The 72,089-nt window shown below is 36.5% G+C and overlaps 4 protein-coding genes and 1 non-coding gene across 6 annotated transcripts; 3 read left to right on the plus strand and 2 right to left on the minus strand.

Moving 5' to 3' along the window:
- Positions 1-13,595: 13,595 nt before the first annotated feature.
- TRNAA-UGC (transfer RNA alanine (anticodon UGC)) lies at positions 13,596-13,668 on the minus strand. Its single transcript has one exon. It is a non-coding gene; the product is annotated as a tRNA-Ala (tRNA).
- Positions 13,669-13,760: 92 nt separating this feature from the next.
- On the plus strand, positions 13,761-19,011 carry LOC145116812 (golgin candidate 5-like). 2 transcript variants are annotated; one of them, XM_079053126.1, is made up of 19 exons: positions 13,761-14,028; positions 14,200-14,271; positions 14,374-14,455; positions 14,627-14,818; positions 14,900-15,633; positions 15,724-15,801; positions 16,051-16,125; positions 16,250-16,364; positions 16,454-16,515; positions 16,609-16,656; positions 16,738-17,082; positions 17,162-17,311; positions 17,402-17,719; positions 17,823-17,922; positions 18,007-18,248; positions 18,331-18,390; positions 18,481-18,594; positions 18,678-18,752; positions 18,833-19,011. In XM_079053126.1, the coding sequence occupies exons 4-19, from the start codon at positions 14,665-14,667 to the stop codon at positions 18,869-18,871; spliced, it is 2,709 nt and encodes a 902-aa protein (XP_078909252.1). In that variant the 5' UTR covers positions 13,761-14,028; positions 14,200-14,271; positions 14,374-14,455; positions 14,627-14,664; the 3' UTR covers positions 18,872-19,011. The 2 variants fall into 2 exon arrangements, with proteins under 2 accessions (XP_078909252.1, XP_078909253.1); XM_079053127.1 differs by having other exon boundaries at positions 15,724-15,795.
- A 2,236-nt stretch (positions 19,012-21,247) lies between these two features.
- On the plus strand, positions 21,248-27,510 carry LOC145113542 (uncharacterized). The gene is made up of 3 exons (XM_079049612.1): positions 21,248-21,629; positions 25,055-25,264; positions 25,376-27,510. The coding sequence occupies exons 1-3, from the start codon at positions 21,248-21,250 to the stop codon at positions 27,508-27,510; spliced, it is 2,727 nt and encodes a 908-aa protein (XP_078905738.1).
- Positions 27,511-40,209: 12,699 nt separating this feature from the next.
- LOC145112319 (uncharacterized) lies at positions 40,210-42,868 on the plus strand. The gene is made up of 4 exons (XM_079048493.1): positions 40,210-40,436; positions 41,273-41,400; positions 41,503-41,696; positions 41,777-42,868. The coding sequence occupies exons 2-4, from the start codon at positions 41,336-41,338 to the stop codon at positions 42,727-42,729; spliced, it is 1,212 nt and encodes a 403-aa protein (XP_078904619.1). The 5' UTR covers positions 40,210-40,436; positions 41,273-41,335; the 3' UTR covers positions 42,730-42,868.
- Positions 42,869-48,012: 5,144 nt separating this feature from the next.
- On the minus strand, positions 48,013-51,264 carry LOC145111960 (protein NRT1/ PTR FAMILY 1.2-like). The gene is made up of 4 exons (XM_079048192.1): positions 51,124-51,264; positions 50,770-50,987; positions 49,609-50,150; positions 48,013-48,942 (listed from the first exon to the last, which is right to left on the minus strand). The coding sequence occupies exons 1-4, from the start codon at positions 51,209-51,211 to the stop codon at positions 48,054-48,056; spliced, it is 1,737 nt and encodes a 578-aa protein (XP_078904318.1). The 5' UTR covers positions 51,212-51,264; the 3' UTR covers positions 48,013-48,053.
- Positions 51,265-72,089: the final 20,825 nt, after the last annotated feature.

Raw genomic sequence — 72,089 nt, forward strand, 5'->3', positions numbered from 1 at the left:
GTTTCTTAAGGGTCAAAGAGTCAAAACAGTTAAAATAATTGTGTTTCTGAATATTTAAATTTTCAAAGGACTTGAAATGTAAATTTTTAGCTTAATGGGCTAATTTTGGGCTTTTCGACCCAATAAGCCCAAAATTGCGAAAAATGACATTTAAAGGGGCTGAAATGATAATTTCTTCAAAACATGGGATAAAAAGTGTAACAAAACTATTTCAATGATTAAAAATGCTTTTCATTTCCAAAAAGGATCAAAAATGTAAAGTTTTTGGATTTTGGGCTAAAACTGTAAAAAATGCGAAAAGTTGGGTTCTAACCGAAAAATACTATTCTGAAAGGGCTGAAACTGTTAACAAACTAAGTCTTGAGTTAAAACTATCATTTCAATAAATCTATGATGCAAAAGTGTCAAGAAAATGTTTTAAGGGCTAAAAATGTATTTTCTTTTATATAAAGGACCAAAACTGTTATTTTTATAAAAAGAAAGGTGTTAAAAAGGTCAAACCACTATTTTAAGCAAATTATTTCATTGAGTCAAATACAAAACCACGACTTACGAAAAACTGAAAGACGAATACACGTTTAACTCCAAATATCGTTATAAACGAATCGATCGGTCTCGAATCGATAAAAAAACAACAACCGTGAAATCGAACCCTCCAATAGATATGCGATACCTAAGACGAATAGATATTCAAACTTTGGGCTTGAAAGTTTCAAATCATGCTTGTTGGACCTTGCAAGTCCATTAACATGATCTTTGGGCCCAAAGGGATAACGCTTATATGTTATTGGGCCTTCCATGACCCAATTCCATATAAAAGGACTTTCAATAGCTTTTATGTGCTATTGGGCCCTAGTGGTCCATTAGTATTGCTAGTAAGGTCAAAGTAATCAAATGCGAGTTGGGCCAACGTGTCCTTTGCATCCCCGACAGCCTAAGGTACTTACGATAGTAGCAGGACTTCGTACTCCTCTTCTCTTCGTTTGCTAAGGCTTATGAGTAATCAAAGTAGACGGACTTAGGACGTTATTCAATAGTAATCAATGTGGTTTGGATTAAGTGAGTAACAACGGACGACACCTCTATGGGTCGTTCGTAGTTGGTAGTTATAACCTGTCTTCACCGGACATCGTTACAACGACTCACTAGGTTTGATAATATCCAACCATCCGAGTAATCAAGGATGAGTAATCAAAAGCCATTCGTTGTGGCGGGATAATTATTAGTAATCACGTATATCTTTCGACATCGGAAAACATCGGGTTTTCCGGGGAAATCAACACCGCTCGCTCGAAATTTCTATAACTATAATACAAAACACCCTTTATATATATATATATATATATATATATATATATATATATATATATATATATGTTTTTGAAATCATTCATGCATCAACTTATGGATCTTCACACTTTGATAAACTATTGTCTTTTCAGAAAATATCGGATTTTCTGGGTTTTACAAACTACACAAATCATTTTTAACACAACTTCGCTTATGAACTCACCAACATTTCATATGTTGACGTTTTCCAAAATAACTTGTATTCTCAGGTAACAGGTAAGCGGAAGGGTAATACCAAGTATGTTAGGATGTTTCGTTTTGAAAACTCTAAAACAATTTATATTATGAATGTGTAATGTTTAAAACAATGTATTGGATGTAAACTATATCAGTTGTAATGTATCGATGCATGGTGATGTTTATGTTATGATTCATGTATATTCATTGTGATGGTATTCAATTTAAGTCACGCGAGCCCCCAGACGTTTCCGCCGTCTGGTTTCGGGGGTGTGACAGGTTGGTATCAGAGCTCTGTTTATAGTGAACTGGCATATCTAACCACACATTGATATGAAACTATAAACCAAAGAGGGACTAACACAACTCTGAACAAAACAAATAAAACACAACGATAAAACATCTTTACTTGTGTGATATAGGAAAAAGAACATAATACCAAATCAAACAAGATAACACTGACATCTCGGTTAGGTCGGGACTGTTCATGGTTGTAGTAAGGGGTGAGTGTAGCCTGATCAACTACATTTCCTCCGAAGTGCAACCATCACATGCTCCGGGAAAACTCGATGGTCAGTAAACCTAAAAACAGACCCTTGATTGCCAAGAAAAGAACATTAACTCAAATTACATAATAAATAAAACATATTAGGAGTAATAATAGTTTCCTTATACACCTCCTCTCAGTCGACATGGAAGGAGAACACCAGGGCATTCAGTTTCATCAGGTCCTAGTAGCCCACAGGATGATCGAGGATGAGCCAGAGATAGAGCAGGGAGGAGCACACGACGTGGGGCCTGACGAGTACACAGACACGGACTACGAGTTTGATGGTACCGACGACGACATGGATGAAGAACAAGGCTCAGGCAAGGACTCTGCCACATCACCAGCCAGCGCGACGCAGCAGGACCACCCCGCCCCACCAGGAAATCCCGCAAGGGAGAATCGCTCTCCGGAGGCTGAGATTGCTGCTCTGCGGCAACAACTATTCGCCATGGAAGCACGCGCAGTACAAGCAGGGCAGGAAAGGGATGAAGTCATTGGAGAAATGACCGAGATGGCCCAGTTGTGGGCACAACACTTCGGGATATGACCCTACCTACCACCGACGAGCACTTCTTAGAGTGTTAGGATTAGTCTTATCTATCTTTAGTATTATGCCTATGTGATCTATGCTATGTACCATCAACGCTATGTTTAAGTGATTACACTACTCATAGAGCCGTTACGCTGCAGATCTTGCACCACTCATGTATGCTCTCCTGAGCAAAATTTTCATGTATCAAAAATGCGGATAATATTAATGAAAAACTTTATGTGTTCTATTGTGATGTTGTGATTGTTATGTGTTATATATACATGACGGTATGCTAATTTGTGAAACCACTTAAGTTCATACAAAACACCTAGTTCATAGGACCACAATCTCACAAAAAATTTAGGCACTCAACATCTTTCCGTTCCATGACAGAAAGATGCCTCAACGACCAACTCGTGGAAACCCTGTACCAACCCCACCCGAAGTCGACTCAGCTGCCTTCCAAGCAGCTGTATCTGCTGCAGTTACTGTAGCCATGGCGCAAATCCATCAAGGGAACAATGGTGGAGTCAATGTACAAGGGGCTGGGAGTTCGAACAATTGGATAAATCAAGGACCTACCAGAACATGCTCCTACAAGGACTTCACCAATGCCAAGCCACGAACCTTTAATGGCACGGGTGGAATGATAACCCTGAAGAGATGGGTTGAAAAGGTGGAATCAGTGTTCGAAATATGTGAATGCCCCGAGGAGGTGAAAGTGAAGTTTGCCGCGTGCACATTTGTCGACCAGGCCCTCACCTGGTGGAATGGACATATAGATGCCATGACTCTCCCCGTAGCCAACGTCATGTCATGGACGGAGCTGAAAGAAATGCTGATGGCTAAGTACTGTCCTCGTGGCGAAATTCAGAAAATGGAGCAAGAGCTGTGGAATCTCACCGTCCGAAACTCTGATATAGATGCATACATATCAAGTTTTAGCGAGCTGTCATTGTTATGCCCTAGCATGATCACTTCAGAAGGAAAGAAAATCGAACGATTCATCTGGGGATTAACCTCCCCAATTCAAGGAAATGTAATAGCTGCAAATCCTGAAACGTTCGACAGTGCCAAGAGGTTGGCCAAGAGGTTGTACGACCACAACAACAAGAAGGGCGAGAAGCCAGCAGAAGTTGAAGGCAAGAAGGAGAGTGACAACAAGAAAGGAAAGAACAACAAGAGAAAAGGGCGACAAGGCTCGGAGTCTGCAAAGAAGCAACAAACAGTGACAGTCAATGCTGCAACCACCCAAGTACCCTCCACACCACATGCTCCAGCCTCAGCTAATCCAAGTGCCCCTAAGCAGTATTCTGGGAATCTCCCAAAGTGAAACAAGTGCAATTTCCATCATAATGGCGAATGCAAGGAAATGCAATGCACCAGTTGCAAATCGGAAGGGTCACACGGCAATGTATTGCAGGACCTATCCTCCCCAGAACCAACAACAAGGAAGCAACAACAACAATAACCTCAACAACAACAACAACAACACCAACAATAGCGGCAATAACACAGGATCAAACCCCACCTGCTATGGATGTGGAAAGACTGGGCATATCCGTCGAAACTGCCCCAACACCAACAACCTTGGGAGCGGAGGAACAGGAAGGGTGCTAGCTATGGGTCAGGGAGAAGTGGTTCAGGATCCCGCCGTTGTTACTGGTATGTTTCTCCTAAACCACACTTATGCATGCATCCTATTTGATACCGGGGCAGAACGAAGTTTCGTGAGTAATAAATTCAAGCATTTGTTAAAACAACAACCCCAGAAGCTTAATGAAACCTTAACGGTGGAAATGGCTAATGGGAAAACAGAATCCACTGAGGAAATCTACATCGGATGTACCCTGACCTTAAATCACCACGTCTTTCAAATAAACTTAATGCTTGTTTCCATTAGGAGTTTTGATGTGATTATCGGCATGGATTGGTTAAGCCCCCACCATGCTGAAATTATGTGCCACGAGAAGGCCGTTCGCCTTCATCTCCCAAATCACGAAACCCTAGTTATTTACGGAGACAAACCCAGCACGAACCTTCGTCTCATCTCGTGCATTAAGGCACAAAAGTACCTACGAAAGAAGGACTTGACGTTTCTAGCGCATATAGTGGATAAGTACAAAGAAGAGATCAATATTCGAAACATCCCTGTGGCTTGTGATTTCCCGGATGTCTTCCCGTAGGATCTTCCGGGGATACCCCCAGAAAGACAAGTCGAGTTCCGAATTGATCTAGTGCCAGGAGCTACTCCCATCGCCAATCGCCCTACAGATTGGCTCCTGCGGAGATGTAAGAGTTGTCCAGTCAACTCAGCGAGCTTTTGGATAAAGGATTCATCCGACCCAGTTTCTCACCTTGGGGAGCTCCGGTTCTCTTTGTCAAAAAGAAAGACGGTACCTTCAGGATGTGTATCGACTACAGAGAACTTAATAAGCTTACTATCAAAAACCGCTATCCACTTCCGCGAATCGACGATCTATTTGACCAGCTCCAAGGAGCTAGTTACTTCTCAAAGATAGATCTGCGATCCGGATACCACCAACTCAAGGTCCGGGAGGAGGATATTCCTAAAACCGCCTTCCGAACTCGTTACGGACATTATGAATTTGTCGTAATGCCCTTCGGTCTGACGAATGCCCCTGCCGTATTCATGGACCTAATGAATCGAATATGCCGACCATTCCTCGATAACTTTGTCATCGTTTTCATCGACAACATTCTCGTCTATTCTCAAAGCAAGGAAGAACACGGTCGACATCTCCGACAAATCCTGGAAACCCTGCGAACCGAAAAGTTATACGCAAAACTCTCTAAGTGCGAGTTTTGGCTCCGTAGTGTGAACTTTTTGGGACATGTTGTTAGTCAGGAAGGAATACACGTGGATCCTTCTAAAATCCAAGCCATCGAAGGATGGGCAATTCCAACAACACCCACAGAAATTCACCAATTTTTAGGCCTCGCAGGCTACTACAGGAGGTTCATTCAAAACTTCTCCAAAACATCAAAGCCACTTACCTCGCTTACGCAAAGGGGTGTACCCTTCGAATGGACGGACAAACAAGAAGTTGCATTCTGAACCCTGAAGCAAGCACTCTGCAGTGCGCCGGTACTATCACTACCTGAAGGAACATAAGACTTTATAGTTTACTGTGATGCGTCAAATCAGGGTTTAGGCTGTGTACTCATGCAGCGTGGAAAGGTGATAGCTTACGCGTCCCGGCAACTAAAGACGCATGAGGTAAATTACACCACTCACGATCTGGAACTGGGAGCACTGGTCTTCGCCCTGAAGATTTGGAGGCACTACCTTTATGGTACCAAGTGCACCATCTTCACCGACCACAAGAGTCTCCAGCACATTCTGAACCAAAAAGAGTTGAACATGAGACAACGAAGATGGGTCGAACTGCTGAACGACTACGAGTGCGAAATCAAGTACCACCCAGGCAAGGCTAATGTGGTAGCCGATGCCTTGAGTCGGAAAGAATACTCGAATCGTCGTTTGAAGACTCTCTCCATAACCATTCGATCCCACCTAACCTCTCAAATCAGGGCAGCCCAGTTCGATGCCATGAAGGCAGAAAACAAAACAAGCGAAGCGTTACGCGGAATGGAGAAGAACTTTGAAGTGAAGGAAGACGGGACATATTACTTCATGAACCGCATATGGATCCCTAAACTTGGGGGATTCAGGGATGTAGTCATGAATGAAGCCCACAAGACGCGATACTCCATCCATCCAGGATCAGACAAAATGTACTTGGATGATAAACAACATTATTGGTGGCCTAACATGAAGGCAGAGATTGCCACTTACGTGAGCAAGTGCCTCACATGTGCTAAGGTAAAAGTGGAATATCAGAAGCCCTCCGGATTACTACAGCAACCAGTAATTCCCGAGTGGACATGGGAAAGGATTACCATGGATTTTATGACCAAACTACCCAAGTCGACGGATGGTTTGGATACCATCTGGGTAATAGTTGATAGATTAACAAAATCCGCCCATTTCCTACCAATAAAAGAATCATACAAGATGGAACGCCTGACAAGAATTTACATCAAAGAAATCGTGAGACTCCACGGAGTGCCCGCATCTATCATCTCAGATAGATATAGTAGATTTACTTCACGCTTTTGGCAGTCGCTTCAGAAAGCTATGGGAACACAACTTGACATGAGCACTGCCTACCACCCACAAACGGATGGTCAAAGCGAGCGAACCATTCAAACGCTAGAAGATATGCTTCGTGCGTGTGTGATAGACTTTGGAAAATCGTGGGATACCCACTTGCCTCTGATCCAGTTCTCATACTACAACAGTTATCACTCGAGTATCAAAGTCGCTCCTTTCGAAGCATTATACGGGCGTAAATGTAGATCACCGTTGTGTTGGGCCGAGGTAGGAGACACCCAGCTAGCAAGAGGGCAAACGCCAAACAACGCCTTAACGGGACCGGAAATCATACGCGAGACGACCGAGAAGATAGTTCAGATCAGGGCCCGACTGCAATCATCACGAGACAGACAAAAGAGCTACGCCGATAAACGACGGAAGCCCTTGGAATTCAGAGTCGGAGATAGGGTGCTACTAAAAGTCTCTCCTTGGAAAGGAGTGATTCGTTTTGGAAAGCGGGGAAAGCTGAACCCTCGATACATTGGACCCTTCGAGATTCTTGCCCGAATCGGTCCAGTGGCTTATAGACTGCAGCTACCCGCTGAGCTCAGTAGTGTACACCCCGTGTTCCACATTTCCAACTTGAAAAAGTGCTTATCTGACGAGACTCTCGTCATCCCATTGGAAGAAATCGAAATCAATGAGAACCTTCTGTTCATCGAAGAACCAGTCGAAATCATGGACAGAGAGGTGAAGCGTACTAAGCAGAGGCGCATTCCGATTGTGAAGGTTCGATGGAACGCGAGACGCGGACCAGAGTTCACATAGGAACGCGAAGATCAAATGAATCAGAAGTACCCTCACCTATTCTCGCATTCTCAAATCTAGCTTTCAAAAGAATTCCGGGACGAAATTCCCTCTAACGGGGGGATGATGTCACAACTAGGAATTTTGATGCTTTGTAACTACAACAATTATATCAATTATGAACCAACAATGTGAAAGCATGTATGATGCTTATTCAATAACAACCAAATTTTCATCAAATACTTCATTCAAGCACTACAAATAGTCAACAAAGAATTGGAAACCCTTGAAATCCCGGTTTAAGTCCATTTTGGACTAGAATTTCTTTATTGAGCCTAATGGACCAATAAGCTTCCAATTTAACTATCTTGAACATAGAACTCTCAAATGGGCCTTAATTTGGACCCATATGCTTGAAACTAAATATTTTGGGCTTTATAAGCCTAAAATAAACTAGGATAATTTTAATGGACCTCATTGGATCACAACAAATTTAATTAGCCCTAATGAGTCATAAAAATCATTCCTTGATTTAATTGGGTCGAAAATCACCTAATGGGTTTGTAATTTGGGCTTAAGCATTAAAGGGCCCAAATCCTTCTTTCCCCTCTCCTTTTCTCGGCCCAACTACACCAAAAGAGAAGAGTTGACTTTCCATGGCCACCTCACTATTATTTGTTGGGTCTCCATGCATGCAACTCATGCTTCCAAGCAAACATCTCATCAAGGTCTCTCTCTTCTCCTCTCTCTTTTTCTCTCGGCCGAACCCAACACAAACACACACACACCTCACAAAAATTCTCTCTAAACCACTCTCAAGATCATCATTTTCCTCTTTGAAGATCTCAAAAATTTGGCTAGAAATCTAAGGATTTTCATCAAGTAGTTCACATCCTTGGTAAGTTATTTCTTTGGTTAATAACATATCTTCTTCATTTCATCAACAATCTCCCTTATCTCATACAAAATTCGTGATCTTGTCCCTTAGAACACATCTAAATCAAAAATCTTCCAAGAAGACTTGCTAGGATCGAAACTTTCTTCATCTCTTCCTTCAAAAACCGAAACCACAACTCAAGGTGAGCTTCATACCCCTCTCTTTACGGTTTTCATATGTTTTATGGGGGAGAATACAAGAAAATGTGTAGATCTATGTTTATGTGTATGCTATGTGTGATTTTATGCATGTATGTATGATTTTATGTGTTTTTGTGATGAACATGTAACCAAAAAGGGATGATATCTCGAGATCTATGACATGAGAAAGAAAACAAACATGATCTAAGTTATTTTACACCCAACAAGTCAAAAATAATAACTTATAAGATTGTGATAAACATATTTCAACATAAAACCCATTCTTGGGCTTAAATTGTCAAAAATACAAAATTTGGGTTAAAGGTTGCCAAATCACGGTTTCTTAAGGGTCAAAGAGTCAAAACAGTTAAAATAATTGTGTTTCTGAATATTTAAATTTTCAAAGGACTTGAAATGTAAATTTTTAGCTTAATGGGCTAATTTTGGGCTTTTCGACCCAATAAGCCCAAAATTGCGAAAAATGACATTTAAAGGGGCTGAAATGATAATTTCTTCAAAACAGGGGATAAAAAGTGTAACACCCAAAAATTTTGAACAAATTTAAACTTTCCAAAACATGTCAAATTCATCAAAACATTACAACTTTGTTTTCAAATACATTTATATCAGAGTATTCCCAGAAACACAAACATAATAGGAGGAGCTGTACGATCATGCCTTCGCCTTGCCGCGATCCCCTGATGTACCTGAAACAATAAACTGAAACTGTAAGCCCGAAAGCTTAGTGAGTTACCCCCAAAATACCACCCACATAATCATGCCATATAAACATATATCCAAAACAGCAAGCATAATGAGCCTTCAGCCTGACTGGACCGCCTCGCAGGCCTTCAGTCTATCTGGACCGCTCTCCGAGCCTTCGGCATGTCTGGACCGCCTCGCCGGGCCTTCAGCCTATCCGGACCGCTCGCTGGGCCTTCGATCTGACTATCACACCCTCCGGGGTCTGTAGTCTATCCGGACCGCCCTGGGTATGTTGGCCTTCAGCACAAGGCAGGACCGCCTCAACCCAAACCCCCAAACAAGCAAACATGTGCACATACATATCATACGCTAGCATATAAAACAGTCAACCGATCTAACAGATCATAGCAACATCCTATAACCAGGATACCGACCTAACTGGTCACTAACATAATGTCATCCTAACTACCAGGATGTAACTCAATCCACACAACGTGCAATAACATGCAATAACCCGGATACCAATTCAATAAGGGCCGGCATTGGTGCCTTAGACCCTGTCGATATAGTGAGGAGAAACTCACCTTGCAACTGTCGTCGGAATAAGAAAGCTCAATTCTCGGGTCCGACACGAACTCCACCACCTATAGGTACCATAACACGATATACTCATAAGTCCTTAACCCCACTAGTCAACCCCTGGTCCAAGTCAAAGTCCCCAGTCAAGGTCAACAGTCCCTGTTGACTCCAACTCGCCGAGTACCCCAAGTCTACTCGTCGAGTTGTTCATCCAATCTCGTCCCATGGCTCCAGGACATACTTTTCCTCCTCTTAGTATTCCCAGAAGGGTAAAAGACCATTTTACCCCTCCCACGGCTCAAAGGCTCTTAAGTTGACCAAACCCTAAAAGTCAACAAAAGTCAACCCTCCGGGTTACGCTGCGCGTACCCGGCGTCCTTACAGAATCGGGGTGCGAGACCCCTTACGATGCGCGTACTGGGATTACGCCCAGCGTAACTCCCAGTTTCACTCCCTTAGCTCTTGAGGTCTTAAACAGTTAAGACTCACGTCCAACTTTTAGATCTGACCATTTCTAAGCCTCTTAATCCATAAAGTCGATGACTTTAAGCCTTTACATGGCTGAACAAGTCACTAGCTCCCAACATATACCACTTCTAGCCCTAGAAAGCTCAAAACTCTAGCATGTCCTTATATCAACGACCAAGATGGAAACTTTATGGATCTATAACACAACCACCACAGAAATGGGACAGATCTAGGTCCATGGAGCACATTACACTCATAAAGTCTCCACCTTTGGGACTTTTAACCCTAGAATGGTCCATGAAGCAACAAACTAAAAGAAGAGGAAAGTTTTGAACTTTATACCTCCAAATGCAGCTCCTTTCTCTGTAGATCTCAGATCCAAACTTGCACTTCAAGCTCTAGTCTCTACAAGCTCCTCTCCTTCTTCTTCACTAGCACACTAAGACACTTTTAGCTCCAAAATCACACACACTCACCAAGAACGATGAAAGGTCCTCTCTTAGGGTTTTACTCACTGTTATGGAGGCTGAGAAATGAGCCTTAGCATCCAATATATAGGGCACAAGTCACAAATTAGGGTTTGCCCCTGGAAACATTACGCCCAGCGTAACCCTGAGTACGCCCAGCGTACTCAGGCGAGTCCGCGTCCAAAATAAGCGCATGAGTACGCGCAACGTACCCTTGAGTACGCCCAGCGTACTCATTTGCTACCAATTCCTTTTTTTTAGGGACTAACTTTGACAACTTGGAAAAGTAGAAGGGTTAAATGGTTGTACCTGAATTTTGGGATGTTACAAAAAGTGTAACAAAACTATTTCAAGGATTGAAAATGCTTTTCATTTCCAAAAAGGATCAAAAATGTAAAGTTTTTGGATTTTGGGCTAAAACTGTAAAAATTGCGAAAAGTTGGGTTCTAACCGAAAAATACTATTTTGAAAGGGCTGAAACTGTTAACAAACTAAGTCTTGAGTTAAAACTATCATTTCAATAAATCTATGATGCAAAAGTGTCAAGAAAATGTTTTAAGGGCTAAAAATGTATTTTCTTTTATATAAAGGACCAAAACTATTATTTTTATAAAAAGAAAGGTGTTAAAAAGGTCAAACCACTATTTTAAGCAAATTATTTCATTGAGTCAAATACAAAACCACGACTTACGAAAAACTGAAAGACGAATACACGTTTAACTCCAAATATCGTTATAAACGAATCGATCGGTCTCGAATCGATACAAAAACAACAACCGTGAAATCGAACCCTCCAATAGATATGCGATACCTAAGACGAGTAGATATTCAAACTTTGGGCTTGAAAGTTTCAAATCATGCTTGTTGGACCTTGCAAGTCCATTAACATGATCTTTGGGCCCAAAGGGATAACGCTTATATGTTATTGGGCCTTCCATGACCCAATTCCATATAAAAGGACTTTCAATAGCTTTTATGTGCTATTGGGCCCTAGTGGTCCATTAGTATTGCTAGTAAGGTCAAAGTAATCAAATGCGAGTTGGGCCAACGTGTCCTTCGCATCCCCGACAGCCTAAGGTACTTACGATAGTAGCAGGAGTTCGTACTCCTCTTCTCTTCGTTTGCTAAGGCTTATGAGTAATCAAAGTAGACGGACTTAGGACGTTATTCAACAGTAATCAAGGTGGTTTGGATTAAGTGAGTAACAACAGACGACACCTCTATGGGTCGTTCGTAGTTGGTAGTTATAACCTGTCTTCACCGGACATCGTTACAACGACTCACTAGGTTTGATAATATCCAACCATCCGAGTAATCAAGGATGAGTAATCAAAAGCCATTCGTTGTGGCGGGATAATTATTAGTAATCACGTATATCTTTCGACATCGGAAAACATCGGGTTTTCCGGGGAAATCAACACCGCTCGCTCGAAATTTCTATAACTATAATACAAAACACCCTTTATATATATATATATATATATATATATATATATATATATATATATATATATATATATATATATATATATATATATATATATATGTTTTTGAAATCATTCATGCATCAACTTATGGATCTTCACACTTTGATAAACTATTGTCTTTTCAGAAAATATCGGATTTTCTGGGTTTTACAAACTACACAAATCATTTTTAACACAACTTCGCTTATGAACTCACCAACATTTCATATGTTGACGTTTTCCAAAATAACTTGTATTCTCAGGTAACAGGTAAGCGGAAGGGTAATACCAAGTATGTTAGGATGTTTCGTTTTGAAAACTCTGAAACAATTTATATTATGAATGTGTAATGTTTAAAACAATGTACTGGATGTAAACTATATCAGTTGTAATGTATTGATGCATGGTGATGTTTATGTTATGATTCATGTATATTCATTGTGATGGTATTCAATTTAAGTCACGCGACACGTTTCCGCCGTCTGGTTTCGGGGGTGTGACAGGTTGGTATCAGAGCTCTGTTTATAGTAAACTGACATATCTAACCACACATTGATATGAAACTATAAACCAAAGAAGGACTAACACAACTCTGAACAAAACAAATAAAACACAACGATAAAACATCTTTACTTGTGTGATATAGGAAAAAGAACATAATACCAAATCAAACAAGATAACACTGACATCTCGGTTAGGTCGGGACTGTTCATGGTTGTAGTAAGGGGTGAGTGTAGCCTGATCAACTACATTTCCTCCGAAGTGCAACCATCACATGCTCCAGGAAAACTCGATGGTCAGTAAACCTAAAAACATACCCTTGATTGCCAAGAAAAGAACATTAACTCAAATTACATAATAAATAAAACATATTAGGAGTAATAATAATTTCCTTATACACCTCCTCTCAGTCGACATGGAAGGAGAACACCAGGGCATTCAGTTTCAGTTTCAATTAATGTAAAATATTTTATTATGTTTTAAATTATTTTTTTATTTAATTTAATCATAAAAAAATAAAAAATAAAAAAAAAATTTGTGGAGTGGTAACCATTTCCTATGTCTAGTGGGTTGGCGGTGAAGCTGACATGACGTAAAGATGAAAACACTTTTTCGGTGGGTTAGTGGTGACTATTCCCCATAGCCTAACCGCATCGTGCTCATTCTGTGAAAAATTATATGAAATGATTAGTAGGCCATTATACTTAAAATCTATTTATGTAAAAGAAAAAAACCAGATGTAAAAATCAATAAAAATTCATCTTTAAACAAGTCCGTGAAAAATTATGTCATAAAATGGAGATGCGGGGGATCGAACCCCGTGCCTCTCGCATGCAAAGCGAGCGCTCTACCATTTGAGCTACATCCCCAATTTGATATCTGTTTGTGCTTTTAATTTAATTTCTTTAGTCCGTATTTTGTGGTCAAAACCCCTGTCACATGCCAGCACGGAGAAGAGGTGCTTCCATAGTTCCATTGTTTACAAATCGAGCTTCAGCGCAGACTATTAACAGAACATACGATATCGGTCCATTTCTTGACACCCCTCTAATCATTATCATATTCTATCGATTTTCTTGATATATCTTCTGATAATCATTTTGGGGTGTTTTTATTGGAAGTTCTTGCGTTAACTCCAGTTTCAGATTCACACGGCTTTCTTTCCTTACATATACATTTTTCTACATTGTTCATCATCCCTTCAGGAATGAACTGTTTCTAAAGTCGAGGTAATCCACCATTTTCTCTTTGAAATAAAAGAGATCTTGAAATTAAGCAATTTGGGTTGCGTAAATGTTCGAATTTCCCACTGTTTTTGCTTTTGTGTTGCACAACTACCGCAATTTTTTTGACTTGTTAGATACATTATTTATATGTTTGATTATTGGTGTCATTTATAGGGTCAATTTATCCGTGAAATTTGTGACAATCATCGTTCCACTAACCAATCTCGAAATCTGCGGGTCATTGAGGTTTGTGTTCATCGCCTTCTACGGGCATTTCTGTCGCACTTGATTTCTTTTTAAATCATCCTCGTTTCTTCCCATCTGATCTGAACACCTGTTGTCTTCCAGTTTAATCAACCGTCAGCTTGTCCGTCAAATCATTCAAGATTCACTACGAATCCGCAGAGATTCATTGACGAATTTAAACAGAGTACGTATCCACAATCTAAGTCACCGAATAAAAAAAATCTAGATCTGTATGATCAGTGTCGGCAAATGCCTAAAATTGAGCCTTTTGTTAACCACCGTGGGATTCAATGCTGATGATGTTCAAATAATTTGTTTAACTTGTGGGGTTTTTTGATGCATTTTATCTATATAGTTTCAAGAATCGGAGAGATTTAAGTTATAGATTAGGAGATGGCCTGGTTTAGCGGGAAGGTCTCATTAGGAAACTTGGATTTTGCTGGCGCTGTAAACAAGCTGAGTGAGAGTGTTAAGACTATTGAGAAGAATTTCGATAATGCCCTTGGGATTGAAGAGAATCCTGATGGCGCTTCTTCCACCTCTCAAGGTAACTTGTTCACTTCCTGCAACTTACTGAAATTCCAAAATTCCAATTCTGTTATTTGATTACAATCATATCTGTTTACAGGTTTATGGTCTACGGATTTAATGTCATTTATGGGCCAAAAAGATGATGATGAGGATGATGATACTAAGCCCTCAGAAAATCCTGAACCTTTAGAAAAAAATGAACCTTCAAATCATCCATCTTCTTCACAGGAAAATGAAATGGCTGAAACTGATGATCAATTAAATGTTGAAACTTCAAAGCCTGAAGAACATCAGACTCACCCCTTGGAAACAAATAATCCACTTTTAGAGGAAGCAAACAGCAGGACTGAAAAGTCAGTTGAAACAGATGTTGAAGAATCTGAAGAGGCAGTTACCATTGACAAGGATGAAAGTGAAACGAGTGATAATTTGCAAGCAGAAGCAGGTGTTGACCATGTTGACCATGCTGAGTCAACCAATTCTGAAGATCAAGTTGCAGGTACTTCCTCAGACCCAAATGAGGTGAACACAGTTGTTGATCTTCAGAAAACTGAAGATGAAGTAAAGACACAAGAAGAAGAGAGTATAGGGGAAGTTTCTGATGGGCAAACTGGAAATGGGACACGTCAGCATGAAGCTCAATCTGCCTCATCTGATGTGGCGAGCGTACAAGTTTCAGATGATGCTTCTGAGGTGGTTTCAAATGATGCCATAAAAGAACAACAGATGATTTCAGGAAGCAATGAAGATTCAGTGGTTGAGCTGGAGAAAGTGAAGAGGGAGATGAAATTGATGGAAACTGCACTTTTAGGAGCTGCTAAACAAGCTCAGGTACCCAAATTTTAGCTTTTTTGAAATTGTAGAAACAATTCTTTTAATATATTATTGAAGTTTAATTCATTCATTATCCATCTTACCAAGACGAAAGCTGATGAAATTGAAAAACTGATGAACGAGAATGAGCAACTGAAGTCTCTGCTTGAGGATCAAATGGTAGGTGTAAGTTTATTCTGCCTGAAATTTGTTAAACTAAGATTCTTTTTTGTAATTCTGATTTTCTTGTGAGCAATATGCAAATAATAGCAGCATACTTTACTCTTGTTACCAATATACACAGTGTACTTTAATACTTTATGGGTAAGAAAATAAAGTACATTGCCCATATCAGTAAAAAGAGTAAAATACGTTGCTCTTTCCTACCATTTACCCTTTAATTTTCTAGTCTCAAATTTTCACACTATTAAACAGAGAAAATCAAATGAAGCTGAAATCGAGTCTCTAAGAGAAGAGTATCATCAAAAGGTCTCCACTCTTGAAAGAAAGGTAATCTGTCCATATACATTTTAAATCTTGTTATCTCATAAATTTTTTTCTTTCACAACATTTTAATGAAGATAAAATATTTAAAATATCACTTAATAATGGACAAAAATCCTCATATTGGCAGGTTTATGCTCTCACAAGGGAAAGAGATACCCTACGTAGAGAGCAAAATAAAAAAAGTGATGCTGCTGCCCTTCTTAAGGAAAAAGATGAAATAATCACTCAAGTTATGGCAGAAGGTAATGATTAACAAATTTTAGTCTCACGTAATCAAGATCAGAATCTCTATGATAAAAACATTTATCTTTTTCCTTTTTTGTTCATTTAGGCGAAGAACTCTCAAAGAAACAAGCAGCTCAAGAATCTCAAATCAGGAAACTACGCGCACAGGTATAAAATCAAATAAGCCAAAACTGTCACTTTACAATAGTTTCCACATATTGTTATTTTAAAGTTTTTATTTTTGTTTTTTATGATCACTAGATCAGAGAATTTGAAGAAGAGAAAAAGGGATTGACAACAAAGCTACAGGTAATTACATTCTTACTCCTGTGAGTAATCTTAACAGTTCCCTCAAATTGTTATTGATTTTATAAACTTTTTTCTTTTTAGGTTGAAGAGAACAAGGTGGAGAGTCTAAAGAGGGACAAGTTAGCGACAGAGAATCTCCTCCAAGAAACAATAGAGAAAAACCAGTTTGAACTTTCAACTCAAAAAGAATTCTACACAAACGCATTGAATTTAGCCAAGGAAGCGGAAGCAATAGCACAAGCACAAGCAAACAATGAAGCCAGATCCGAATTAGAGGCTAAATTAAAGGAATCAGAAGAACGTGAAACAATGCTCATTCAAACCCTAGAAGAATTACGACAAACTTTAAGCAGAAAAGAGCAACAAACAGATTTTAAAGAAGATATGCTAAGACGAGACATTGAAGACCTTCAACAACGATACCAGGTTTGCCACGTGTCATCAAACTTTTATATAAAATAAAACGAAATTTTCATCTCTAAATTGTGTTTTTTTTAATCTACAGGCGAGTGAACGTCGATGTGAAGAGTTGATCACACAAGTTCCAGAATCTACTAGACCTCTTTTGAGACAGATTGAAGTTATGCAGGAAACAACTTCTAGAAGGGCAGAAGCTTGGAGTGCTGTAGAGAGATCACTAACATCACGTCTTCAGGTTATAAAATATTATATATATATATATATATATATATATATATATATATATATATATATATATAATTTTTGCTAATATTTAAATTAACAGGAAGCGGAGTCGAAAGCTGATGCTTCAGAAGAAAGAGAGCGTTCTATGAGCGAACGGTTGTCCCAAACTTTGTCTCGCATAAATGTTCTAGAAGCTCAGATTTCATGTTTGAGAACTGAACAAACACAGCTAACGAGATCACTTGAGAAGGAAAGACAGAAAGCAGGAGAAAGTCGGCAGGATTATTTGGCGCTAAAAGAGGAGGCGGATACACATGAAGGTCACGTGAGTCAGCTTCTAGAAGAAATAAAGGAACTCAAAAGGAAACATAAGGAAGATTTGCAGGAAGCATTGACTCACCGTGAACTTTTACAGCAGGTAATTTTATGTTATATTGTTATTTGAAAATAATCTTTTACTTTTATTATTATTATTATTATCATATTTCATACATCCTTTATTTATAAAAAAATATTTACAGGATATAGAACGTGAAAAGGCTGCTCGTTTGGAGTTGGAAAAGGCAGCTCACCTTGCTGAGCAAAATCCGATACTCAGAACAAACTCGAATTTTGAGAATGGTAAATCAGCCTTTAATATCTACAAATCTTTTTTTTTTTTTTTCTTTTATTATGTTATTTGGATTCTAATTTATGGATATGCAGGTTTGAGGCGTGGAGTTTCAAGTGCCAATAGTTTGAGTAGCATGGAGGAAAGTCATTATCTACAGGCGTCTTTGGACTCATCTGATAGTTTATCAGAAAGGAGAAATCCTGGAGAGGCTACAAATACAAATACAAATACAAATACAATGAGTTCGTATTATTTAAAGAGTAAAACACCAAATGCATTTGAAGCTGCTCTTCGACAAAAGGAGGGTGAACTTGCATCTTATATGTCTAGACTGGTATACATCTTTTCTTTAATAAACATATTTCTTTTTTTTTTAATTAACTTTAATGGTGATGGTATTTGTTATTTAATTTTAGGCGTCTATGGAATCCATTCGGGACTCTCTCGCTGAAGAGTTGGTTAAAATGACTGCAGAGGTATGTCTTTTTTTTTTTTTTTTTTTTTTTTTTCACTTTAAGACAGCTGCCCTGAAATTAATCAATTATGGAGTATGAATGTTTTTGCAGTGTGAAAAATTACGGTCAGAGGTGTCTCAGCTGCCCGGAATGAAGGCAGAGCTAGAAGCATTGAGACGCAGGCACTCTGCTGCACTGGAGTTGATGGGTGAACGCGATGAGGAGGTACATGTTTTTATTTATTTATTATTTTTTCAACATAAAAATATATAACGAGTTATATTTTGAAAATTTATTTATTGTTGTAGCTTGAAGAGCTTCGGGCTGATATCGTGGACTTGAAAGAGATGTATAGAGAGCAAGTAAACGTTCTTGTAAATAAGGTATGTTTTGGAGTTTTAAAAAAGTTAGCAAAAAAAACTCTAAACATTGAAAATATTCTGTCTTATTTTGTTGGTTGTAGATCCAGGGGCCGAGTTCATCAATTGGTGCTGCCGCCTAAATAGGGGAGAGGAAAATACATACCAACTTTTTACTTGCAGAATGATATGCTAATGTTTTGTGATGAGTTCCAGAGATCATATGTTTTGTAACTTTAATTCATATGAATAACAGAAAATGACAAGCTTGATAATTTCAACACCCAAGGCGTGTTACTGTTTGGCTTGTGGATTCCAAAAGAGTTAGAGTTTCAGATTCCATTCTATAACATGTTTTAAATCCTTTCTTTGATGGATTTCACTAGGGTGATATCTCCAGAAAAATCCCAATATTTTGGGCAAAATTTTAATAAAGTCCTAAATTTTATTTTTTGAATAAAAAAGTCTTGACTTTTTCACCTTTTGAATAAAAAAGCCTAAGAAACTGACTAATTTATTCACTTTAGCACTTTTTGACCTGTTCAGTAGGTCATGACACCAAATTGTTAATTTTTCGAAAATAATAGGATTTTTTTTGCAGATTTCGTCAAAAATTTTATATAATGTATTTGTATAAACATATTTTTTACATATCTATATCTATTTTTACGTATTTTTGTATTTTATATGTTTTTATATGTATATATTAACGTATTTTTACTTATTTTAAATGTATAAACATAATTTTTTACTTATTTATATGTATTTTTAACTATTTTACATATTTTTTATGTATTTTTATGTGTTATTTTTTATGTATTATGTATTTATATGTATTTTTATATATTTTTACGTATTTATGTATTTTTTAAGCTTTTTATATAGATGTTTATGTATTTTAGGTGTATAAATGTATTTTTACGTATTTATATCTATTTAAAAGTATTTTACATATTTTTTATGTATTACGTATTTATGTATTTTTTTTTTAAAAGTTTTTTATATAGACGTTTTTGTATATTTATGTATTTTAAATGTATAAACGTATTATTTTACGTATTTATATGTATTTTTTAAAGTATTTTACATATTTTTTGTGTGTTTTTATGTGTTTTTTTATGTATTATGTATTTATATATATTTTTGCGTATTTATTTAATTTTTTAGTTTTCTTATATAGATGTTTATGTATTTTTATGTATATTAAATGTTTATTCACGTAAAAATAATACAATTAATCATTTAATATACATAAAAATGCATAAACATCTATATAAGAAAACTAAAAAAATACATAACTATGTAAAAATACATATAAATACATAATATAGGAAAAAAACACATAAAAACACACAAAAAATTATGTAAAATATTTAAAAAATACATATAAATACGTAAAACAATACGTCTATACATTTAAAATACATAAATATACAAAAACATCTATATAAAACACTTAAAAAATACATAAATATGTAATACATACAAAATATGTAAAATACTTAAAATAGATATAAATACGTAAAAAATACATTTATACATTTAAAATACATAAACATCTATATAAAAAGCTTTAAAAAATACATAAATACGTAAAAATACATAGAATTATATATAAATACATAATACATAAAAAACACATAAAAAAACATAAAAAAAATATGTAAAATTGTTAAAAATACATATAAATAAGTTTAAAAAAATACATTTATACATTTAAAATACATAAAAATACGTAAATATATACATATAAAAACATAAAAAATACACAAATACGTAAAAATAGATATAGATATTTAAAAAATATTTTATACATTATATAAATTTTTTGACGAAATCTGCAAAAAAGTCCCATTATTTTCGAAAAATTAACAATTTGGTCCCATGACCTGCTGAACAGGTAAAAAAGAGCTAAAATGAATAAATTAGCCGGTTTCTTGGGTTTTTTTATTCAAAATGTGAAAATGTGAGGACTTTTTTATTCAAAAAAATAAAATTTAGGACTTTATTAAAAGAGTAAATTACATGAATCGTCCCTCGTGTAGGTGTTCAAATGCACGTTCGGTCCTTATTTTTAAAATTAACTCGGACCGTCCCTTATATGTTTAAAATGTGCACGTTCTGTCACTGACAGACATAAAATGACTATATTGCCCTTTTTTATTTCTTTTTCATTTATTTTTTATTTGCTTGATATTTTTCTATTTATTTATTGATTTTTTATTATCTAAAATCATAAACCCTAAGAACGCCTAAAAGCCTGTGATTCCCATCGAAGATTTCCCTCATACGCGATCGGATCCATCTACGGCTACTTTGTGTCTCCCTCTTCGTGCGACTCCGGTCACCAGCTACTCTGGTTCTCCCTTATTCTGCAACTTCGGCCATGGTTGCTTTGTTTCTCCTTCATCCTGTAATCTAAGCTATTGGGATTGAGTGACGCAAGTATCAAGATTGGGATTGAGGGGAACATATTGTGGAGGGGTGGAGTTTGCATGTTCGCAGTCATCCAAGGACTCATGGAGCTTCCGGTATATAATCCTTCTTCCATCACCGCCACGGTTGCATCACTCTTTGTCCAAGACATCCCCATCTCTAACCTTACTTTAGTTATGCTTGGAACAGAGTTCAGAAAATTGATGGTCATCGGAAAGTATACGGCGATTCCAGCCGGAGATGATAATTTCAGTGCTCAAAATCGAAAAACGGGTGGTCTTCAAAACTGCTGGGGACTTTTGGAAGAGGGAAGTGAGATCATTAAAGAGAAAAAAAAGAAAAAGAAGAACATCATCTCAATGAAGCTTTTGATGGTGTTGTTGTTTGTACATGGCATTATACAAATCCTTGAATTGCACAGATTCCAGGTATTCATTCTTATTCTCTTGATTCAGTACCCTTTTGGTTAATTCATGATCATCAAACTGAAACTATGCACCCCCAAATTCTCAATAAAATTGAAATAAGAAGAATCTTAAACGAGATTTGGTTCTTACTAGGTATCGATCGGTGGTTGAGGAAACAGATTCATATCCACATACCGTACACCGAACCCCTTGCGAGATCAGGTATCATCGTTATTGTATCTCTTAGTGTTTTCAAACATGGAATTTGAGAAAATTGATAGATGAGTGTAACATACACGTTTTGAAATCGTGTTATGTAATTTGAAAAGTTAAAAATATTATGAAATATTATGTGAAATTGAGTGTTGAGCTCTAACAGATCGTTTTTACTAGAAATGAAGTAAAACTATGTTTAGAATCACTCATAAAATATTGGAAGTCTTATGAGATTCCAATTAATAGCCAAATAGTGAAATTTAGCGAAAATATAAAATTTGACATAAGTAAAATTTTATTATTTAAAGTTGTAAAGAATCTCGTTAGAAACATTTAGGCGAAAACCTCATCGAAATCCGAGTTATAACGAAGAAGTTATGACCAATCGAAGATCCGCGATAAAACCGGCACGGTGCCGAATGACGTAAAAAGTGAGTTTTTGATAAACTACTTTTTAGCCTTAGTGATCTAAATGAAAGTCGTAGTATTCGTTAAACCGAGAATTTTGATAAAAAGAACGCCAAAATCTGACTTCGTATGAGGAAGTTATGATTTTTCTAAGTTTCAGCTTAGCAGTAGACAGCTAAAAACTCGAATTTTATATCGAGTGATTTTTAGCCAACACAACCTAAACGAGAATCGAAGGTCTCGTCATTAGCAGTACAACGGTAAAAAGTCTGACGAAAACGGACGTCGGATGAAGAAATTATGAATTTTTAACGGATTTACCAGTCCCGGTCTGTTAAAAATAATAATATAAAAATAAAGTCAAAATTTTCCGACGAAGTCTAAACGAAAGTTGTAGAGCATAATTTTCCCTACGCGTGCAGATAAAGAACGTCAAAAACGGAGCCTGTATGAGAAAGTTATGGATTTTACAAGATTGGGCACATTTTTCGAGAAATTTCGCATGAATAGTGCTGCCACGTCATCCTTTGCATGCAGCCTCCACGTGGCGTCTTCTGATTGGACCGCAGCCTCGCGTGGCACCCGCTGATTGGTCTGAATTCGTCACCCTCTTTCCCCATTGGACCGAAGTTCGTCCACTTAGAAGGCCCCATCAGTCCGATGCCTCGCACGTGCCCCTCGCAGAAGCTGTCGTGTATCCGAGCCAGCCGCTTCGCTCCGCGATCACCACCTGGCCTTCGCTGCTGATGCCACTTGCCTCGCTGACTCCTCCTTCTCGGCCGAACCCTCGCAGCTCGCCCCTATAAATAGAAGGCATGCGAGATTGCCCGGGTAATTTTTAGAAATTGGCACTTTTTCACCCCTTTTCAATATTTTTACTATCTCGTCATCCCCCGAAGCCCCGGTATCAACTATAGCACCCGAAACACGCCCCGAAATTCCCGAGAAGCCCGAAAAATTTATCTTTTCGGTTTCGAAGCCCAACCCTCGCAGGGTCCGGTTTTCAAGAAAACTCCCGGTTTTCAACAAATAAAGTTATATTTAGAGCCGAAATGCTGCACAAATTATTATTTTGACCCCCGATTATTTCAAGGTGAGTTTAATATATAGGAACAATTGTATGTTATGTGTTATATGTGCTATGTGCTTTTCCATGTTATCATCTCGTGTTATTATTTCCGTTATTTTTATAGCAAAACTGTACCTCTGACCACGAAGTGTATGACATAGGCATCACTTGGGTATTGGTATGAACCGTTGACCATGAAGTATATGACATAGGCATCACTTTGGCTTCGGTAGTATTCTAAGATAAGGCTGAAAGCCTAAGTATTCTAGCAAAATAATATTCCTGAGTATCTTCCGTGTTATTTTTATTCGTTATTCTTTTTAATAGCAAAAGAAATACCTTTGACCATGTGATCAGTGAAAAGACTTAGATTCATATTGGTACTGGTATATAGCCTCTGGCCATGTAGAACATGTCTCCGTAAGAGAATGATTTCTATTCTATGGTATTGGCAAAAGGTTTGACAGGGTTATAAGCCTGAAATCTACCAAAATGTTAATCCGAAGTTGTATGTCTTCTGTGTCATTTGGGCCAAAGCTTTATTGATGTATATCAAGTATGGAAAGTTTGTCACATGATTCACGTATGCCTTTGTTGTTCCTTGTTCCTCTTTGCTTCTGCCATATTGAAGTATATATATGGCATAACGTTATATTGTATCTATTATTGAACTCACTAAGCGTCACCGCTTACCCTCTCAATGTTTAACAAATTTTGCAGGAGATAAGTAACCAGTGTAGTTATATACTGATACAGTGGCGGACCCTCATAGGGGCCGAAGGAGGCCATGGCCTCCCCGCTTTTAGGTCTCTTAATACCTATATCTATATTACCCAGTTGAAAATTTAACTGGAATCATATTTTTGCCCCCCGTTTCTACATCATGACATATACATAATATCTTAAATTTTAAAATATGCAAATCTAAGATAGGAATAACCGGAATCAAAATTTGAGGAAGATCAATAAGAAAATCAAAACAAACCTTGTTTCTTTAGAAATTTATAAAATAAGGAAACTAAATATCTATTAAAAATCTATAAAAACCCAAAAATCTTGTCAAATTTACAACAATTTAACCCAAGTTTGAGTTTAAGAAAACTGATAATTGTAAACCTAAAATCTAAAATCTAATCCGGCCGTCAGAAAATTACTTCTCAAAACTCACCGGAAGAACGCCGCCGGTTAAGACTGTTGTCTTGTTCACTTTTCCGGTCGCCGGATTGTTGACCTCCGCTGACCACCGTGTGCTTGAGTGTTCAGCCGGCTGCTACCTCCCCTAAGGTTTTCTTCGCCTGTTCTTCATCTCCGTTCTTATTTCTTAAGGTAAATGGCTTTTCTCTCTCTTGTTATTTATATTTCTATTTAATGCCTTTTCTCTCACACTCGCTTAGTCAATAAAGTAGAAATTGATATTGTTGATTAGTACACATACACAAGCTCTATGAGTCTATGACATAATGACAAATAATATTTGTTGAATTAAAGAAATATATATTTTGCACTTAAAATTTATTAGTATGTTATTCACTTTAAATGGGTTGATTTATTTTCATAGGAACGATAATATGTATATATAATATATTATGATTGATTTATTAACATATAAATTTTGTGGAATCGATGACATGTATATATAATATATTATCATATATTTTTGTATGTATATTTGTTACTTGTTATGATATTTAACTAATTAAAATTATATGTATTTTATATTATTTTTTAAAAATAAAAAACTTTATTTGTTTATTGCTATTTGTTAATTGTTTCTAAATTTGATTGTGTAGTTTATATGAACATGAAAAAACAATCTACTATTGATGGATTTTTCAAAAGAAAACAGTCAAGTTCTACTCAAGATTCCAACCCATTAAAAATTGTTTTGGATGAAGATACCCCCACGCCTGATGTTCCTATTACTGAAAACCGTTTCAAAAAACCTCATCTTGAAAATAATGAAATTGATCTTAGTACACTAGAACGAGATCCTGGTTTGCGTAAGCAAATTTATGATTATCCAATTAATTAACGAGATACTATTATACGAGCATATATTAATCATGGTCCCTTTCAACAAACACTTTCTGTATATCCAAAATCTGGACCAGAAACCCATAAACGTAGTTTTCAAGCTTCTTGGTTTAAGTTATATCCTTGGCTTGAATATTCAAAGAGCGTAGATGCTGCGTTTTGTTTTCCATGTTTTCTATTCAACAAGCCTTCTGGAATGGGACACTATGGCCAACGAGCATTTACTATAGATGGATTTCAAAACTGGAAGAAAGTTGGTGGAAAAAATTGCTCATTTTTGAATCACATAGGGACTGAGTGTACATCTTTTCACAATGTTGCACAAAAATCATGTGATGATTTGTTAAATGAGGCGCAAAATATACGAAATGTGTTTGAGGCATTTACAGAAGAGGAGCGTAAAAATAATAGATTGGGATTGAAGGCTACTATTTATACAGTCCGTTTATGTGCATTTCAAGGAATTGCATATAGAGGCCACGATGAAGGATCAGATTCCATAAACAAGGGAAATTTTCGTGAAATATTGAAGGCACTTGGCGTTTTTAATACAGAGATGGAAGAATTGTTCCGTACTGCTCCTAAACATTCATTATATACATCACCATCAATTCAAAAAGAGATTTTAAACCTTATCTCAACTAGGGTGAGGAGGATGATTTGTGAGGAGATTAATGGAGGAAAATTTTGTTTAGTTGTTGATGAAGCACGTGATCAGTCTAATAAAGAACAAATGTCAATTGTTTTGAGATTCTTAAATAAAGATGGCTTCATTATGGAGCGTTTCTTTGGGCTTGTTCATGTACCTGACACTACATCACAAACTCTTAAGAATGCAATTTATTCTGTATTGTCACATAACAATCTTGATCTTAAGTCAATTCGTGGTCAAGGCTATGATGGTGCAAGTAATATGCGAGGTCATTTCAAGGGTTTGCAAGCATTGATTTCAAATGATTGTCCATATGCATATTATGTTCATTGTTTTGCACATCGATTACAATTAGCATTAATGGCTGCTTCCCAAGGAGTTGTTGCATTACAGAAGTTTTTTACTCGATTATCTTTTGTTATCAATGTTGTTGGTGCTTCCTCCAAGCGTACCGACCAACTTAGAGATGCACAAGCTGAGGAAATTGCATATAAGATTTCTATTGATGAGTTAGAGACAGGTAGAGGTCTTAATCAAATTGGTACATTACAACGAGCTGGCGATACTAGATGGAGTTCTCATCTCAAATCAGTTTCGAGCTTAATTAAAATGTTTAGTCCAACTTGTGAGGTTTTACTTAAAATTATTAAAGATGGCACCGGTCCAATCAAAGGCGACGCAGATTCAGCATATGAGGCTATTACTACATTTGAGTTCATTTTTTTTCTTCATCTCGAGAAAGAAATAATGGAGATTACTGATTTACTTTGTCAAGCTTTACAAAGACAATCTCAAGATATTTGTAATGCATTGAGGCTAGTTGCATCCACCAAATTGTTATTACAAAAAATGAAAGATGAAAGATGGGATGGTTTGTTGTCTCTTGTTATGTCGTTTTGTCAGGAACGCAACATTGATATCCCTGATATGTCTTCTCCATACTTTAGTAGAGGGGCTCGAGCACGTAACGAGCATAGTGATCATACACTTGAGCATCGTTACCGGGTGGATATATTTTATGAAGCAATTAATTGTCAATTAATGGAACTAAATCATCGATTCAATGATAGATCAACGGAGTTGCTTCGACTTTTAACAACTTTAGATCCTAAAAGTGTCGATGAGCCTTTTCGAAGTGGTGATGTGATTAAGTTAGTAGAGAAGTTTTATCCCGAAGATTTCAATGAACAAGAGAAAGTAGTTTTGAAGATACAACTTCAACATTATGAGATTGATGTCGTTCAACATGTAGATTATAAACTATTGACATCTATATCAGAATTGTGTCAATGGTTGATAAAGACAAAAAGAGTGGCAAACTTTCATCTTATTTATCGAGTAGCGAGTCTCATACTTACTCTTCCAGTTTCTACTGCTACAACGGAGAGGTCATTTTCGACAATGAACCTCATTAAAACAAGGTTACGGAATAAAATGGAAGACGAGTTTTTGAATGACTCATTGGTTTTGCACTTCGAACGAGAACTTGCTGAAAAGATTAGTTTAGACACAATTGTACAAGACTTTAAAAATGCAAAAGATCGTCGCGTTCCACTTTGAAAAACGATGTAACAATATTTATATTAGTTTTCATGTTTACAATTTTAATATGTCATAGTTTTGCACAAAATAAAACTTGCTTATATATTTTAATTATGAAGTCTTGATTCCCCCCCTACTTGTAGTGCTTGTGTTCCGCCCCTGTACTGATAGAAGATTTTTGAATAGTTTGAAACTATTGTTTTGATAGAAGATTTTCGAATAGTTTGAAACTATTGTATTTTGCACTCCCATATGTATAAATCTATAGAATCCTGGAAAGTTATGTAATATATAACACTATGAAATAGTGAGTTTGTATCCAGTAGTTTGTAATCACTTTATCAATATAAAATATTGTTTTTATGAATATGCACGTAGTATGTTTCGGAGTAACAATTGTCAAATACGAAAGTGTGGGTCTTTCAATGAGTAATAAGTTGACAGGTTGTGGTGATAATAAGGAGCTCTGCAACTGCTGTCAATATTTTTAGAGAGATTGCAATTGTTGCTAAGAAGTCTATATTGTATCTTGATCAACCTCTAATGACAGAGGTGATGCAGCTGGATGGTGGAGAAGATGAAGTGACGAAGGGTGTGGGTGGTATAGTAGAGGTTAAGGGTTTGTAGCAGTGGCCCCATTTTATTTTATTTTTTAATTGTTAATAATATAAAAACCAAAAAAAATTAAAAAAGAAATTGATAAGGGTAAATTTGTCTTTTTAGATCTGGTTAATGAAACCAGGGACGAAACGTGCACCTTTTAAACATATCAGAGACGGTCCAAGTTAATTTTTGAAAATAGGGACTGAACGTGCATTTTGGCACCTGCACGAGGGACGATTCGTGTAATATACTCTTATTAAAAATTTGCCCAAAATATTGAGACTTTTCTGGAGATATCCCTTTCACTAGGTGTTTGGGATTGTTTTTTGAACTCCCTCCGAAAGTAGGGGAAACCGTGTCGTGTTTTTCTTTTTGTTTGACACGACATGAGATAACCAAATAAAAAACGAAAAAAATACAACATGACAAATATAACATTGAATAACAATTAATTTATTTAATTAATACTTAATCATACATAACATGAATGCTATATTGTGTTAATTTCATGTCGAGTTTTGAAAACAAACACACACGACGCGATATCATATTTTTTACACTAGAAATGAACACGAATTCAAATTTCAATTTTGTTCAAGTTTTGTTTCGTGTCGTGTCACCGATTGCACTAATATCCAAAAGAGTTTTTGGGTAAAAGTGTCTATTGATTTATGGTGGCGGTAAAAAGAGTTTTTGAAAAAATTGTTTGGAGTAACTTTTGTGGTAACAAAAGCCAATAAGTCAATAAATTAAAATTTGTTTTGCTTAATTATTTTTATTTATTTATTTTTTATTTTAAGTTATTATGCTTATAAAGCCAATTAAAAAAAAATCAAGTTTTACATTATTTAAAATTTTTTTTTGAAGCTAATGAATTCTCTATTTGGATAAATGATTTTGAATTTACCAAACATTTTTTTTAATTTATTGATTTTTCAAAAAACTAACAAATTATTTTTACTGATATATGTCTCAAACGTATGATCTATAGTTGGAAGGTGTCTCGTACTAATTAGAAAAAGTTTTCTTATAAATAAACTTTGTTGCCCAAATCTACGAATTTGATGCATATCTTGCTGTGATGATGTCAAACCTTCCAATAAATACCAAATCAACTTTCTTGTTATCTATATCTTTTCTATCATAAGCATTGTAACCTTAATTGATATAGTAACGTGATTTTCAACATCACATGCTTGTGATTTTTCCTAGCTGGGTTTCCACATAAAAATATGTTGTTCTTTTCTCTTTCTTACTTTACATTCCTTGGTTATGATAACAGTTAAATTTCTACTTGTATTATTAGCATACTACTTGACACAAACATGTGATCTTGAATATTGTCGACTAACAAATTGAGGTAGTATTTGCTTTGCTATAGATGTTGGTCGAATTTGTCAACAATTGGTACCAGATTGTCCTTTGGATAGTGATTCGTGAAAAACTGTTTACCAACCATGTAATCAAGGAAGCACGATATCCATTTACTTGACAAAAACACAAGATTCCCAGTGGAAAGTAACAATGAGAGATGTGTTAATTCAAATGGATTTCCACAAAGTACTTTTGGGTTTAGACAAGATGCATGCATCATGGTTAAATGAGGAAAAAAGAGATGCGAGACCTCAATGCGTCATCACACATTCATCAATATCTATTAACGATGTTCTTTAAGATGTTTCGAAGTAAACATCATCGGCAACCAACTCTCTGGTTAAACCTGGTTTAACCAGGAACAACAAATGGTAATGACAAAAAGCATGCCTAACAAGTTACATATCAAACAACGATTTTTTAACTTAAAAATAGATAAGGAAAATTGTTTGACTATTCATCTCTATATTTTCAAAGAGTTAGTAGGAAATCTGGATATGGACATCAAATATGAAGATGAAGACTTGACATTATTTCTACTATTATCTTTACCAAATTCTTATGATCAATTTCATAATACTATTACTAGCCGGTGGGAGCCCTTTCAGCTAATTGACATCAAGCGGGATTATCTGAAAATGTGAATTGCAGCAAGAAAAAGTGTTTTTGTCGACGGCGGTCATCAGGAGTAGTGATGCTTAGCCTGGGTGGGTGTGTGCACCTATCTATGTTGGGCCGCAAAGCGTGAGTTAGTGGACGCAGTGAGGTAATGATCTGAGTATGAGATTGTGGGGCGATAAGAGAGGGTGTTGTGATACTGCGGGGAGCCGTAGTACTCACTAGCCAGTGAGAGGGTGTTTTGATACTGCGGGGAGCCGTAGTACTCACTAGCCAGTGAGAGGGTGATGTGATACTACGGGGAGCCGTATTATTCGCTAGTCAGAGCATGACGTAGAAGAGTTTTTAGGCTTGGGTAGCCTTAATCTTTGAGTTTCGGGAACCTGGTGGTCGGACTAGGGGCGAGACTGAGGTCTCCATATGTGACGGGAATCATTATATTCTGAGTTAAGTTGTGGTTATCACAATCGAAAGGGCTTGGAGAAATGATGTACGCGTAAGTTGCAGGTCATGGGTTATGAGTTGGGTGCTCCATTGGAACGAGTGGTTCCAATTCTGTGTCGGACCAGACTCTCGAGTATGAGTTTGGCTTTGGCAGTGTATTGAGTAGGCAAATGAGATTCCACACTCAGAGAAGGGTTTCATTTTTCGGGGTATTGTTTGTCTTAAGATGTCTTAGACCTGAGTGGGTCAGTTCGGTTGTATGGGAAGGACCACAAGATGCATGGAACTAATGAGTAATAGACGACAGAGGTCGAGGGTGAGACGATTTCAGTTGGGATTTTAGTATTCGCTTGGGATAAAGCGAACTCCGTGACTTGTGTGTGTCACACTAGGTCGAGATAGTTGTTATGAAAGGAAGTCGGCGAGACGTTTTGGGACATGCAGTGGGTAACCTTTGGAGGTTCCACTGTTGGGTCGGGAGATGACCTGGTGCTCAGTTTTGAGAAGGGAGCTGAGGTGTATGTTGTTAGATGTCGGAGGACGCTTCTGAACAACCATGATCATTTTCTGTGTCTGGGGTCAGGGTGTTGAGGATTTGTTATTCAGATGGGTCTTGATTGCAGTACAGTGGATGGGTCCCTGGTGTGATGTGATCCTTTCATTCCTTGATATATGATCTGGATTGGTTATCATATATGGGATGAGTGATCGGTAGCCAGTTTTGGACATGGACTTGTTTTTATCGGTCCCAACTAGAGAATCAAAGGGGCAGTGAGTTATCGAGGTTGTTATTCGAGGAGCGAATAACGTGGTGATATCTTGCGAGGGCGGTCTCATTGTGTGGCAGGCCACTAGAGTTTCCAGATTCTGGAGAGTCAGAAGGGGTAGCGTAGTGGCGGATGGGTCTGTCCTTTTTCCAGTAATTCAAGTGGGAGAGTTCTTGTATGAATTCAGGTGTCCAGAGAGGAAGATAGTTGTGTGGTATGAGATCCTTTCGATGGTGCTGTTCGGTTATTGGATTAGATCTATATGTTGTTGAGGAGCGATTTCGAGGGCCAAATATAATTCAAGTAGAGGAGAATTGTAACATTCGGATTTTCAGGGATATTATTGTGTGTGTTAATCTTGAGATTGAAGGAGAGACTCGACGAGTTGAGGGTCCAACTCGACGAGTCGAGTCGAGTTGCTCGCGTGGATTTAATGAATGGACTCGACGAGTCAGAGGAGGGACTCGCCGAGTAGGTGCTGGGCAGAGAAACCCTAATTTTCCGGGTTTGGGACCTATTTAAAGGCACTTTTGGCCTCCTATTGCGGCCACACCTTCCAGAGAGGAACCCTAAAGAGCCTTGAGCGTGTAAAGTGAGAGAGAAAGCTATCTTGAGCAAGTTAGTGTGATTTTGCAAGAAAGAAGAAGGTTCAAGCTAAAAGGGAGGGCTAGAGAAGATTGTGGATCTGAGTTATTCAAGCAAGGAGCTTCAGTTGGAGGTATCAATTCAAAACCTTTCTTCCTTATTGTGTAGATCTCATCTCTTGAGGATTAGGGCTTGAATTACCTTCTTGATGGGGTTTTGAGTGCATCAAACCCCTTTCTGTGGGCTTGTATTATAGATCTGGACCTTGTTAGGTCCAGAGAGTCCGAAAGTGTGAAGCCATAGTTGTGCAACCATAGAGCTTTGAAGCTAGGAAGCATTAATGGAGTTTTAATGGTATATAAAGCAATATACACCATGCATGGACACCAAGATCGAAGCTTTACGTGTCTATTGAGCCTTGAGAGGACAGATCTAGTGTTTGGAGTGTTAGATCTGTTTTGAATCGTTTGAATGAGCTTTGGGTCTGAATGAACTCGCCGAGTCAATGAGCCGACTCGACGAGTTGATTAGGGTTTGTCCCGTAGAGCTGAATCATGCGATCACTCGGCGAGTTGGGAGTCAGCTCGACGAGCTGAGTCAACCTTCACGAGACTTATGAGGAACGAGTGGACTCGACGAGTCGCCCTAGTGCACTCGGCGAGTCGGGTCAAACATGGACTGTTGACCTGAGTTTGACTTCTGTTGACTTTAGGGTTTGGTCAACATAAGTAATGGAGACCATGGAGGGGTAAAAGGGTCTTTTACCCAATTCAAGAGTTAGAGAGAGAAAAATAACATCTGGTTATTGAGAATCGAGAATCGAGTATTTATTTGAGATATTTACCCTATGTGTTAGGCAGTGGCTAGTTCGAGATTCGAGTTCGAGGATGATTGCTTGCTACTCGCAAGGTGAGTCTTCTCACTATACTTTACCTAGAGTGGTAACTATGTGTGACCAGAGGGTCTTATGTGCTTGCTTGAGTTATGCATTTTCTGTGTGATATCTGTGTTGTATGTTGTGTTATGTGATACCTAGACCGGACCGGAGGGTCCAACGAATATCGAGACCAGAGGGTTCTCACCAGACCGGACCAGAGGGTCCAAAGATTCATGAGACCGGAAGGTCCTCACTAGACCGGACCAGAAGGTCCAACGAGCAGTGAGACCGGAAGGGCTTTCATCTAGACCGGACCGGAGGGTCCAACGATACATGGGACTGGAGGGTCCCACTGAGACACACGGGCTGGAGGGCCCTATAGAGTTATAGCCTCGAGTGGCTAGCATGTGTATGTGGTATTTTAGGGAACTCACTAAGCTTCGTGCTTACCGTGTTATGTGTTATGTGTTTCAGGTTTCTCAGGATCGCGGGAAGGCACCGGCTTGATTGTACACACCAGTGAAAGAGTTATGTTTTGAGGATCCTGGATTTGAATCAAACACTTATGGAGTTGTGATTTGTAAAGTAAATAAATGAGATTTTCGTGAAATGTGTTATGAGAATTATGCGATTTTAAATGAAAAATTTGTTTAAAAATTTACGTCGTTACATTATACCCAACAGTTTTGTAGATAATATATATATATATATATATATATATATATATATATATATATATATATATATATATATATACATACATATATACATACTTATACAACTTTAAAACCTGTATAATATATCCATTCAATACTTATTCCAGATAACAGATAATATATAAACACATAGCACGTATTTGATAGAGAATAATTCATATCTATGTGTTAGAAGAAAGCAACTACACACTCACTTGATAAGAAGATTGTCGGACAGCACTACGACTCTTAGAGTAGTATTCTTCGGTGAAACTGGGATATCTTCACACACCGGGCTTCTCGCGGGCAGAGCTTCGGCTCGAAAACTCTTTTCTTCTTGGGATATTCAGTTCTTCGGGACTTGCTTCGGGTGTCGGGATGATACCGGGGCTTCGGGGGTGCTTCAAGACGACTATAGAGGGTATAGAGAGTGAGAGAATGAAGGAATTAGCAACCATGGCTGGCTGCCCTTCGGTTTCTATTTATAGGGCCGATTTTCAGGATTCACGTCGTGAACCTCAAAAGTTCACGTCGTGAACTCGATCCTGCATAGGTCATTGTGTTCGTCATCAGGTCACTTGCTCTGGAAGGCGTCCATCACCTGTTCACGTCGTGAGCTCTGACACAGTGGTTGAAGTTCGTGCCCCGAACTTCAGAAATTCATATCTTTCGCATACGAGCTTCGTTTTCGACGTTCTTTATATGCACACGTAGGTGAGATTATGCTCTACATCTTTCATTTAGACTCCGTCGGCTAATTTTGATTTTATATTTATTATATTATTTTTAGTAGGCCGGGACAGGAAAACTCTGTTAGAAATTCATAACTCATTCATCTGACGTCCGTTTTCGTCTGCCTTTTTACCGTTGGACTACTATCGACGAGATCTTCGATTCTCGTTTAGATTGTTTCGGCTAGAAACCACTCGATCTCATATTCGAACTTTGGGCTGCATACCGCTAAGTCGAAACTTCGAAAAATCATAACTTCCTCATACGAAGTCAGATTTAGACGTTCTTTTTATGCACGCTCTCGGTTTAACGTATTCTACGACTTTCGTTTAGATCACTAAGGCTAAATATCGCTCTATCGTAAATTCACTATTTACGTCACACAGTGTCGTACCGCGGTTCTGTCACAAAACTTCGACAGGTCATAACTTCTTCGTTATAACTCGGATTTCGGCATTCTTTATATTTCCGGAATCCTCGTCACGACCACTACGACTTCTTTCATAGATATCAGGCTTATCTGATATTTTATTATTATGCTTATTCTTGTTCTTAATTCATTTAAGTTACACAATTAAGCATAAAACACATAATACTCAAAGTAATACATTTTTATGATTTCACAACGGTTTACAAAGGTTAACCTAGACTATTACATCATCATTAATGCCTACCCTAGAAACACGGTCGTTACATTTTATGACTCATATATGAAATTTTGTATGCTAGTTTAGGCTTCATGCTTTGGAAACCAATATTGCATGTATAATTAGAAAAAACTTAGATCCAAAGCATTAGGATTGTATGTGCACCATAGGAATGTTAGAGTAGATAAAACCCAACAATATTCCACAACTAATTAAATGCCAACAAGAAAAATCTGGAAAAGTAGATATTCACATCAGGAAATTAAACTTAATGATGAGTGAGTTTTGGGATTTAGATCCTTATATATAGAAAAGAAATGTAAAAAATAGGATAAAATTTATGAGAAGTAACCATATACTTGGTGTCTTGTTTTATAAGTTCTATTATACACACAATGATAAAATTAAGTACTTAAGTATGTGATCTTTAAACAAAGAGCATAATTTTAAGAAGTAATAAATAAAATTACATATTCTTCAACGTAATTAACCAAAAACTAGGTGTATCTTAAGACTTTCATTGAATTTTTTATTAAAAGGTCAAGGCAGTCATTTTCCCAATAGGGACAAGATCTAGAAGTGCCTGCATCTTTTCAAAAAGGCATCTATGTTAACAAAATAATATATTGTTTCTAAATGAAAGATGCTTAAGATATTAAATTTAACGAACAAATTGTGTTTGAATGTTTACTTGCATTAGCCAAACAACTTCATCATCACCAGTTTGCATTCCCTTAAAAATTGCAGCAACCAAAGAAGAGTTTCCATGTTAACAAAATAATATATTGTATCTCAAACTTTCAAACATCACAAGAATTCATAGCTTACTAAATGTTTATGGAAAAGAGCTTCCATTAATCGCATTGCTAGGAAACTATGAGAATATAATTACAGAAGAAGGGCGTGTTCCACACTGAAGCAAATCCAAACAATAGCTTACACACAATAACCAGAAGGAATTTTAAAATACACGTCTAGACAATTTCACTACAGTAAGAACACGAACCAGAAAAAAATCACCAACTTGAAGGAAATTTGAAGAAACATTATTGTATCAAAGGTAACTCGTGAAGGAAATTTGAAGAAACATTATTGTATCAAAGGTAAATCAAGACATAAATTTCGAAGTAATTAGATGACCATATAAGGAACTTTAGACATTAATAATATGTAAACACATCACAAATTGAGAATTTTCACATTTAGTCAGCAGAATTGGACTCAATCCCCAACATCGGAACAAGCAAAATCATAGGAAACATTACCAGACGATTGATGTCTCTATTGTTTTTGTGGTTACCCTGAATTTATGCTCCGCTGAAGCAATGGCTCATTGATTATTCAGATAACAGAAAGCGACTTCATAGTTAAAGATATTTAATATGAAAATCGGTACCTCTGGCTCCAATATGCCACGATTTCGCTAAATCGAACTGATCATTCTTGTCCCTGGAACATAACGCTTGACCCTAACCGATTCCGGATACACATCGTTACTCCATAGCTCGTTTTGATTTCAAACTGCTCAAGTGTATTGTTGGTGGATCTGGAAAGGTATATGATCCGATCATGTGAGGAAAGTAAGAAGATGATCACATTTCTCACCGTCGTAAAAGATTTAATCCATATGGAGTTCGCCGATCGGAATTTAGCGTCAGATCACCACGCACGGTCAAAAACGTCGTTGTCGTTACTAAACTGTGGCCCCCATTTGTGTCATACGAAGCTAGATCGATCTGGATAAGCTCTAGAGAACTGATCACCAGAGGATCAATAACAATGCTGTAAAAACACACATTGACGTCACATCGGAAGTAAAAAAAAAAGATCCGAGTGTTGCTCCAATTATTTTCAACACGATCGGTAACAAACACCCCGACGTTCGTTTAATTACAAAATACGCCATGAATATTATTGTTCCAACCTTTTTCGTATATTATCAGCTTTTGAGCCCTAACCGAGGCCATGTAAATTAGGGTATATAGTGGTGAATACGGTGATGTTCTCACCGATGCTTATCGGAGAAGATCAAGGTGTATGGTGGTACGGTTGATGGTTGAAGGCAATAACAAAGTGGTGGTGGGGCGTAGACGGTGGTGGTGCGATGGTATAAAGTGAAAGAGATGCTCATGTAGCTTTCATTTAGAAAAGAAATGAAAATTTACGTACATACCCTCCACTTCATTAAAAGTTAGATGCTTTTTGTGGCTAAAATTTGTTCTCAAATATTTTCAAAATAAGAATTTTTAAACATACTTATATATATATATATATATATATATATATATATATATATATATATATATATATATATATATATATATATATATATATATATATATACTAGGTTATAACCCGTGGAAACCACGGTTTGTATATTTAAAATTATTATATAAATAAAAAAAAGTTAAATGTAAAAAAAAAACGTATTTTAGATTGTAAGTAATCGTCTTAAGTAAAATAAACATAATAAGTTAAAATGGATTTTGAAATACTTTTTTGTACACAACATTTAAAGTTTTCTTGATCAAATTATCATTATTATCTAAAATCAATAACTTCAGTCATTTTTTGCTATTATGTAAGTTTATTTAATAATAAATGAAATGTAATAATTTTGTTTTATCGATGTTGCTTATGCAAGTTTATGTAATATTTGTTTTTCAATAAGATTATTTTCTTTTTGATTTTTCATTTGATAGTAAGATAATATAGATCACGTTCTCTAATTCCTATCGTTAATTTAATGTTTTAGCTAATGCGATATGAAATTTGTCAAATTTTGTATTTTGATGTCTACATTGTTGGCGTCATTTGGTTCCAACTTCTAACTACATATCAAAGAAATTGTGTTGTGTTGTGCACTTATTTACATAAATACTCATATTACTTATTATATTCTTTTCTTTTCATAAATTCGACATGTTCGTATAAGGTTCAGTTAAATTGATCGACTAAAATAACATTTTGAGGGATGGTTTTTTATAGTTTTATGCAATTTACACTTGTGCCAATGCTTTTTAGAATTGATTCTTTTCATAAGATTGATATAAAAAACAGTGCTATCACAAAGATGAAATAGCAAAATGTTAAAAAGTTATAGAAATTAAAAAATCGGATTGAATATTTAATAACCCCGATTTATAATGAAAAATTTTAAATTTGGCAAACACATGAAAATTTTAAATTAACAATTAATAAGATAGTAATATATAAAAACTTTATTGCCTAATATTAGGAGCAAAATATGGAAATAATATAATCTTTAAATGTTTTTCTACAAATTGTGACCAATAATTTGGATCGTCTAATTTTAGGATATAATGTTTCATTAATATATATATAATTTAAAACCTTAAATGTGGATATATATATATATATATCAAATGAAATAAAAATAAAAAAAGAATGAAAAATACTAACAAAAATGACATGTGGCAACTTATTGTTTAAAATGATTAGATGTGACATTTTTAAGTTTTATTTATTAGAAGAAGATAGAAGATAGATTCATCATTTTTAAATAAATATCAATGCAAATGTTGTTAGTTAAAATATATTAAATTATATCTTTAAAAATTGCATTTGTACACTATAAAGTTTCTTTAAAATAAATCTTTCTATATCTTTAAAATTGACCAATTTTGTATACGTACTATGAAATTACATAATTTTGTACAGTAAAATATCCATTTAGTCGGTGGTTCTTCCAAAATTGGAATTTGAAATTTGATGTTATTGTGAAACCAAAACATATTATTTTTATTAAAAGTTTACAGATTTTATCCTTAATTTTTTTTTACATTATTATAAGAATAATTCAATATTTATTTCTTATTCGGTTTATTGGAAATCCAAATTACCCATTATATAAGCAATGAGTTTGTTCTAGAAGCATACAATGAAAACAATAAAAAGTAAATATAAAGAAAGGTTTATAACGAAGAACTACGACATGGAAAACGAAAATAACCTTCAATTTTGGAAATTATTTAATTCCGGAATTCTTGCAATTTCGTTGATGATTTTACGGATGTTATGCTTGATCGTAATCAATTTAAAAGCAAATCAATTCAAATAAATTCAAAATCAATATCATTAGTAATTAATTTAGTAGGAATTGTATTACACGTGTAATTTTTAGCACTTAGGTGAAAAAAATTGAAAAGTATGAAAAACTCACAAGTGACAAAATTTAGACTCTTTTATTAGAGGATATATATATATATATATATATATATATATATATATATATATATATATATATATATATATATATATATATATATATATATATATATATATATATATTAAATATCATCCTATCTTTTATTCTTAGAAATCATCATACCCAATTAAATAGTGATATGTGTAACATTTAATGCTTATTTAATGAAATTTAATGATATTTTAGTAAACTAATGTGACATATGTCATCATTTTAATGGGTAGGAGGATTGGTAGGAATAAAAAATAGGAGAATATTTAATTTCTCATATATATATATATATATATATATATATATATATATATATATATATATATATATATATATATATATATATATAGTCTGGATCATAATATTTTCCATTCATACTATTTTTTTAAAATTATTATTATTATTTTATTTTATTTTTTTTAAATATCTTTACTACATACTTGAAGATAGTAGGGTTTTTTTTTTGTTTTTTTTTTATTTTTCAAACTAAATATCGGTTTGAGTTTTTAATGTTTAACAATTATAAATTTTAAATAAGAAGAATATTTAAGATCATAATGTTTTCCATTCATACTTTTTTTTGAATCATATTATTTTTGGATCATAAAATTTTATATCATAGTTTTTTGAATCATAACGATATTATGCATCATCCATTTTTGGATCATATTAATTTGGATCACTTTAATTTGAATCATAGTATATTGAACTGAATAAAAATTTTGTTCATAATTTTTGAATCATTTAATTTTGAATCATAAAAAATATAATAATTAAGGATTATTAAATATTTGAATCAAAATATTTTCAGATCATAACAAGTTAAGGATCATAAAGATATTGAATCATAATATTTTGAATCATCTTTATTTACATCATTCATATATATATATATATATATATATATATATATATATATATATATATATATATATTAAAATTGGATAACAAGAAAATATGGAGTATATATAAAAACCGACCAACTAAGAGGATAAAATTAATTTATCCTATATTAAAATTGGACATTACTACACGTCACCTGTTCATGTCTTTACGCATCACATGTTTAGCGACGGCCTAATCCGTTTATGCCCTTCACGATAGTGACGATACAAACCACATTAATACTCTCTATCTTCTCTCTTTTAACATTTTATGGCCACACTCCTCTCTCTCTCTCTCTCTCTCTCTCTCTCTCTAAACCTAAATAGCCAAGGGTTTCTCTCACTACAAGATCAACGCAATTTCCAAATACCATCCACGAAATTCAAAACTTTTTGAGCTAAATTTTCATCACGAGATCAGGAGTTTCGATGGGTTTTCGATCTTGGTTGATTCTTCACAAACCCCACCGACAACTTCATCCAAAATCAACTACATGAGGTAGGTTTCTAAAACTTTATATTTTTCATCCAGATTCACTGCGTGTATGTATTGGTTCTTGTTTGCTATGGTGTATTTGAGCTTTACTTTTCTATCAATTCAATCATGAATCTTTACTTTATTTATGTGTTTATGTTGTTGACTATGTGTATAAACTTTTGTTTTTAGGGTTCCATTTGGTTTCAACAGTCGAATTTATGCCAAAGTTCGATTTTTATTGCAGCCTTTACTCATATGAGCAATGAAATCTTTACTTTTGTAATTCCTTAGACTATTTCTATAAATATATGCATATGATTATGTGTTTTGTGATGCGAAAGTTGTATTTATTTTGTATCTCACTTAGTGATATTGCAATTAATTTGTTTCATAATTTAGATAGAAACTTACTTTTGGCAGATATTTTTGTTCCTTAGATACGACCATCACGTTTTTTCTTTCCACTTCATGTGTTGTCTGAGTTTGTGATTTTATGTAGGGTAACATTGAAAAAACTTGTTTAATTAAGTGAACGATTTAAATGCATGTATTTCCCTTATATTTATATAATATGATTTCGATTATGCTCTTGGGCTTTTTTGAAATCATACTTGCTAAAATTTCTTAATTTGTGACATAATGTAAAATTTTTGCAAGTGAATATACCAAAACAAGTGAATTTATGAGCTTTTCTATTCGGTATATGTACATGTGATTTTCCATTAATAGTAAATACTATAACCAATATGCAACTCATTGTTTTTCTTAGAAGCTTTAAAAATTGAACTCGTTGAAATTATCGTCAATTATATATGACTGATATCTTGTCTTAATTAATTTATCTGTATTCTTGCTAGGTTCTTCCACATTTGTAGCGACTGTTGTGTTGTAGCTGTTAATTAATTATCTACTCACTTTCAATGGAGATCGGTCTCAACAAACAAGAAAATACCAAAACAAGTGAATTTATGAGCTTTTCTATTCGGTATATGTACATGTGATTTTCCATTAAAATTTAAAAATGAAATGGTTAATTTGATCTTGTTCTCATATATGCATTTGATCTTCAACCGATCATGTTTATCAGCGAGTATGTTGCTGAAATTCGCAAAAAAGATCGGAAGAAATGTTGGCCTTTTGGATCATTGGGTGATCCTGAAAAGTATGATGTTTTTGCTTCATATCAATCGGTAGAGTCTACATTCTTGTGTAGTCAAAACTATCCCAGTGATCATATTGATGGTTCAGATGATAAACCAGAACATAAAGAAGCTTCAAATCGTAAGCCTTTAATTCGATTCTACTTACTTTGTATGTTATTTGATGCTGATATTCAATCTTTGTGTTTGCTCTTTTGAAAGCATCTAACAAAGAAACTCTCAATGGAAAAGAAGATCAAGATCGATCTCAAACTACAGATATGATTGAATCTCTAGGAGCCAATGGTATCAATATATGCAAACGAGTCAACAATGGATACCCAGATTCGAAATCTTGCAAGGTGATTTACAAGGATCAAAACCGAACTGAAAATAGTGCGAATGGAAGTGGAGATAACGATAAACCTGGAAGAAATCAGCCACGAAGGAAACATCAGAAGCTTTGTTTGTTGTCTGATATATTAAGGAATCTTGACAAAGTTAACACTAAATCCACTACAGAAAGTAAAGATGAGTTGGATGACATCACCTTGGATGTTAAAGTTACCACAATGTCAAAAAACAAGATGATGACAAATGGTGTTGAAGAGACGAGATTTGAAAATGAAGAAAAGTCACAGTGTGGATCAAAAAACTCGCATGAAAATGATTCGAGGAAAACTAGGATTGATGACATGGATTTTCAGGCCATGACAAAGCGTAGAAAGGTTAGACCACTGGAGGAAAATGGTATCCAATCTACAGAAATAGCAAACGAAGATTCTGAAATGGAGGCTGTTATGTTATTGGCTACGCATTTTAACGAAGAGAATCCTTCAAGTTCAGGAGATGATGCAAAAAGAGTTCAAATTGTTCAATCGAACATGGAATTGGAGTCACTAGAAGGAGAAGCAAGCAAACATATCACTACTTATTCACCAATATTATCAAGTTCTGGTGGGTATCGAGCTGAATTTAGGCATGATCAAGGGTTTGCAATGGGGACGCCTTGTGCTTGTGTCCATAAAAAGATCCGAGTGAGTTTAGGGACAGAGAATAGGAGCTCAACAGCTGGCATTTTTCAAAACAATTTGACTCTTGTGTGCTCGATTAATAGGAATCCAGCTGATTTCAGCATACCTAACGCTCAAAATGTGTTTATGAGAGGAGGTTGAAGTTTAAGCAGCGTTTTCGTGGTCTAAAAATTACGCTCGTTGTCGTATTAGAAGAATAATCATCACAACTTTGAAGTTGTTCCAAGTAATATATAAGATTGTTGTATTACATATATCATATTATACATGATTAGCTATATTCCACAAATCTTATGTTCTGATTTGAACGCATAAGTTGGTTTATTTTTTAAGTTTGTTGTAATTTAGTATTTGGCGAAACAACAAAAATAGCTCATCATAAATTATAAACTAGTTTTTTGATAAGTTATCTGAGATAACTTATTTATAACTTATTGATAAAGTAACTAAAATCTAACTAAATTAGCTTAGCTTATAAGCTAAAATCTAACCAAATTATTCTATTCCATGCGTGTGTAGATACAGGTTGCACATATGGAGAATCTATTGGGCTTAATTTTTGGATCAGATGGACCGGGTAGGTCTTTGACTGGGACCGGTCCGAATTTGTGGTATTTGAGCTATAACATCATCATATTCTTTTTTTTTTAAACCGTTATACTGGTTCGGGGTTTTTGGATAGGTTTTTATTTGTATTTTCTTAATATTGTATTTTGAGTTTATTTATGACAAAACTTCAAAAATGGTCCCTGTGGTTTTCGAAAATATCAAGTTTAGTCCCTAATTTCAAAAAACCTCACAGATGGTCCCTGTGGTTTCAAAACTTTTAACAAATGGTCCTTTTCGCTAACTCCGTTAACATTTGACCGTTAAGTGAAGGGCATTTCTGTCATTTCACCACCACAGGGACCATTTATGAAGTTTTGCCTTATTTTGTAAAAAAAAAGAAAAAAATATAATTATTTAATATTAAAGGGCCCCACCCTCTCTCTCTCTCTCTCTCTCTCTCTCTCTTCCCTTCCCGTTTTTCTTCACCACCGGCCAAGAAGAGGCTGCCGACCATCGGAGTTGCCTCACCTTTCCCAGCCTCCTCCACCTTCCTCCGTCGAATCTGTGATGCCGACAATGGAATCTTCCCTGTTCGTCAAACACCAGCAAGAACAATGTCTGATTTGTGTTAGTTCTAGGATAAAGTTCCGTCATCTTGTTTTATGGTGAATTCAATTGCATCGATTCTCTTGAAGTAATCTTCAGGGGGGATTTCATGATTGAAGCACCACGATACACCATTGTTCACCCAATTTTCAATCTATATGAAAAAACTAAATTACCTGATGTCCACTTTCATTAACAAGATCGAAGTTTTGTCCACGATACACCACTGTTCACCCACTCGTTCCCAACCACCGCCAGTTTCAGAACCAGATGCAGAACCATCTACAAATCTGTATTGTAAAGACGATGAATTAGGCAACTTTAAGTTGTTAGCCAGTTACAACTAAGGCTAGACAACACCAGCAATGACAACAAGCAAGGAACAATACAAAATTGAGTTACATGATAGTAATCTGTTCTACCTAGAACATTAGGGCATTTTGACAGTTTCAATTTTTTCATACAGAAGAACGAGAAATAGATATCGTGAATTGAGTATTCACCTGAATGGACTCATCTGGACTTCCTCCAATAATATTTACAAGGTTGTATTCACAGGTTACAGCTAATAGGGGATGTAGTCATCGTCTTCATCAATTCGAGAAGGGAAAAAAACACACAGGAAGTAGAAAGGTTTGGTGTTGAAGATCTGTTGCCGAGACCGACGATCCCGTTTTTCTGACGAGTTCGTTTCTTCCTCGGTATTTAACCCAACAGCGGGACTGTGGGAACAGATGGAAGACAACAATGACCAAGGGAGGGTGCTACGCGATGGTGGTGAGCTCGAAGGGTAGTATGGGAAAACTCCGATGGTCGGCAGCCTCTTCTTGGCCGGTGGTGAAGAAAAACGAGACGAGAATGGAAGAGAGAGAGAGAGAGAGAGAGAGAGAGAGAGGGTGGGGCCCTTTAATATTAAATAATTATATTTTTTTTCTTTTTTTTTACAAAATAAGGCAAAACTTCATAAATGGTCCCTGTGGTGGTGAAATGACAGAAATGCCCTTCACTTAACGGTCAAATGTTAACGGAGTTCGCGAAAAAGACCATTTGTTAAAAGTTTTGAAACCACAGGGACCATCTGTGAGGTTTTTTGAAATTAGGGACTAAACTTGATATTTTTAAAAACCACAGGGACCATTTTTGAAGTTTTGTCTTTATTTATTTATTTTTTAATCATGCTCTTGTAACATATTCTTGAACATGTACAATATATATATATATATATATATATATATATATATATATATATATATATATATATATATATATATATATATAGAGAGAGAGAGAGAGAGAGAGAGAGTTAAGTTCAAATAAAAACAATAAATAATATGAAAACGTAAAAACACTATGTTTATGTTATTATTCTTCAATGAATGTTGTATATATGTATTATTAAAGTAATTCTAATGTGAATATTAACGTTTGATTATTCATATATTCATTAGAATGTTACTACTATTATTCTATTATAAATTTTGCATATGTGTATTATTATAGTAAATTCTAATATTAGTTTTAACATGTGATTATTCATCTATTCATTGCTGAATAATGACATAAAGCTACTGATACAAAATTCATTGCAGGATAATAACATAAAAATAGTGTTTTTACGTTTTCACACTATTTATTATTTTTATTTAAACTATCATATATATACACACACACACACACACAAACCGTTTACCCGCGCTAAGCGACGGGTGCGAATAATTTTTTTTCAAAAATTATTGTATAGGCAACTAGTTTTTTTACACAAATGAGAGTAGGTTGTTGAGGTATGAAGTCTTGTCCAACATGGAGCACTTAGATCACAATGGTGCACTTGGGGTTCATGGAGCATGTGACAAAGAAACAGATCATCTGAGAAAGGAATGAATCTTCTGACAAATGAATGGATCAAGTGTCAAAGGAACGAATCCTACAGAAGGGGGTTTGGAGCACCTGGAAGAGGTTTGGAGCACGTGGGAGTGATATGGAGCAACAAGGGGACCTTGTTGCTCCATCTGTTGAAGACTTGGGCCAAGAAGGATGTTGGTGCGCCAAGGGCACTCCTTCTTGCACCAAGATACTCCCTGTTGCGCCATGGGGTGTCCCTCTTGTGTCATGAGGTACTCCTGTTGCGCCATGGAGTATGTTGTTGCGCCAAGCATGGTCTTGTTGCGCCATGCATGTTATTGTTGCGCCAAGATGGTGATGTTGCTCCAACCTAGATGCTATTGTGCCACACCTGTTGCCTCTTGCGCCATCCATATTACTGTTGTGTCATGATGGCGCAAGATAGACTATCTTGGTCCTTGATGAGCCAAGTATGCTATGAAGTCCTCTGTGATGCTCAAGATGAAAGAATGTTCCATAAGATGATGCATGGTAGAATATGATTGGTTGTCCCCATTCATGGGCCTATGGGCCAATAGGCTTGGCCCACTAGGGTTTTAGGTTTGATCCTTCAAGTATAAATAGGCTCATACCCCTATCATTATAAATTGCTAGAATTCGGTGAGCTCTCAAAAAGTGAGATACAATTTTGAGTGCTTGTAATTGTTCCAGAAAGTTAATAAAATCATCTCTCTCTCGTTCGCCCGTGGACGTAGGTCACCTTGATCGAACCACGTTAAATATTGTGTTCTTTTGATTTATGTTTTTCAGAATCTTGTGAGTTCATCGAATTTTGTTTTTGATATTTTTCTGAAGTGCTTAACTTGTTTTGTTGTCACCCAACAAACTGGAATCAGAGCTATGGCTGAAGACGGGAGAGTTAATATCGACAAGTTCAATGTAAAAGATTGTGGTTTCTGGAAGATGCAAATTGAAGACTATCTCTACCACAAGAATTTACATGAACCGTTGTCAGAAGATAAGTCGTTCCTTATGAAGCGGGAGGATTGGGAGTTGTTAGATCGGCAGGAACTTGGTATGGTGCGTTTATCATTGGCAAAAAACGTTTCTTACAACATTGTCAATGAGAAGACAACTTATGGGTTGATTAAAGTGTTGTATAACATGTACGAGAAACCTTCAATGGCGAATAAGGTTCACTTGTTTCGACAATTAGTAAACCTGAAAATGAAGGAAGGTGGCTCAGTGACTGATCATGTCAATGAATTTAGTTCAATCTTATCAATGTTGACATCGGTTGAGATTAAATTTAAAGATGAAGTTCAAGCACTGTCACTGATTGGGTGGGATGTTTTTTGCATCCCGACATTGCTTTAGGCTTAAGCATGTCACAACTCAGTCGGTCCTTGATTTGGTTGTTGGGGGCATCGCTACTCGTCCCGATTGTTGGCATAGGTTGGCTAGGTAATTTTAGTTTGTGTGGTTTGAAATTTATTCACGTTCAAATTCTGATTTCCTTTCACATACATCATTAGATTAAGGAAGCTGATAAATCCACTGCTTTTTTTATCGATCCACATACTTTTGCTAGTAATGGACCATTATGCCCCTAACTTAATTATATAATGTATTTTAAATATTCCAAGGGCTTTTTGGGAGCTGATTTGATTCTCTTTCCAAACACAACCACAAATAGCTCAATCTTCCTCCTTCAAAGCTGCAATGTGATAAACTCATCGGAACGGAATACAACCGGCAATTGATCGTGTCACATTTTCCCCTCCGAAACCATGTTGTTCCTATGAACCCAATTCGTATATCCTCCGTTTCATGGTGATTTCCATCCGGTTTTCGATTTTACAGCGGACTTTTCCTTTTCTCCATGTTCTCAGATCCATTACCATTACACTGGTCTTGGTCTTGAAGTAACCGGACTTTCTCGACCCAAAAGTGTGTGACATTACCAAGTCGGACCAAAATTAATTTGTGATGTTTATGTGACAGCATTCCGAAGCTCCGATGACGCGGTTCTGGACGGCTGTCTTCCCGGTAAATGTAAACCTTATAGTTGAGCGACGGGAATATGTTACTAACCAGTCGTGTTAAGAAACATGGACTCTCCGATCACTGCATTTTGGTCCTTCAACACATTACGAAGATTGCAAAACGTATACGTCGGTTGAAGATTGAAGCGCCAAAGTAGGAAGGAACGTCATGAGGAAGAAGGAGTGTTGAGGCGCATAAAAGAAGCCGTGTAATAATTAAAATCTAAAATACACTATCTATCATTAGGTAACAAATTATGTGGATGAATAAAAAAAATAAGCGGAAGAATCAGGTCCCTCAGGTTAAGGATCATAATCTACAAGAAATAAGTCAAATAACACATATAAGAACATGTTACAAAGTTCATTAACATACATCTAATATTTGCAAGATTAAATTTTTAAACTCGAATTACAAGCACACTAACCGTCTCGCTCTAAATTTTCATCAGCCCCCTGCGTTGGCTCCTCTTTCACCCTTTCATCTACACAAGGACCATAAGCCCAACTACACCCAACAAAATAGAACAAGTTCACAAAACTCAGTATCACAAGAACCCAATAGTAATAATCATAGTGTCCCCTGTTAATATTCGTGGCAATCCACCCTTCTTCCACATTTCCTTTTGTCAGTTTCTCAACAGTGCTCAGTATAACACTAGCCAACAAGTTAGCCACACCCATGCCAACTAGAAAAAGCGAACCTGCAACACTCGACATGCTTTCCGGCAACTCTGAGTAAAAAAACTCGTTTTGAGCGATCGCACTCAACGCCTCCGCTAACCCATGCAGACAATACTGCGGAACGAGCCACATCGCCGACATGTTTACCACTGCTCGAGGATCGTTTACAATCCCTTCTTCGATTGCTTTTCTTCTTCGAAGATGTTCAACAATGGCAGAAACTACCATGGCCAATGTAGAAACTATAAGGCCGATGCCCATTCTTAATTTAACGTTGATATGAACAGGTTTTTGTAGGATCCTTGATGTGATGGGGATAATGATGCGATCGTATAGAACGACCCAGATTGCGATTGTGGCCATGGTGAAGAAAGGGAATGAGCCTGCGGGGATTTGGAAGGTTGAAGTGCTTAGATGTCGATCCATGGTGTTTGCTTGGAGTACTGGGAATGATGATTGGCTTACGTTTATTGACATCATGAGACCGGATGACCATAATGGTAGAACTCGGATTAGTGATTTTAGTTCTTCAACTTGTTTCACTGTGCATAGACGCCATGGATTTGAAGCAATGCCGTCTGGTTTTACGTCTTTTGGGTTCCGAATTATGCAAGCTTTATTTAAGAATCTATAAATTAAAATGATCAAATATATTAGCAATTCATGAACTAGTTAATGAGCTTGAGTTAAGACCCACTACTAATCGGGGCTCAACCTTCGGTTATCTCAAAAAAAATTGAGTTTTTTTTTTACATAAATAAATCGTGTGAAATCAGCGACTTCAATCAATCATACTCTATGTTAGGAGGAATTTCGGTATTTTCTTCAATCTTCATAATAAGTTAAATTGTGTAGAGATTTAAAATGGATATTATTTTTTGTGTTTAATAAATAGACAAATCAAATTTAATGTCATAGTATTCACTTTACATCAAACATCAACTTTATGTATATATGGTTTTTCAAATATTGAAAAATAGAAATTAATTTACATAAGATAAATCATTACAAAAATAGATATTTAAAATGATATCCAAAACTTTTAGTATACATTTAATTTTATAAACTTATTTTACATTAAATATTATCAAAATTAATTAAGTTATATATAATTAAATATTGTAATTATTACGTTTTAATAAAAAATAATATAATAAAATATATTTTATTAATAAAAGGTTAAAGAGATGTTTACTTATGATTTGATAGGTTGAGCGTGTGGGTGGAGTAAGAAAAAACATTGACCCTAATTTGTTTATCTTCTGTGTAAACAATCGTCTGACTGTTGATATACCTGAGTCTTTCGGTAGGCGTGCTATCTGAATCATTCTGATGATAATAAAACTTGTTTGCAGGTCCAACGACTATTCCACGGTTCTTATAAACAACAACTATAACTTGCACAAAGCTTGTAAACAAGCTCTTTTCAACTTCCAACTTGACATAAAGAGAAGAAGCTACAAAGAACAAGAGGACCGATAAAACCATGAGAAGTGCCGGAACCCCAAATCCGATCTTCCATCCGGCATGATCTTGAATATAAACAATGCTTGTAAATGCAATGAGGACCGCCACCGCACTAGTGGCATAATACCACCCAAAAAAGCTTTCGATTGCCCTCTTATTGTTTGGATTGTTTTTATGGTTTATTTGTTGTGCACCAAATGCTAATGAACATGGTCTAACACCCCCACTTCCAATAGAGATGAATATGAAGGCAAATATCAAGAAAGCAAATTGAGAGTGTGTAGGTGATTTGCAAGTTTCAAGGAATTGGTTGCAAGGGGGTGGCTTTAGTTGTGGGACCATTGTTGTTAACCATATCATGAACATTCCCTGAAATAATACCAAATAGGCAATGTTTTTATTGGTTACAAATTGTCAAATATTTAAGATAGTTAGGGTACACTAGACATAAGGAAATTGAAGGAAAAAATAAACAAGCAACAAACTTGTAAAATATAGGAATTAGTGATAAAGGCACATTTTCTATTAAGTTAAAAGATAAGAAAAAATAATTAAAAAAAAAAGATATAACTGCTTAGATGAAATAGTCACCGCAATTTTTTTCTCGAAACCAAATTCGGTGTAAAACAGTAAAAGCAATATTCTACCAGGGATGTCTAAAAAGGCACTTCATTACATAAAAAATAAAAAAAATAAAATAAATGAAAAATGAAATGCCTTTGTATAAACAATATTGTGTACAGTATTTAACCATGTATTTATTATATATATAACTAAAAAAAAGGTTATGGGTCAACCCAATTGACACGATCCGTTTGCAGTTTTATTTTGTAGTTACTCGGTTTAACTTATTATCCAACATGTGTGTTTTGTCACATTTTCGCCAAATGTAGGATATGTCTTCCTGAAGTTCCACTAAAATATTACCGGAAAAAAAAATCAACATTATTGTTATTTTAATGAAAGTGAAAATTGAGTAAAATATTACCATAAGTGAAAAGAGAGACCCCAAGCCAATGGTGATGAAGTGACCCAAATATGAATCCGAAAGGAATGCTCCGAAAATTGGTGCAAAATTGGAAGCTGCTGACCAAAAAAAGATTATGTTTGTGCCTTTTGCCACACCAATCTTGTAATCATTCATCAAATACACTATCATATTTGGCACCAATCCATAGCTTCCCATCTTCTCAAATGCCTCATTTGCTGCAAAAAATTTCAAGATTCAGGAAACCCACATTAAATGAAGTGTTAAACTTCAAGACTCAAGAAACCCATGTTGTAAAAAATGTGAGGTTGATTGTAAAAATGAAAGCTTTATGGTTCAAGTGGGGTTACATACCTATAATAAATGGCATTGTGATTAGGCCACCTTTGTTTCTCGTCGAGAGGTGTGTTTGGTGGTTCACTTCCTCAACTTCCTCCCCCATTTTCAAATGAGTCTTGTGTTTCTCTCTTTCTCTCTCACCTACAAGAAAGTATTTGTGGGATCTAAAGTCTTGTGGGATCTCTCTCTATATATCCTAGTACGAGCTTTAGCTTCAAAAAGAAAAAAGAAAACCCCACAAGTAGTATTTGATGTCTAGTTGATCGTATGTGTGTTATTAAACTTTATAAAAGCGTGTTGTTAATTGTGTTGAATTACAGGGTTATCTAGAGGAAACAGTTATACAACATCAGGAGATATTAAGGGATAATGACTTAAAAGGGTAACATATTATTCGATTTGTACACATTTGGTCACTGAGTTTTTTTTTTCGTCCACATTTACCCCTTAAACTTGTTAAACTGTACACATTCAGTCCTTATGACCTGTTACTCCAGGCTAGCCGGGAAAAATGACTGGATAGGGTAATATATTTTTCATTTTGTACACATTTAGTCCTTAATATTTTTGTACATATTTAGTCCTTAACATTTTTTTTGTTTCAAAATAAGTCTTTTTTTTGTATTCATTCAGTACTTATGAATGATTTCTTTAAGTTTTTTCACGACATCTTACGTGAGACAATTATTGATGAGGTGCTTGGGGTTGTTGATGCTTATGTCCAATGCGATATCGACTGCTTGGTTGCATAAGTCTTGTGGTTTGGCTTAGGTCTTGTATTTTGAACATCGTAACTTCTTCATACGATATCGGATTTTAAGGATCTTTATCCACGTGTTCATTTTTGAGTCTACTACAACTTTCATTAAGATTACTCCCGTTAAAATGTAATATATTTTTACTAACGATTTTATAAAAAAAAACATACATACACACATTCATAAAAAAACGTATAGACAGGGGAAGACGCAGTAATACATAGTAGGTGTTGCCGAGATGAAATAGGTGTTGCCGATATATGGAAAATAGGTAAAAACGTAAAAAATAAAGCGAAAAATTTTCTATTGCGAACAAAAAAAACAGGTGTTGTAGGTGCAACACCGGGACCATACAAAATCCGCCACCACGTATGGATATAAAAATCGTAAGTAAAAATATATTATTTTTTAATGGGAGTAATCTAAATGAAAGTTGTAGTAGACTAAAATACGAACACATGGATATAAAGATCGTTAAAATTCGAGATCATATGAAGAAGTTATGACGTTCAGAACACATGACTTAAGCAACCAAGTAGTCGAGATCGCGATGGATATAAGCATCAAAAGCCCCATACACCTCATTAATGAATGTCCCACGTAAGATTTCGTGAGAAAAAACTAAAAAATCATTCATAAATACTGAATGAGTACAAAAAAAATGACTTATTTTGCAAAAAAAAGGACTAAATGTGTACAAAAATATTAATGACTAAATGTGTACAAAGTGAGAAATATATTACCCTATTAAGTCATTTTTACCGGGGGTAACCTGGAGTAGCCGGTCATAAGGACTGAATGTATACAGTTTAACAAGTTGAAGGGGTAAATGTGGACGAAAAAAAACTCAATGACCAAATTTATACAAATCAAAAAATATATTATCCTTTTAAGTCATTATCCCAGATATTAATGGAAGATATGAGAGTTTCATGTAGAAGGCAAGCATTAATGACTTACGAAATAAATATGTATTTGTTTTAAATAAGTTTTTTTTTTTAAGTAATACTAACGAAAAAGAAAATAATCAAAATATGATTATAGTATTATACTAAAAGGTTTAAGCTGGAATTATGATCATCTTGATATTTTTGGCGTGTCACACAATAAGCTTAGCATGTTTAGCACAAAAAAATGTAAGGAGTGGAAGTATAACATTTTAATAGGTTTAATTTTGAAGAAAAAAAATTATAATAAATAAAAAAAATACAAATTAACCAATCACAACACATCTTTATACTTTATTTCTCCTCTTTCTTCCGTATACACACATAACAACTTTTTCTCAGCACACTTCTTAGCACAAATTAGAGGGTGGTGTAACATCCTTAACACCTCCCACTCTCTCTCTCTCTCTCTCTATATATATATATATATATATATATATATATATATATATATATATATATATATATATATATATATATATATATATATATATATCCTAAGTAAACGTTGCTTATTTTTTATAAATAAACTTTAAATTTATCAATTAATAGACAAACATAATCTTTTTCAGGATTCTTGTCAGTGAGTGGGCAGGGTGATCAGAATTCAGAAGGGAATGCCCAAGTCTTTTATTTTTATTTAATTTTAATAACTATGCTTATGGTCGAATATAAATTGGATTTTACTTTAGTTTGGTGGGGCTATAAAACGTACATCAAAATAATAATGTTGCAAATCCCAATCAGAATGGGCAACTCAAAATAATCGATAAAGAGAATTTAATGTAAAAATTAAAGAAAATATACGCATAAATACAACCGGAAATAAAGCCACATATCGGATATTCAGATTATTGACTAAAAACTTGTAGCCTAATAGTATAGTGCATTAAAATGTGTTTTTCTTTTAAATGGTTGATAGTTCAAACCTTGTTGTGAAATGTGGATAAATTATATAAATTTATTAATATAATTATTGATTGTGTATTTTTGGTTACAATAATTATTTATAGAGTTAATATATTACGATATGTATTTTTATTTTATAATATTCTAAAGTTCGTATTTTAATTATTATATCTTCCATGTGATTGTTAAGATACTTTTGAACTAAAGTAACTATGTTTTCAAAACAAAAATCTTAAAACATAAATTTTAATATATATAAATCATGAACTTCAAATAAGTATCTTTTATATAAAATTTTCTTTTTATCAAGTAATACCGACTTTCTTATCAACAATATAATACTTTTTACTTTCGAGTTATTCAAAAAAAAAAAAAATACAACAATGTTGATTAAGTTACTAATTTGAAAGAACAAATACAAAATGGAAAAAATAGTAAAAAGGTACCCAATGATGAACCGGACTTTACATAAAGCTGGAAAGCAATCAGACACACGTGCGGATGTTCATCAAAGTTAATACCACCTTCATAACTGCTTTTCTTAGTTTTTCTTTCTTTTTTTCATCTATAATAAGTTATAAAAAATATATATAAAAATATACGTGGGGTATGATTTTTTTTCTAAATTTTGTGTGTGTTTTGGATTTATGGTTTTTTTTTTTTGCTAGTTTGGTTGTGTATTTATCTATTCAAATATTGAAATTACTATAATATCTTTGGGCCATTTATTTTTCATTTCCTTTCATTTATTTTTTTAAATCTAATACTTATTTATTTATTTAAAATCTAATAATTATTTATTCTCTCTCTCTCTCTCTCTCTCTCTCTCTCTCTCTCTCTCTCTCTCTCTCTCTCTCTCTCTCTCTCTCTCTCTCTCTCTCTCTCTCTCTCTCTCTCTGTGTGTGTAACAAGAAAAAATCATTCCCTTGAAGAAAAACATTAAACCACTCTAGACCACCATTGACGGATCGTTGCTTGAAACCAACAAATCGCCACCTCAACTACAACCTCCGACACTAGAGCATGAGAACGTCATCTGAAATAGGTTGGCTGGTTTCAAACGGAAAAACCTCAAGCTATTTTGAATTGATGGTTTTTTTGAGCTAGTTTCGTTATGTATTTGGTCTATTCAAATATTGAAATTACTATAATACCTTTGGGCTATTTATTTTCCATTTTCTTTCATTTTTTTTAAATCTAATACTTATTTATTCATTTTCTCTCTCTCTCTCTCTCTCTCTCATTGTAACAAGAAAAAATCATTCCCTTGAAGAAAAACCATAAACCACTCTAGACCACCATTGACGGATCGCTACTTGAAACCAACAAATCGCCACCTCAGCTACAACCTCCGACACCAAAGCATGAGAACGCTATCTCAACTAGGTTGACTGATTTCAAGCAAAAAAACCTCAAGAATTTGAAGCTCGGGAGGGTAGTTTGTAACATCCCCTCTGGCACGTATCACAATATTGTCTGCTTTGGGCTCCTGATGCGAAAACTTCCCAGGAGGTCACCCATCCCTAGATTGCTCTCGCTCGGGCACGCTTAACGGCGGAGTTCTGATAGGATCTGGTGCATTAGTGTTGGTATGATCGCACCCAGGTGGGTTGCACCTGATCCCACATCGGCTTGGAAGGAGAACGAAACATTTCCTTATAAGGGATGTGGATACCTTCCTTGTCACAACGCGTTTTAAACCCGTGAGGGCAACGGATCCCATAAGAACTCTGCAGTTAAGCGTGCCCGGGCGAGAGCAATCCAGGGATGGGTGACCCCTGGGAAGTTTTCGTGTCGGGAGCCCAAAGCGGACAATATTGTGATACGTGCCAGAGGGGGGATGTTACAAATGGTATCAGAGCTGGGGCACGGGTCGATGTGTTCGACGGGGACGTCGAATCCTATAATAGGGGTGAAGGTGGGTTGCACCTGATCCCACATCGGCTTAAAAGGAGAACGAAACATTTCCTTATAAGGGATGTAGATACCTTCCTTGTCACAACGCGTTTTAAACCCGTGAGGGCAGCAGATCCCATAAGAACTCTGCAATTAAGTATGCCCGGGCGGGCGAGAGCAATCCAGAGATGGGTGACCCCCTGAGAAGTTTTTGTGTCAGGAGCCCAAAGCGGACAATATTGTGATACGTGCCAAAGGGGATGTTACATAGTTGAATCCAAGACGAGTAAAATCGATGCTTTTAAAAGCGAAATCAATTTATGTAACCTAATTGAAGATCTATAGGTAAGTCTATTGAACGAAGTCTGGGATTTTGTTTATCTTAGATGACCTGATTTATGTAAACAAGTTGAAGATCTATTGATGGGACAATTTATATGGGGGTGGGGGTATGCGTGTTTTCCATCGTAGCAACAAGGATCCTCTTCTTCTCATTTGATTTTGAACGAGATGATTTGGTGGTGTGAATCGTAGCCACCCCTCTCTCTATATCTTCTTACAATAAATTAACAACAAGGATTAAGAACAAATTGGTTGTGGCTGGTTGGATTAAGATTCAATTAAATAATAGTATTTGTGGGATGAAGAGGTAGGTTTTTATGTGCATGTTTCAATCAACCCCAGCAAAAAGGAGAAAAGGAATCATGTTTGGTTAAACTTATACACTATAACGCTCTGTTCCGAATCGTTACCCATTTGGGTGTGGGTTATGTAATGTAGATGATTTGGGCGTTCAGATTTGGTTTTAGAGCCAAGGGGTATTTTGGTAATATGGCAGCGGGCTTTTATGAAAGTTGGATTTTTGCTCGGGAAACTTTATGGAAAGTATGAGTTGATTAAAGTGTAGAGCTTCTCGTTACCTTTTCATGGATATAAGGATGGTCGGAATCGAAGTTGTATCGAAGAAGTTATGGTCGTCGGAATATGTTAGGGTTTGAAGGGAAACCCTAATACACGGGGCATACTGATGCGAAGGGTATTACATCGTGTGTAATGGGATGTACGCTTAGCGTACTGCGTGGATTGGATCGGGGTGCGAGACCTTGTACGTGGGGCGTACGAGGAGTACGTTGGGCGTACGAGGGTGAGTAAGAAACCCTAAATTTTCGTGATGTACCCTATATAAGCTTTATGTTAGCCTATTTTGTTCATTTCTAAGCCAACCTCCATACCCTAAAAACCCTAAATCGACCCCCTTAGCCTCTTAGTGGTGTTCTTGAGTTATTAAGAGGACATTGGTGCTTATTTTGGCCTTGGTAAAGGAAGTAGAGAAGCTTGAGGTTGCTATGCTTGGTAAAAAGGCTTTGGATCCAGAATCATCATCTTGTGGGAAAGCTTTCTGAAGTATCAAGTTTGCATCTTGGCTTGTGTATGTTTAGATCTCTTCATGATTAGTTTATTATCATTTTGATCTCCTTTTTGAGTTTATGGATGAGTTAGGTCGTTTAAGGGCTTGTTATTTCATATCTGAGTTTGTTTTCGTATCCTTTAGCATAAAGGTGCAAGCTTTATGTGTATTTTGGTGTCAGGCATGAATTAAGTCATCTATTAAGTCCCTTTTAAGCTTAAGAGCTTCTTTTATCCATGTATGAACGTAAAATTAGCAACTTTACGTAATTTTCCAGCTCAAGGAAGTCAGATCTATGTTTTAGAGCTTTGTCTAAATGGGTTAAGTGAAAAATCAAGTTTTGGGCTGAATATGGTGAGCACGGTGGGCGTATAAGTAGGTATGCTTAACGTACAAGCCTCCAAGCGAGTATGTTGCGTGTACGTGCTGAGTACGCCCGCCGTACTTGGTCTGTTGGGCCTTGCATGTTTGAGCTTCGGTTTGGGCTATCGTTTGGGCTTGGTTGCTTGGGGCTTTGTTAGTCCATCTGAGAATAAGTGTTTAAGATTAGAGAAAAGTTAAAGGGCTTTAGGATAAGGCCCATGTAAGGGTTTGGGCCCAATTTGTAAAATTGGGCCATAAGTGGGCTTTGGATGGTTGTTGGTTTGTGGTCCTTTATAATTGGGAGTTTGGGCCTTAGTCTTGGACCAAACTAGGTGAGGGGTAAATGGTCTTTTTACCCCATATTTGGATTGTTGGAATTGGATTGGAACCAATTGTTAATTGGTTGTTATTTGTTTGATAGCGTGGGGATTCTAGCAGATCAGCAGTCAGAGATTTATTCGTGGGTTCAGCTGTCGAGGTGAGTCTCATCACTATACTATGGGTCGAAGGCACAAATATAGGCCCATTTGGTTTATGTATTATATGAAGACCAGGGGGTGGCCCTTGGCATTTGTATTAAAGACCAGGAGGTGGCTCCTGGAAATCTGTATGCAAGACCAGAGTCTGAACTCTGGCAGTTAATTAGATAAGTAGTTGTAAATTGTATGCTAGTTGTCTCTGTGATGCTTGCATGGAATACCATGAGGTGGCTCCAGGCACTTGTCTGTAAGACCCAGGGTTTTAGCCCGCGGCCTGGTAAGGAAAGATCATGATAAGGCTCGTGGCATAATGGCAAGACTATGGATGGCACCTAGCACCTCCTATTATATGCTTGATATGTGTGGATCATATGTTATGTATGGTATGTGGTATTTGGGGAATTCACTAAGCTTTGTGGTTACAGTTTGTGGTTTATGGTTTCAGGTACTTTCGGTTTGAAAAGGAAGGGCCCGGCTTGATTGCAGCGCATACACCCATGTTTTCCGGAACTCGTGATTTTGGGAATAAACTCTGATAATTGTTTGTATTTTGAAATACTTCTAAATGTTTGAATAAAGGATAAATGAGTGTTTTGATTATATTAAAAATAAAATTTTTACCCTAGTTTTTGGGATGTTATAAGTTGGTATCAGAGCCTTAATTTGAGGGATTCGGGCATACTCTCGGGTATGCCTGAACTCAAACTGAGGGTTTGGTGAAAATTTTCATTAAATAAATGTTTTACTACAAAGGGTTTTAATCAAAGAAAGGGGTGTGATGTGTGCAATCAGCCGAGTTCCAGTAAGTGGTTCCTAGAATACCAATACATGTTTATTATGATATATGATATGATTATGAGAATTGCATGCTAGATTAGGGCTAAGGGTCTGCTCAGGATTCTATGATAGGAGAGATTCCTTTATATGTATGATTGTATGAGCTTTAGAATTGCATGCTAGTATGGATTTCGGATAAGTGGATAGAATGGATTGATTAGTGTATGCTGGTTAGATTATCCGTTGCCTGAATGTTGCTTGCTTTGTGCTTTGTGGGGTTCTTCGCGATGTGGATCAATTACTAAATGAATATGCTAAGTCACATGTGGTACAGGTTAAATAATCTCAGAGTGATGGATCTGACCCTATTGCGCAGCTCTTGTTTGAGTCCAACTGTTCTAAGGTTGAGTCTTTTACTCGAAGGATTATTTGATCTCTGTCGCATGTGACTGTATTCAGGAGGTAGTTAGTTGACATTGGTAGGGGCCTTTCAGCAGCTGAGGGCAGGGTGAGGTCGGGAACCTAGGGGAGCCTAGGAAGTGCTTTAGTGGGTTTAGTTGTGTTGTTTAGTGAGTATTTGGTGCATCAGTTTGAGAAGGTGACTTAGAGGATTCGGGATGATTCTTGAGGAAAGTATGGATAGGTGTGGAAGGTAGTATTGGGCCCGTACTACTTAAAGCACAAAATCTATACTTGAATCGGGGAGAGACTTGGAGAATCTAAGAAGCTTGTGGGAGGAGGATTCTTGGGTATGTTCTGATCATTTGCATGTTGTATTTGATCGGTTTTGAGCACTACATCAATCCTATGGTGTACATGCAAACCCTAAATCTTTGGATCTAGTTTGTCTAATATTCATGCAATAATCATCCAAAGCTCATAAACCCTAGATCTAACATATGATAAACGATATTAACATAAGAATAGGGTTTAGATCTTACCTTGATTGTTATATAGCAATAACAATCTCAAAACCTTCTTGATCTTGACTTCTGAAAGCTTAGTGCCTCAAATGGTGCACCTCTAATGGAGTCACAAACACCACTAGTAATAAGGATGAAGAAGAAGGAGAAGGAGGAGGCACAAAAACGTTCTAGGGTTCTCTCAAAGAGTTGGACACGTTTTTGGAGGCCTAAGGGTTCCTTTTATACTTAGGCTATTAGGGTTTTCAACCAGGAAACCCTAATCTGACTGCTTAGGCCCTAAGCAGCCCATGGACTCCCTCCTTAGAGGCCTTGGACGAATTCTAATGGGTTTCCCCATAGATTTCGTCCACTCCAACTTCTATGGAGTCCATTAGCCCAATTTATGCAATTATCTTATAATTACAGTATCAGTCCCCTTTATTTAATTAATCTCTCTTAGCCACAAAATTAATTCTTATTAATTCTTGACTAATATTAATTAAACAATATGATTTCTCTTTTAATATATTATTCATATAATATATTAATAAATCATAATTAATCCTCTTTCTCCTTAGTTCATCCTACAAGTTGCTATGGTGAAGGCAACCCAAAAGGACCATGCTCACAATTGGGCCAAGTACATACCAAAATAGTTATGGGCTTAGACACCTAATCCAATAGTCTCCCACTTGGATAAGTCTAATAACTATTACGCATATGACTTCAGAACCTGATCAGCAATCGTAGCTTTCAAAAGCCGCTGTCGAACTCTGATCTTATCAGAGACGTGTCCTTTAGATAAGGGATCATACATTCCTCCATTCTAGATATCGTATGAACTGAGACATAGATTTTAATCATACTCTCTGTTCATGTGTTGTTTCCCAATTTCCGATTTATGACGACTGACAACAGACTACAATTGAACACATCAACTTAGTCCAGGCTTGGCCAAGCACTTAGGATGTCATCACTAAATCATCGAGGGGCCCACAGATATCGCTTTTATCCCACTTTGGGTAAAAGGAACGGATAAACTTCGACTCAATGCTCGCTTGTACCTACTCATCAAATCACACACAACAATATGTTTTATAACACCAAGTTACTGGTGCGTTTACATATTATCAATGTGCAACCGACTTGTAAATTACAACTCACACGTCTCGGTTTCAAGAATATAAGATATTATCGTCTCACCAATCACTCGTGATAAAATCCATGAAGCGATCCAAGTGAGCGTGGGTTTAATCCAATGCTCAAATCTTAATTCATAAGCACTCATGAACGTTGTAGCAAACTTTTGCTATGTCTAATACACTTTAGACAATCTACAAGCCAATTCATGACAGCCTTCTTTCATACCTACTTCCAAAGTATGAGCGACTGTGGATGGTTTGAATAATCTTATTATTCGGGAAGTCAAAACATGCAAAGTGAAACACAATAATAATCGAATCCAATATGGCCCCAAACTTTTGAGCATAAATAAAACCCCTTTTATTTAGTCACCATATTGATTACACATTATTCATTGTATAATGTTTCGGATAATCAACTTATTACTTGAATTATAACAACAGTTGTCCCATGCACCAAGCATGCACACTCTGTTTACCTATGGTCCATACTTTGTGAAATAGATCAATTGAAAACATTTCCAATGATGCTCATTTCACAACTTCTAATCCTTATCGATAGTGTAAGAACACAAAATTCTTGCCACTACTAGAATATGTTAGATTCTAACATTTTATGCAATTATCCTTTTGTAATCTTATTGCACAAAAAGTCACCAAGACTTTGCCAATGAAATTATAAAGTGTTCTATTAGAGATTGTTACAAGACAATTCCATAGATATGAAGTCTCACATTCAAAGTACATGCCTTTGAACATCCTTCTTGCATAAAAGTTTCTAATCTAGACATAAATTCTTAACATCCAACTCCCAATATGGAGACATTTCCATATTTTCCATATGACAACTCATTCTAAATAAAGTCTTATCTATTCATAATAATGTCAATATGGTCCATCCATTACTATACTTCCAACTGCCCACAAGTGACCAATCCTTGTCGAACCTTAGATTGTTCTTGACAGTTGTTTAATTATTTTAGTCAAATCCGGTTCTAGTCCTTTTTCCCTCTTGATGCCCTAGGCATTTGAAAATTTTAGAATGTTCGAATATTACAGCATATGCAATCGATGCTATACCCGAAGCGTATGGGACATGATTCACAATGAAAACGTGATGCTTTACCAATTTCTTGCTATAATATTGCTATATATAGAATTCATTTATGTTGAATCTTTTCAACATAACATTCATATATGTCCTTTGACTAAATTTGATTAAAAATTTCTCGATCCAAGCTCTTAGATTTCGAAATGAAGTATAATATTCTCTCCCTTAATTATAGCAAAACAACTTTTTAACCCCTGCAACTTTGCAAAGTGAAAATTTTGTTTTCTATAATTAATATTGCAATACTTGACATAATGATCATGCTCCCACTAACATGATGATTATCTTCTTACCAGCATAACACTTATGCTCCCACTAGCTTTGACATGTATTCAGAAATCTGCTAAACTTCTAGAAAACAATATTTATTGATTTCCAAAGATCATATTTCTAATACGATACGCTTCGACAATCTTTTATCTTAGCTTCTAGAAAACAACTCATACACCTTTCCTTTTAGATAGCTCACATGTGTGTCTAAACAATTCTAGAACTTATAGCAATAAGACTCGAATGTTCACACTAATTGCCAAATCTCACAATTCGAACTATGAAGAGGGATATCGTAGTCATAATCGAATTTGAGAATGCAATTTACATAATCGCTATCTCATTAAAATCTTCCTAGTGAAAGCGTTTCATCACAATCATTTTCATGAAGGAGAGAAACCTTATGACACTTAGATTTTACGGTGTATGTGTTCCTATCCATGTGAATTTGTCATAACCATAATCATAAGATAATGTTTGTGATAAATCCAAACTCTTATGGACAAAATTTGTTCATTCTTTATTTCTTGCCATCAAGGGTCCCACCATTGCTTCCAAGTCTTCGAGCAGCTCACCCCTACCTATCAATGTACTTTTCATTGATCAGGATGCCTTGCCTCTATTCAATCAATTGAGAACTCATAGAACTCATATGCATAGTTGACTTAAACTGGAATGGCACAGAAACAAAAATTATGTCAACACGATAGGTTACAAACCTCAAGTCGTGTGCTAGTGTTTAACAATAGGTTTACCCTTGATTAGTTCTTGAAACTTTTCAAGATCATTTAGACTCCCACTGACCTCTTGACATATAAGATTCTCTTGTCAAGAAACATTTCTTGACAAAACAAATATTCAAGAGTTAGTGTAGGTCCTTATCAAAGCAAATACTACACACAATTGGTCTTAGTTGGTCTTTGTCTTATCCAAGACATCACAACTTACCAATTTCAAACGTGCAAGAGCAAGAAAACATTTTCCTACTTCACATTTGATGAGTGTGTTAAAATTTCTTAAGATGATGTCACTCAAATCACAATTTTGAAGTACGACTCTAAGACTTGATTTTGGAACGAAGTATGATACACCTTTTGATTTAACCATTTCAACAATTGATGATTCCTCTTCTTAGCCATACTAGTGTGCTAAGGTCTAAGGTGTCCTTAGAGGATCAATTGTGATACGGTTTCAAAATCACTAAGTTAATCATAAAATAGATACTTAAGTACTCTCCCATCTTTTCAGATTAGAGATACTTTTATCTTTCTGCCTAATTGATTCTTCTTATTCGTTCTGCTATTTATTGAAATATTTTCAACGATTCAGAATCATACTTAATCTTTTAAGTATAATCACATTTACTAATCTTTTAGCAAATCATGACGAATATTTTGTTGTTCTTTGTGGCGGACTTGACCTAGTGCACAACAATGTGTGCTAAATCTCCTAGTCCATCACTTGACTCACATACTTATGTGAACAAGGAATTAGTCTTAATTTCCCAAATACGAAGTTTCTCATTCATCATACAATACCAGTTGCATGATTCCAAGTTTCTGTCCAATTGAAACTTGGGCGATGAGAATCTTTCCTTATTTGGTAAATTTCTGACATTACCACAAATAACATAACTAAGAATCAAATCCATTCACAATATTGCTAACAATAGAAACATTCAAGCACCAATTTTCATAAAATCCATCGTAAGGAAACATAAATAATACAAAATCAAAATTTATTTTATTGCGGAAAAATCTTGTCCTTACAATGCGATTACAAATGAAAACTATGTAAATATTATTTAGCAATCTGTCCTAACTCTAAAGTAGCAGCTCAAAAAATCCGATCTTTGAATCATGCAATCGAAATCCATTTCTTCATAACCAGATTCAGCTCACTTTTTTTCTTTTAAGCTTCCTTTTCTTCGATCCTACAAAACACCAAGTGTAATCTTATCACATCATGTATTAAGAATCTACGAATAAGAACTTAATAGAGTTAGACAATGGATTTTACCTGAAGTAGATTCATACATTTTGACTCTCCCATCTCTTAGATCTCTCAGGTAGTCAGGGCAGCTTCGTGACCAATGCCCCTTCTCTTGGCAGTAGAAACACACAGATTCTTTGGGAATGACACAAGGGACTATCTCAGACTTAGCCTTTCTCTTGCGTAGAGAAAACTTTTCTGGACTTCCAATGTTGCCATTGTCCATAGAAGGTTGAGACATTGATTTACCAGACAAATTTGCTTGACCAGTCTGCCAGATCATTTCTGATTCAGCAGCAACAAGCAAATAAGGCAAATCAATGAGGGTTACGTCTCGGTCCATCATATAGTACTCTCTAATGAACTCCCAATATGAGTCAGGAAGTGATTGAAGAACCAATTCAACAGTCAGCTTCCTAGAGACTTCGACACCCAACATTCCTAATCTGTCAATATGCAACTTAATATCCAAGACATGAGCATATACAGACTTTCCATCTTCGTGTTTGTTTGCCAATAGGGCTTGAGTAACCTTGAACTTTTCAAGTCTTCGAACATGTGGGTCAGGGAGAATTATTGGAGGAGGGGGAGGAAGTGAAGCATGATTTCCATTTCCACAATCCAATCATGGAACATCATCTTCATGCGGAAAACCTTTTCCAAAGGATTCAGGAAGACCATAGTTGTTAGATTTTGACATCTACAAAACGGGAAAAATTCAAGTTGGTTGATTGAGTCCTTAATAAAACACCCAAATGAGATATTAAGGCTAGGACCCAACACAATATTCTACAACTTGGAAGAGGGATGTCGTAATCCAAATTGCAGAACATTTGAAGGTAGGTAAATGACGATTTACCAATTTCCACCATGAAAAACGAAAATTGAAGGTTTAAGTTTTAAATTAATTGAAACTCCTAGATCTTTTGAGATTCATTGAACTTTTCAATGGCATGTTTAATCTCGATTATGCCCTTCATTTGTGACTGGGATGCCGAGGATCACAAATAAGGCGTGAATAACCATGCAAATGTACGTGGTGCACTCAATGTTACAGTCACCTAATCGACGTGTCGGTTAACCACACACGCTCCATCGATCTATGACAAACATCGAGTCACCCTTTTCCACCAATGCCAATCCCAACTTAGTGTGCCGGTTAACCACACACGCTCCACTAATTGTCCCGGCAAGGGTACAAAGTGTAACTCCATGGAATTTCATCCAATTCACTTTTTCCTAAAGTAACTAAGATTTGGGAATTTATAAAAGCGTTTAGTTACTTCGTATTTCATTATACTTATAATGGAAGGTTGTGTCCTATCCTACCATTTCGGTTAACGACCCTCCACTAGTCAAGAGTGCGGTGGGTAAGAGTGGATACCCATTCAATCGCCATTTTATAGGCAATTTCCTTAAACACCCATTAGAGACCAGCTTCGTGAATGAGGCTTACTAACGGTAAGACTGACTCTTTACTCATACATATATAATATGTTAAACTCTTAAATGTTATATAGTATAAGGTGTATTTTATACTTTTAAAATACTAGGTGGTCTAATTTAATAAATTATACCTTTAATTTAATTAAATGTAAACCAAATCGTTATGGATTTAGTAACTCTCTTTTAATTATACACTTAATTAATTTAATGAAACCATAAGGGTGTAATTTGAACTTTTCAAAACTAGGGTATCAGAATTTAATTTTTCAAAATTAAACTTTTAATCAAAATATTCAAATTCCAAAACTTGAGGGCAAGTTTTGAAACTTTTCAAAACTATCTAAATCAAATTACAAATAATTAAAATTAATCAAATTATTGGTAATTATCTAAATTTGACCTAATTTAATTTTCACAAGATAATCAAAATTACAAATAATCAAATCTTTATCTAATAAAACAAGTCATTATCTTAATTTTGACAATAATCTTTTATTTTGGTAAGGATAATCACACCAAATCAATAAAAATCGGATTTTATTAATAAAAATCGTTTTTGATAATTATCCCACAGCAAAATAGGTCAAAAACCTGAAAAATCTGGCATCTGATACTCCGACTCGTCGAGCCAACATTGGACTCGTCGAGATGCCTATGGACTCGGCGAGTTCACATATGGACTCGGCAAGTCCAGCCTCCAGATCCAAAAAATTTCGATTTCCAAATTTGAATAATCATGTAAAGCATCAAATACATCAAACAAACAACCTAGGCTCTGATACCACTGATGGGTTTTGAGCACTACATCAATCCTATGGTGTACATGCAAACCCTAAATCTTTGGATCTAGTTTGTCTAATATCCATGCAATAATCATCCAAAGCTCATAAACCCTAGATCTAGCATATGATAAACGATATTAACATAAGAATAGGGTTTAGATCTTACATTGATTGTTATATAGCAATAACAATCTCAAAACCTTCTTGATCTTGACTTCTGAAAGCTTAGTGCCTCAAATGTTGCACCTCTAATGGAGTCACAAACACCACTAGCAATAAGGATGAAGAAGAAGGAGAAGGAGGAGGCACAAAAACGTTCTAGGGTTCTCTCAAAGGGTTGGACACGTTTTTGGAGGCCTAAGGGTTCCTTTTATACTTAGGCTATTAGGGTTTTCAACCAGGAAACCCTAATCTGACTGCTTAGGCCCTAAGCAGCCCATGGACTCCCTCCTTAGAGGCCTTAGACGAATTCTAATGGGTTTCCCCATAGATTTCGTCCACTCCAACTTATATGGAGTCCATTAGCCCAATTTATGCAATTATATTATAATTATAGTATCAGTCCCCTTTATTTAGTTAATCTCTCTTAGCCACAAAATTAATTCTTATTAATTCTTGACTAATATTAATTAAACAATATGATTTCTCTTTTAATATATTATTCATATAATATATTAATAAATCATAATTAATCCTCTTTCTCCTTAGTTCATCCTACAAGTTGCTATGGTGAAGGCAACCCAAAAGGACCATGCTCACAATCGAGCCAAGTACATACCAAAATAGTTATGGGCTTAGACACCTAATCCAACAGTATTTCAGTTTGAGGATGAGCACTCAAAAAGGAGGTTCTAGTTCTGGTTCCGGCTTAGGTGCAGGTACTGAGCCGATTAGCGAGCAGATGCAGGAGTTTATCTCATCAGAGATTACCCGTGGTATTTTGGAGCAGACTCATGTGATCTTTGGTTCGGTCAAGGAGGGGATTCTGGAGATTTTGGATGAGCGCTTGGGCGCATTCCGTGCTGAGTTTTTGGCTATCGTTGGAGCTCGCACTCTTTCTTTATATGAGTTTCGTGCTTGTGGAACCCCACGTTCTCTGGGGAGAAGGACCCCATTTCCAGTAGGAGATGGTTAGCAGATATGGCTAACGCGTTCAGGACGAGTTTCTGCCCCGAAGAGGCGAAGGTCAGATTTGCTTCCTGCCTTTTGAAGGACAGGGCACGGGATTGGTGGGAGGAGGTAAGAAGTGAGGTCGGTGATGATGTTGTTGATGCTATGTCATGGGATGATTTTTCGACCATGTTCCGAGCTAAGTTTGCACTGGTGATTGAGGTGCAGCAGTTGGCGCGAGAGTTTCAGGATCTCCGCCAGACTACTGAGACTGTGGCAGAGATCACTGCCAAGTTCCGAGAGAGGGCCTTATTGGTTCCGCAGTATGCAGCGGACGAGAAGATGAAGAAGGTAAGGCATCATGATATGTTGTGGGATGACATTAGGGAATTTGTGAGCATTTCAGGGTGCAAGACCCTGAATTATATGATTTCTAGAGCCCGAGAGCGGGAGATCGATTTGGAACGCCTGGGGAAGAGCGGACCAGATCAGGTGCAGGCAGTGGATGGTCCCAGGAAGAGATCCAAGACTTCAGATCAGCGATTAAGGGGCCAGCAGGGCCATGGTCAGTGCAGCACGTGTGGGAAACTGCACGATGGGGGTTTATCATTCTAGGGGTTTAGGCTGCTACAGGTGTGGCAGGGTTGGTCATGTCAGCAGGGATTTCCCTCAGGGGGCAAGCCCGTTATGTTTTCACTGCAACCAAGTGGGCCACAAGAAGGCCGACCGTCCGATGATGATGGGAGGAGCAGTGAGTACACCTGATTCAGTTACTTTGAGGATCACTGATGGTCGTGAGGGTAGGGCAGGAGCCCAAGCAGAGAGGAGATGGGTATTGCAGTGTCAGACAAGGGAGGTTAGGACTCCAGCATGTGATATTGCGGGTATGTATCTTTTGCTTCCTCTTCGGTTCTTATCTGTATTTATGTTGTTTGGAATTTTTGTATCGGTTTGGGTAAGCGTCATTTTTCGTTTAATTCTCTGTTACTGATTGATTTGTATCATTAAGAATTGGTATATGTCATTTGCATTCCATGAATCATTAGTGGGTCAGAAGGGGTTGCATCTTGTTGAGCGGGTATCAATGTGTTCGGTTGTTATTTTGGTTCTTTGTCGAGATCGGTTCAGGGGTATTGTGTGGAGGGTCCGTGGTCAGGATTCAGCGGGTTAGTTCTCCAGTATCGTCTGGTTTCAGTGGTTTTAGCAATTGAGTTTGGTTGGCCCTTGGGGGTGCCAAGGGAAGTGGTCTATTGTCGAGGTTTTGGTCGGGGCATCAGTTCAGAGGGCTTCAATATTTGGGTGATGTATCATTAAAAGCGTCTAGGGTTATCAGTTTTGCTGGGATTTCGGGGAGTGTTCATCTGGTCTTCAGGGTTGTGCAGTCTTTGGATTGGTTAGTAATGGAAAACTAGCATTAGTAAGTGTAGGTTGTCAGCGGTTCAGTCATAAGGGGGTAAGAGGGATTGGAAATCCTTCAAACCTTGTGTTCTAGAAGAGCGTAGTCGAATCAAAGTGGGAGAGAACTGTTCATATTTCCAGGAGCGGAATCAGGTGTGAAACTAGGATGAGTTTCACATCCCCGTAAGGGGGGAAGGGTGGCCCAAGTGACCGTCTGGATTGAGGACTGTGTGAGTTGGGAGTTCAAGAAACTTCCCACCAGTTGGTTAGCGCCTTCTTGGTAATGGGTAGCAGGCTTTTGGTGGGCCCGGCTTGGGGTTCCAGGCATGGATAAGCTGGCTGGGCACAGTTTTGATCGGTATTTCCCATATAATAAAAGCAGATCTTGGTCCATGGAATCCCAAGAAGGTAAGAACTCCAACTTGTCCGATGCTTCTTCGGCCAAATACGATAACTCGAGTCCAACTTGGGCTCTTGGTCGGGGGCGTGTTCGACTCTAGATGTGTATGGATTGATAGATGAGTTGTAAGACCATGGGCGGTGGCCATGGAAAAATAGGAAGTGTCATAAGACTGCGGGGTGGCATGTAGCATCCACTAGTTTGGTAGTTAGTGTTGAAGTGTTGTAAGACTGTGGGGTGGCCTGTATCATTCACTAGTTGGCAGTTATCTTTGGAGTGTTGTAAGACTGCGGGGTGGCTCGTAGCATTCACTGGTCCCTGTGCAACGGTGAGGGTGTGGCAACTCCATGATTGGCCATGGATTTCTTCAAAAGGATTGGACCGGGATGGGTCAGTTCGTAAGATTGTAAGAGGGCCACAACATGCTTGGAATAAGGAAATGGTAGGTCGTTGGAGGCCGGGAATGATATACGACTACAGTTGGTCGTGTAGCATTCACTTTTAGCATTGGAATTGGTGGTGAGATGGTTTGGGCAATTATTGTCAGTTGAGGCTTTCTTTTGAAAGTCACGTGGGGCAACTGTGTGTGTATTTTGACTCAACAACCAGGCGGGAATCCATTGTTTCAGATAGTTGGCAGACAAGTTAGGACCAGGGAGGTCTCGGCTGCTTTTGGAAAGCTGCTAGGGGGCAGCACGATGATTCAGGCAGTATTAGTGATTTGATATTTGTGTGTGGAGTCACTTGTTATTTTGGAAAATGTTAAGTCACTTGCAGTTTGGATTAAATAGTCCCCGAGTAATTGATTTGATCCTGTTACGTAACTCTCGTTTGAGTCTAACCGTTGTAGGGATGAATCTTCTACTTGAAGGATTATCTGAGCCTTCTGTCAAGTATCAATACTATGCAGGTGTATATGGTCAGTGATTTTGTTCCCAATGGAAGCATCAAGATAATCAGGGTTGGAAGTGGTTTTTTAGTCAGGTATTCAATGTGGAATTTGCATGGTAGTGGTTCAGTGTGGGCGGTGTATCAGGGAGTCAGACCAATTTGAGATTTCAGGTTTCAAAAAGGTAAAAGTGGTTTTCTGCAAAGGATTAAGGATTCGTTCTTCTTCGGGTTTGGAGAGTTCTTCTAGAGTTGGTTCCGATTGCCTTGTGAAGGCTGTGATATACTCGCGATTGTGGTCGTGTGGCTCAGGTTGTTTGGCGTGTCGGGAATGGTAAGGACTGATTTCGAGGATGAAATCTAATTTAATTGGGGGGATTTCTAACGCCCTGTTCCAAATCGTTACCCATTTGGGTGTGGATGATGTAATGTAGGTGATTCGGGCGTTGGGATTTGCTTTTGGAGCCAAGGGGTATTTTGGTAATATGGCAGCGGGCTTTTATGGAAGTTGGATTTTTCGTTCATGAAACTTTATGGAAAGTATGAGTTGATTAAAGTGTAGAGCTTCTCGTTACCTTTTCATGGATATAAGGATGGTCGGAATCGGAGTTGTATCGAAGAAGTTATGGCCTTCAGAATATGTTAGGGTTTGAAGGGAAACCCTAGTACGTGGGGCGTACCAAGGGAGTACACAGGGAGTACTGATGCGAAGGGTATTACGTTGTAACATCCCGAAATGAGGTACAAATTATCTTTCCTTAACCTTTCTTATATATGTCAAATTAGTTCTTAATTGTAAAAGGTGGCGAGCCAGTATGCGGGGCGTACGCATGAGTACACAGTGTACTCATGCACTAAGCAGGATCGAGGAGGCCACCTAGTATGTTGGGCGTACTCCTTGGTACGTTGGGCGTACTCCTTGGTACACTGGCGTACTAGACTCAGTTTGCAAACCCTAATATTTTGAGTGTCCCTATTTAAGGAACATGATGGCCTCATTTATAGCCACCTTTATCAGCCTCCAACGTTTCCTAAACCCTAAATCTTAAGTGTGTGCTTGTGGGTGTGATTTTTCAAGCTTAAAGTGATTATTGGCTCTTGTAGTTAAAGAAGGAAGTTAGAAGAAGAAGAAGAAGAAGGTGTCATCCAACTTTGAGATCCAGAAACCACCCATCTTTGTGCATCATTTTCAGGTATAAAGTTTATACCGTGGCTATTGTTCTTCAAGATCTTTCTAGTGTTAGATTTATGAGTTTAAGTCCCCAAAGTTGGATCTTTTTCGAGTTAAGACTATTCTGAGAGTTTAGGTTGTCCGTCTATGTATTTTTAGGCCTCTAGATCAATAAAAATGGTTGCTTGATCCTTCCTTTGACTCTATGCATGAGTAAAGTACCTTGGAATGGATGAAATGTTGTTCTAGCCTCTCCTAGCTATGCAAAGGCTTAAAGCTCACGACTTTATGGATTAATAGACCTTGATTAGCTCAGATTTATGGTTGGAGTGTTTGTCTTAATTGATTAAGACCAAAAGAAGTGAGAAATAGGAGTCCGAGGAGTACGCAGTGCGTACTCCCAACTGCGTGCAGCGTAGGTCTGAAATCCACTGTCGCATGCTTAACCAGTGGTATGCCCAGCGTACTCGCTGGGTGTTGACTTCGGTTAACTTCGTTGACTTTTGCTGATTTTGACTTTTAGGTCAAAATTTAGGGTATGGACCTAGGGAGGGACAAAATGGTCCTTTTTGCCCTTAGTGGGCTTAGCTGTGGATTTGGACTCGTGAGATGGTAATGGGATTTAATCATTAACTAAGGGTAATTTGTTTAGTTGAATAGGTGGAGTCTAGATCTGGCAGTTCGGGTGCTAGGTTTTCGTGTCATCAGTATCAGGTGAGTCTCCTCACTTACTCTTACATGTGTGGTAGGATAGCTGTAATATTATGACCAGCTGGGTCTAGCTGTTATGTTATGTTATGTGTGCTATGTTATGTGTTGATATGATAAT

The sequence above is a fragment of the Lactuca virosa genome, chromosome 5 (genome assembly GCF_052849685.1).
Source record: "Lactuca virosa cultivar CGN04683 chromosome 5, Lactuca_virosa_CGN04683_v6, whole genome shotgun sequence".
Classification (NCBI taxonomy): Eukaryota; Viridiplantae; Streptophyta; class Magnoliopsida; order Asterales; family Asteraceae; genus Lactuca; species Lactuca virosa.

Excerpts from the sequence above, each read along its gene's own strand:
- LOC145116812 (XM_079053126.1), top strand. The coding sequence starts at position 14,665 with ATGGCCTGGTTTAGCGGGAAGGTCTCATTAGGAAACTTGGATTTTGCT. Across the intron at positions 14,819-14,899 it reads CGCTTCTTCCACCTCTCAAG|GTTTATGGTCTACGGATTTA; the intron begins GTAACTTGTTCA and ends ATCTGTTTACAG. Across the intron at positions 18,753-18,832 it reads TAAACGTTCTTGTAAATAAG|ATCCAGGGGCCGAGTTCATC; the intron begins GTATGTTTTGGA and ends TGTTGGTTGTAG.
- LOC145113542 (XM_079049612.1), top strand. The coding sequence starts at position 21,248 with ATGGAGCTTCCGGTATATAATCCTTCTTCCATCACCGCCACGGTTGCA. Across the intron at positions 21,630-25,054 it reads CTTGATTCAGTACCCTTTTG|TTTATATGAACATGAAAAAA; the intron begins GTTAATTCATGA and ends TTGATTGTGTAG. Across the intron at positions 25,265-25,375 it reads AGAACGAGATCCTGGTTTGC|AAACCCATAAACGTAGTTTT; the intron begins GTAAGCAAATTT and ends AATCTGGACCAG.
- LOC145112319 (XM_079048493.1), top strand. The coding sequence starts at position 41,336 with ATGGAGATCGGTCTCAACAAACAAGAAAATACCAAAACAAGTGAATTT. Across the intron at positions 41,401-41,502 it reads TTTATGAGCTTTTCTATTCG|CGAGTATGTTGCTGAAATTC; the intron begins GTATATGTACAT and ends CATGTTTATCAG. Across the intron at positions 41,697-41,776 it reads ACATAAAGAAGCTTCAAATC|CATCTAACAAAGAAACTCTC; the intron begins GTAAGCCTTTAA and ends CTCTTTTGAAAG.
- LOC145111960 (XM_079048192.1), bottom strand. The coding sequence starts at position 51,211 with ATGGGGGAGGAAGTTGAGGAAGTGAACCACCAAACACACCTCTCGACG. Across the intron at positions 50,151-50,769 it reads GGTCTCTCTTTTCACTTATG|GGAATGTTCATGATATGGTT; the intron begins GTAATATTTTAC and ends GTATTATTTCAG. Across the intron at positions 48,943-49,608 it reads ACGCCTACCGAAAGACTCAG|ATTCTTAAATAAAGCTTGCA; the intron begins GTATATCAACAG and ends TTTAATTTATAG.